General features: G+C 32.0%; 1 protein-coding gene and 3 long non-coding RNA genes across 7 annotated transcripts; 2 read left to right on the top strand and 2 right to left on the bottom strand.

Moving 5' to 3' along the window:
• Positions 1–14951: 14951 nt before the first annotated feature.
• On the bottom strand, positions 14952–15949 carry LOC132946585 (uncharacterized). The gene is made up of 3 exons (XM_061016630.1): positions 15790–15949; positions 15524–15674; positions 14952–15378 (listed from the first exon to the last, which is right to left on the bottom strand). Exons 1-3 carry the CDS (start codon positions 15947–15949, stop codon positions 14952–14954), a joined length of 738 nt encoding a protein of 245 aa, XP_060872613.1.
• An 11108-nt stretch (positions 15950–27057) lies between these two features.
• Positions 27058–27855, top strand: LOC132946170 (uncharacterized). Its single transcript, XR_009664675.1, has 3 exons — positions 27058–27272; positions 27396–27552; positions 27618–27855. It is a non-coding gene; the product is annotated as an uncharacterized LOC132946170 (long non-coding RNA).
• A 1385-nt stretch (positions 27856–29240) lies between these two features.
• LOC132946235 (uncharacterized) lies at positions 29241–29792 on the top strand. The gene is made up of 3 exons (XR_009664684.1): positions 29241–29465; positions 29525–29605; positions 29683–29792. It is a non-coding gene; the product is annotated as an uncharacterized LOC132946235 (long non-coding RNA).
• Positions 29793–34584: 4792 nt separating this feature from the next.
• On the bottom strand, positions 34585–38312 carry LOC132946893 (uncharacterized). Of its 4 annotated transcripts, XR_009664792.1 has the most exons (9): positions 38154–38312; positions 37937–38066; positions 37447–37849; positions 36106–36210; positions 35760–35955; positions 35429–35626; positions 35266–35352; positions 34969–35176; positions 34585–34885 (listed from the first exon to the last, which is right to left on the bottom strand). It is a non-coding gene; the product is annotated as an uncharacterized LOC132946893 (long non-coding RNA). The 4 variants fall into 4 exon arrangements; XR_009664790.1 differs by having other exon boundaries at positions 37937–38312; XR_009664791.1 differs by having other exon boundaries at positions 37447–37852; positions 37977–38312.
• Positions 38313–72089: the final 33777 nt, after the last annotated feature.

The following is a 72089-nucleotide window of genomic DNA, read 5'->3' as shown; positions in this document are numbered from 1 at the left end:
CAACCCAAAACTAAATTTATAGGATATAGTGTTAATACTTCATACAGTATTTCCATATAAGTTAGAGTCGAATGATTTACATTTTTAACTTTATAGAATTCATGGTAAATATTTTTTGACATGAAAACTAAATTGCCTGAAATATTGAAATATAATAAAATTAAAAACAAAACATAATTAACTTAACTTACTTCTTAAAATTAAAAATTGATTCGTTAATTTCGCGTTGATTAAAAAAAAAATTTAGTAAGTTAACAGTTAAGTTAATGAAAAGCCAAAAGTAACTAGTTAAGTTAAAAAGTTAAAATTAAATTAATTTTTTAACTTTACTTTAACTTTTTAAATCGTTAATGCCCAGCCTTGTAAATATACCATACAATTATGAAGGTAGTTTATGACAACTAGATGTAAATATTAAACTTATTAAAAAAAAAAAAATAAAATGTATCGAGCACTATTTTAATATAAATTTAATGGGTCAAGCGTTCTATTGTGATATGTCTTATATTTTTGCATAAACAGTTGTAGTCTGTCTACGCGTACCTAATGGTCGGCTCCGCCCTTATATCATTTTACATTATTATATTTATCATATTCATTATATACCGATACCGTCCATTTTACTTTTAAAATTAAATTATAGGATATGCCTAGTGTTTATACTTCATACAGAATTTCCATATAACTTAGATTCGAATGATATAATTTTTAACTTCAAACAATTTACGATACATATTTTTTGACATAAAAACGAAATCGACTGAAATAGTGAAATATTATAAAATTAAAAACAAAATAAATTAACTTAACTTACTTCTTGAAATGAAAAATTAACTCGTTAATTTCACGTTAATTAAGAAAGAAATTTAGTAAGTTAACAGTTAAGTTAATGAAAAGCCAAAAGTAACAAGTTAAGACTTCTACCTGATTTCCACCCTGGCCAGTCCACCCCTGGTTAATGGATATAATCAAACTATAAACGTGTGCGATAAATGCTGTATTCCAGTACACAAACTGAACGACCAGATTGTGAAAACATTTACACGATGTTAAATTGGAGTGACCACTTCATGAAAAAGTGACCATTTAATAAAATATTTTCGAAACCCGTTTCCATTTCATGAAAAGATCGATTTCAGCTACGACATAGGTTAGGTATATATAATATATATTATATACGTTATAATATTGTAACTTTATGTACACAACATAATATTATATTTTATTTGTGGGTTTAAAAGAAATGCAAAATTGCCCTATAATGATTTACTTAGGTACACCACTAATATACGTACTTAATCCAAATTGGTCGACATTGAGTAGAAATCTGGTGTTGAATTTACAATAAAACGTGTCATTATTGAACACATTTGAATGTAGATTTCTAGCTGGAGTAAGCTTGGTGTTGAAATACTGTTCTGATCTGTAGCCGTTATTGTTATTAACAATATTATAAAATTATAACATATTTTGTCGAAAACCGCCTTTTGCCATCGTACGACGCGCATTGAGTACCTACTAATTGTTTCGCTGTTTAAACCAATAAATTACAGTAAATAATTTACAACAATGATACAATATAATGAATAGATACATTATCGAGTATATATACTCATATGTTTTGTAAAAAAAGTATATACCTATCTAAAAGATTATAAATTATACCTAACTATGCTGCCGTAATAATGTATACGTGAATTGTATAATACGTAAATTGTAGGTTTATGTAAATTAACTTGAATAAAATTGTGTGTTATGTTATGTAATATTTGGTTTTTATGCGTTAATATTATTAATAAATATGACGTCAACAGGCTTGTGTAAAGTTAAAATGCGACTTGTGGAAATTCTATGTATTTTGTTCAGGTATACTTACGGTTTTTTTTTTAACCAGTGTAAAATCTTCCGAGGAAATTTGTATTAAATTATCAAACTTTTTACCAGAGAAAAAAATTATCATCAGGGTATCAAAATAAAAAAAAAAACACTGCGATATAATGGAAAGAATGATAATATGTGTAATATTGATCTCCGTGGATTTGCATTTCTCCAATGTAATTATTATTAAAATTATATTTTTTATATAATTAACACTGTAACACATAATATTTATATTGTTGATTGATAGGTAAGCTTAGTTTTCAAAATAATGTATCTTATATTTAGCAAATTTGATCAAGATGGTACTTTAAAGAGGTCATTTTTCAATTTTCTGGTAACTAAAAGGTTCTACATATATAATAATATACATATAATAATATATTATTACAGTTTATTTAACAGACCAAATGTTATTTTCTAAACATAATCAAATTTGTTTTTTAAAAACCTTGAATATTCTTATAAGCTATTTCGTTACAAAAATTATATTCTAATTGATGATGATAACATACAAAAATATTTAAATATTTTTCAATTTACTACAAACATAGGCTTTTACTGCTTTTAGTGATTTAAAATAATTATAAAAGTTAACTCACTAACTTACTTACAGAACGAGTTGTATATAAAAGTGGGGAGGGGGGGGATTTTCTGTGTTAGAACCCCCACAGGTTTTTTTTTTGCTATTGAAAACCGTCAAAGCCCAAAAGTAACAGTTACATTAATAAGTGTGTGGTGTGTCCCCTGAAATCAGATGTATTTTAGGCACTGTAGTTAGGTACTTACTACCTTATATTAAATGCATCATAATATGATATAAATGTATATAATATAAGAAACACGTAATAAAAAAGGTGGGTAAGTGGATGTCGCTCTGCTGTACGGTAGATTTCAAGTGGGTCACTGTATAATAGATGGTATTAAATTTGAATTCAATGATATAATTTAACCATTGTATGTGAAAAACGATTCTGATCTGTGACGGTTTGTCAGTGTGGGTATTTAATATTATATTTAAATTGTTTTTACTTATTATTAATACGGTAGCCGGTAAGTTGAATTAATATTATGAAATTACAACAAAATAACTAAAACCGTTATTCTTGGTTATTTAATATGTAATTCCCTCTGTATTATAGTATAATAATACATAGGATTTATACTATGTACGTAATCGACCACGCCAAACACCATTGACATCCTGCCGTCTGTATAAACTTTCATCTTATTTACAGTTATTACGTCTTATTCTCCATTTAAAAAAAAGTAAATTTACAGTACACCGTGCTATAGCGTCATATTTTAATATTTATTATTATATTATTATGGTATATTATTTAATTATTATTACAATATGTCATTGCTCACAAGAGTGACCGGAAAAATGACCCACGAAAATGGTGTAGCTAAATAGCCTACACAGGACGCCGTGTTATGATAATTTTATTTCTGAAATAATACCAATTTTTTCAATATTTATACAGAAACATTTTTAGAAAAGTTTAGTTGAAAATCGAAGCATTCTTACTGTTTCATCCAAAATGTGTTGACTTTTGAGAGATACTAAAAAATAAATAAATAAAAAAATTACACATAATAATATTATCATTGTAAAATTAGTATAGTCATCGCTTTGCTCAGAATCTAAAATGTCCAATATTATTTTCTAAGAAAATATATTGTCCGGTTCATAATTAAAGAATCGCCTACAAATAACGTTATACGCCTGCCGATCTATAATATAATAATGTTATACATTATAATATGATATAGATCAGAGGTCGGCAATTGCATTTTATGGCGGTCCAGATAATTTGAAGAAAAAAATGTCGAAAACCTTAAAAAACTAAAAAATTAGTTGATATTATAATGTGTTTATTTTTTGATGTTAAAAATACAGTTTAAGTTTTTTTTAAGCAAATTATTTAATTTAATATAATATTAGCCAGTTTTTCAAAATGTTGTACTTACTCTTGGAGAACAACTATAGTTGATCAGGGTGTTTTGAAGGCGGTGATCAGTTAATCTTGAACAGTATTTATTCTTTAAAAACGTCATTTCGGATAACGAAGTTTCACATATGTATGTAGAACAAAAATACATCCAAATACAACATAAAAATATATCTATTGTGTGCGGAAAACCAGCATTAAATTAATATTATTGGCGGTCCAGTTATATTTCCCCTCCGTGGGCTGGATGACTAATAACCAATGATTTGAGAATTTATTTTTATGGATTTGTGAGAAAATTCTTTACGCTGTTGGTACTTATATTATTAATTTAGAGGTGCTTAAACGGGAATTTTGAAATTTCTGATGGAAATTTTTTTTTTATAAATGGTTGCCATGGGTTTTTAAGCTATTATAAGAATAATAATAATAATAAAAAAAAAATAAATATTTGCTTTACTTTTTAAATATAACTTATAATATTAAAAATGTGAAATGAAAATCCCTGTACAGGCTAAACTTTGGAACTACTAATTAGATATTCTTGAATTTTTTTTTTAACGAAAGAGTATTTCACGGAGAAGATTTATATGAAAGAAAATTTTAGGAAAATCCACCGGTGTATAATAAAATGGTTGCTATTAGTTAATCGGGTATGTTTTTGGATTTGTATTATTATCTTTTGTCAATACTCAATATACATATAATAATATATACAAGAAGATATATAAGTAGTTCCAGAGTTTAGTCTGTATAGTTATAGTCTGTGTATTTATATAGTTAGAAATATAATTAAATTAATGTTTGTGGGTAGATTTTAAAAAGGGTTAAAATTGGTTTTTTTATTCATTTGGATTTTAGTACGGTTAGGTTAGAATAGGATTTTGCATAAATTGATTATATTAATCAAGGTGGAATTAAGTAAAAACGACAAACTTGGTATAACTTTGATAATTTAGAGTTGAATCATACACTTACGTACGTACAAACAGCATGGGGTCCGCGATCTACCGCAGGTAGATTACCTACCTGACAATATACTGCTGCGAATCAGAATTTTTATTCCGGGCAACGGAAAAGTTAAGATAAGTTTTGAACACCATACACCGAATATTATAAAACGAATTGAACAAAGTTTGAGTCATATAGAGTAAGTACATTTAAATGACAACGAAGTGCACGGGATCAGCTAGTATATATAAAAATGAATGTTTGTGTGTAGACTAGACCTTCAGGAAGAAGATAGGGCATAATTCTAGTTTAGCAACCTATCGATTTTTAAAATTCTTTTTTTCCAAAATGTGTATTTTAGGGTGTTTTATAAGAATGAAAAAAAAAGCCCGGACAAACTTCGTTTTGAAGTTTTTCGGCTTTTTTTTACATTCTTATAAAACATCCTAAAACACACATTTTGGAGAAATCAAAAATTTTAAAAATCGATAGGTTGCTAAACTAGAATCGTTCCGAAGATAGGCTAATTTAAAAAGTGTTAAATTTGGTTTTTTTCTTCATCGGATTTTATTACGGTTTGTGTTAGGATTTTGTATAAATTGATTATATTAATCCACCGTAGGTGGAATTCTGTAAAAACGAAAACCTTGGTATAACGTTGATACTTTAGAGTTAAATCATACACTTACGGGTCCGCAATCTACCTACCTGTCAATATACTGCTGCGAATCAGAATTTATATTCCGGGTAACAGAAAAATTGAGATAAATCATGGTTGAGATAGGTGTACGGGTTATTGCATATCGACCCGGATTGTTATCATCAGAAACAAGATGGCTGCGCAAAGGGATATCACAGATATGAATTTTTCTTATCATCAAAAATGCGCGGACAATAGCTAACATAATCATTATATACTTAGTATTTTATTTATTTTATTTATTTTTATTTTTCAGAAAAATCCATATGTAAAAATTGTTTTTCCCTCATGGCTTTCTGAAGAGACTCCATTAAGGGATGAGCCTTCAATTCTTCCATGGTCATACTTGGTCCAGCACGGTTTATAGGCAAATATATATACCTACTTGATTATTATTGGCTCCCTTTACGCTGTCGTTTTTATTTTTATCATCAAATATTTGACTGAGAAGGGGTATTATATATGCAATAACCTTGTATATTTCTACTATAATGAAATAAATCTAGAACATCATACACCGAATATCAAATAACGCATTGAACAAAGTTTGAGTCATATACAGTTTGTACATTTAACGGGTAACGAAGTGCACGGTATCCGCTAGTATTATATTGATTGTCTGAAAAAATTTACCATTAGAAAAATGGCAAGCGTAATAAAAACTACATTAGAATATTAAGCTTAAATAAATGTTACAATAATGTGTTTAAAAAAAAAAAAAATTTTCGCGTCTTTAAATTTGAACATAAATTTACAATAAATTTTTATAAGTGTCTGAAGTCAGAATTTTAACAAAATTCGTCAAAATCACGAAATTTTGAAAATTATTTTAAGTCTTGCAATTCATAAAAATTGTCTTTTTATATCTAAGATTTTAAAATTGAATTCAAGATTTTCAACCTTAAAGCAAAAAAAAAAAATGTTTACTGGAAGGTCCAATTACTTATTTATGAGCATTTGAAGTTCATATGTTTACGAATTGTACTATAGCTGCAGTATTCACTCCATAGTTGTTAACGGATTTTTCTTATTATTATTATTAAAAAATTCACTTCAACAACAATAATACGTTATTAGCGCACCTATAGAAATATTCTCTTTTTTTAAATTACAATTTATATTTCTTTAATAAATGTTAATTAATGTTTTGTCGTATAAATATATATAAAGTTTTAAATGTTATTTTAATATATTATCGTGTATTACAAAATACGTATTACTGTCACCATCGACACAATTGACAGTCAGACTCTTGTGAATCGATGAGCAGATAGGCGCAGTAGGTACTTACTTTTACGTAAACACAATGTGAGGTTCAGAGACCAATAGTTGTAATTTTATTATTATTTTAGATTCTTAGCCGAGCGATGAATGTATTGATTTTAGAATAATTTGTGTTTGTTTTTTAATTCCTTTTTCTGTCTGTTCTCACAATTTGGAGCAGAAAAAGTTTCACTACACCGGTAAATATTTTAATATTTCCACGTGGCTAAAACCTTTAATGTCCAATTCCAGACATAATATAATATAATATAATATAATATGTTACATATTATATTATATTATAATTTATAAGGCTTGTAAAGTAAATGGTAAAATACTAAATTATAATTATAGACATTTTTTTTTTTTTGATAAAAGTAGACAATAACTTATGAGGAATTTTTAGGGCCAAGCCGAGGGCCGGGCCGAGGGCCTGGCAAGGTGGGCGCAAAATATCGAGTAGAAATGGGGCGCAAAATTTGATATCATTAAATTTGAATTTGAAAAAGAAATATTTCAATATATTAATATTTGTTATTAGATGAAAGTTGATTAATACTGTGTTACAATTTTATTTGTTAGTTAAAAAAAGCTTGAAATTCAATACAAGGTTCCAAAAATATTGTTGGCAGTTGAAAAATATTAAAAATTAATACGCTCAATTATTTTGTGTAAGAATTTAAACTTAAAATTTTATCTTATTTAAAATTTAATAATTATTTTGTATTAAAAATGTATAAAATAATCCACTTTTATAGCTATGGTTTGAAAATTTAAAACAAGATTCCACGTAAGTAGGTATTCTGTAACCAAAACAGTTTTTTTATATACCTAGTGGTTTTGGTTCTTGGTGTAAGTGGTGTAACTTAGTGCAGTAAAATAAATTACTTATGTACCGTACTGTTTTAGGTTTTTGTTAATTTATGTTGATAAAAAATGTTTCATTCCGTCAAATAACTTAAAAATGTAAACACCTACAATACGTTTCTAACAAGTTGTTCGTGCATTACTATGAATCGTGTTTTTAATAAAATTTCTTATTAATTAAATAAATTTTTTTTTATTATTATTTCTCAATAAACATAATATTCAAAATTAAAATGCTACAACTGAAGTAATTGTGAAAAAGCAATAAAAAAATTGATTTATTTAGAATCAGAAAGACATGAAACAAATGTATGTATAAAAATTAGATTTCTTTATCTTATATAGAAAAAAAGTAGCATGTGTTATAACTTATAAGAAAACAATACATGTTCCCAAGTATGTTTATTTTGTCAGTATCAAAATAGTTATTAATTCGAAAATGTCTAAAAAGAAAAAACTTAAAACATAAGTTAAAAGGTTGAAAGCAACATATTAATCAAAAGATTTAGTTTAAAGTTCTGTTATATCCATAGACATAAAAAACAAAATGTTTGAATTGTTTTATATGCCTACAGTTATATCTTATATTATACTATAATTTGTTTCTTCTTACTTACTAAGATTGTCTTATTTAGTATGTACAAATAACTGCTGCAAGTATAACAATAAATTACAGCACATATTAGTCATATATTTCTAAATTTTACTTTACAATTAAATTATAAACACGACCAATATGAAAAGTATGATAGTATTATTTATTTAGATTTTAAATACATTACTTTATTATTATAAAAAATAAGTCCGAACACTGAATACAGGTGAGGCGTACCTACTTGCCATAACGTTCCAGGGTTTACGTATTATATTAATACTAGCTCTCCGATTGTCGCTGGGGGAGACCCCTAAACCCCCCGAGTTGGTGAAGAGTTATAACCGATGTCGGAAGCTACAGTGGTCTTTTGATCTGGTCGTCGGTCTCGAGCCGGTTGGTGTGTGATAAGGAGGTCTGGTGATAAGGAACTGTGATAAGGTTAGGACCACCGCCTTAGGTTTGACGTGGTAGTCCGGGTTATGCCGCCGGAAATTCGAAATTCCGTAAAAAAAATAATATAGCTGCCGCGATTTTTTTGGTGTCTAGCAGGTCAGTCATCTCAGTTATCCGGTTAGGCAATCTTACTTCGTCGGATAGTGGATAATGTGGGACGGCCGGGTTACGCCATCAGGTATGCAATCCCACTGCGTCGGATCGCTGGCAACGTTCTTTACTGCTGCCAAAAACGCGACATAACGTGAAAAAAAATTTAAAAAATTTCAGGCGCCCATGCAAATCATATAGCCAATGCATTTTGTTGGGTGTCTAGCAGGTCAGTCACCTCGAACGACGTTCGCCATAGTATGAACTAATAAATACATGCATATCAATATAATATTACAGTTGTCAGGTGAGTTAACTGGTTGAGGTAATCAAATAGCCACTTTCTTATTTTGGTAATTAATAATTTAATGTAATATACAAATACTGCTACAGTGTTACTATATAATATATACAGTAGAACCTCGATTATCCGTGACTCGATTATCCGTGTTTGCGATTAACCGTGCTCACTCTTCCAAAAATTTAAAAATAAGTATGGACTGTAAATATATATGTAGTTATAATCGAACATTTTATATTACATAATACACGATATCGACAATTATATTAATGACATTTTTGACGATAATAATATGAAGATAAGCAATATTGTACATCGATTTTGACTTCCATGACATTATTGGCTTAAGAAAAATTAGAAGTGAAGTAAGGAAAATTATTTCAAACCAAAAAAAACAAAGACTGATAACTTTATATTTTAAGCCCTAATAACTTGTTATATAAAATTATTGTATGTATATTATGTATGTATACATATTTCTAATTATAATTGAATCAAATTTTTAAAATTTCATTATTATAAAATTGTACCTATGTATTTCTTATTAAAATTAAATAAAAATTTCATTATTATAAAAAGTCTCGATTAACCGTGATTTTCATTTATCCGTGTGACCCCCTCCCCATCATTACCCCGGATAATCGAGGTTCCACTGTATATTAATAAATAAATAGATCCTCATTACGTCATATAGTAGACATGTAGGTTAGTTATTAATTTGATTTTATGCTCATGATTAAACATACCTAGAGTATAGTCGACACGACTCGAGCTAGGATATTTTTTTTATATAATTAATATTTATACATTTATTATTTATTATAATATATACATGTACCTACGTACAGACCGAGTAGGCAAAATGACAAAAGGCAGTCAAATATAATAATATAATAATAACGCAGCTTATTAAATCAAAAAAAAACATGTAAATATATCAATAAAAAAAATCGAACTTTTCAACGCATGTATTTATGCCTGTATATAGTAAAACTCGAGTTTTCTAAAAATTATCGATAAACACGCGCGACGGCGGCACTCGGTTTTCACGTTATCACCACCGCGGCGGGTCCACCGGGAACAAAGTACGGCCGCGCGTTGCCTGTAAATTTAGCGGGGAACGCGAATAAGGTCCGAGCGAGGACGCAGGAAGTCCTCAAAGTGTGTAAAGATGAAAAATCTGAAGAAATTGATATCTTCATACATAAACTAAATTATTTATATTAATAGATTAATAAATAAACTTATCTATATAAATATTAGGTTAATGTTTACTCTTTACTGGATGTCCTGTATATATTTTCTGCAGGTTCATCATTCAACTATTACCTATGTACACAGTTCTTTAAGTCAACGCACTATATGCACTATTGGTTAGGTCGTATAGTTTTTTAGTACCTTGTCCTGTGCTCAGTTTTTCTAGGAGTTTATGACTCTCTTTAAGAATATTCTCTAAGAATATTCTTATGTAAATATATATGTACAGAACGCCCAATAAAAAATTATCAAACGCTAAACAAATAAACAGAAATACTTATTATTTAAAAATAACTACTTTAAGTTTTTAATTTGAAATATTTGGTTAGTGTTTGCTTTTTACTGGACATATATCTTTTGTAGGTAAAATTGTGTACGTGGTTCTTTAAGTCAACGCACCACTATTTGTCAAGTCGTATAGTTTATGCAGTATCCTGCACTTGGTACCTATGTGGTCCAGAGCACGATTTAGCTAAGACTTACATTTTTAAGTGTATATAATAATATATATTTGTACAGAACGCTCAATAAAGAGATGGCCAAACTTTAAACAAATATATAACTTTCATTTAAACTTTTCTTTCAAATTGTCAATTTTCAAATATTTAGTTAAAGTTTGCTTTGCTCTTTACTGGACGCCCTGTACATATGTTTAGTAGATCTCACGTACCTATACGTGGTTCTACATGTAACCACACTACCTTAGTAAAGTCGCAAGTGGAATATAATATGAATACCTAATTGATGCGTGGAAAATAGAAGCCCGAATTACTTCCGGTACAACATTTGTAAACGACATTGTGTTGACACATTAAGCTTATATCTTGTAATTTTTTTTTTAAATTTTATTTCAATAAATTTCAGTGGAGCTCCATCTAGCCCGTCTAGCAGATCCAGTTGCCGTACGCGCAGAGTGATTGAAAGTCCTTCGGGCTTCCGGTAAATGATTTAATCACAGCTATTTGGGGCTGTGGAATCAGCGGCGACCGGAGGCGCGGCCAGGCCGGCGGAATTACCACTGGACGAAAAGGGGAGAGAATCGGCAGACCACAGCGCAATGCACCGCGGTCCTGATACCCTCCGTGATTTTCGTCCTGGCTTTCCGACTCGGCCGGCGGGACCACCACTGGACGAAAAGGGGAGAGAATCGTCGGACCACGCCACAACGCACCGTGGTTCTGATCCACTCCATAATTTTCGTCCTGGAGTCCAGAGACTCGGCCGACGGGATGACCGCAGGCCGAAAAGGGGAGGGAATCCGTGGACCGCACCGCAACGCACCGCGGTCCTGATCCTCTCCGTGATTTTCGTCCTGGGGTCCTGTCGGCACAGTGTCTGCCACGCCGATGGCCCCTCCGCCGTGGAGTCACGCACCGCCGAACCCTGAAACTTGATCAGTCTTGTATATTGTCGATACGTACTTATTATTCCTACGGGTAGGTACCTAAAATATAATATTATTTTAACGAGGATTCGTCTTTCGAATTGTATTTGTGCTCGTCTTATACTTTTAGGTGAAGTCTTTTACATTCACTGGGCGGAACGATGAATGTATCAATTGTTTTACAAGGACGTGTGTTTTTTTGAGTACGTGCGTACACGTTTTATATTAGTTCGGACTTTGCAAATTTTGCATTTGCAAATTTTGCATTTGCAAATGCAATTAAATAATTGGTACTTTTAAACGGTATCAATATATTCTTTGTTATCATTGCTGGTTTTTTCGAACCTATCGATTATATGCAGTTAGAGAACTTGGATAGTTATTAATAATTTCGTGTGGTATTTATTATTTGTCATGTTTAAATATTTTAATTTATAAATCTAAGAAATGGATCCTAGGTTTGCCGATATTATTTTTCTTCATATCATTATGTCCTTTTTTACGGCGATCAACAATGTGTATACTAATAAAACCAATACACCAATAATACCATGATAATTACGCATATAATAATAATATATTATTTATTTAGCAAACAAATAATTACATTCAACGATACAATATATTATTATAGTAAAATAAATTGTAGTGATAACAATACTCTCCTTAAAACTATAACTATAGTGTGTGTTGGTGGGTATAATATAAGTCTGAGTGATGTACCTACAACACTTTATAGTTTTATGCTAAGCGATATTTACAAAAATAAAAATGTTTATCAATCGAAAATATTGTTAAGCCTAATGTTATTATGTATAATAATTAATTTCCTTCTTTCATATTTATATTTTAACAACATTTAACATCAATAAAATATATTAGTTTTTATCTTTAAATATAAAAATACAAGGTACTTTGTAAATATACCTTTTTTTCTGATAATATTTTCTATACATCTTCAAACTTATAATATCTAAGTTCTTCGTAAAAATCCCTTTTTTTTCTGATATTTATAATATTACAAAGCAGAGACCTGGGGACCGCCCATCGAATTTTTTCATTGGTAGTCTCTTACGCTAGTTCTAAAAATCGTCAGAGGAGCGCCCTCGGATTTCTGCTTTATATAGTTAAAGAATATTATTACGGCTGAGACATGATTGAGCATAAAACACCTTTTTAAAATTCCCATCTCTAATTATTATGTTGGTGAATTTGTGCAAGTGAGTAGATAACAGGTGTTTCAATGTTTGAGCCTATACTCTTATAAATTATTATAATCCATAACAGATCATAACAACGGAATCTTTGCGTCGCTGTAGTATAAAAATATAATGCAATAAATAATATTCATAAATTAAAATAATAACAATATTAACAAGTACCTTTTAGCCCTTACAGCATACATTAATAATAAATCGGCTATTGTGGGCCCCGGCCCAAGAGTTCTTCATAATATTGTGTTATAATAATATAGATAATAAACAAATTATAAAATCGTTCATTTATGTATTTAGATTTTAGGTATTAAGTACACTACTCTCAAACAAATGCATTCAGTGCAAAGTCTTCGGGCCTGAATAAATTATTCAGAATAGGCAGTCGAGAAAAATAAATATATAGTAGAGAAAATAGATTTTCGAGACTTGTATCGAAAGATTTAATATTATTAAAAAAAATTTTCTTTTTGTAATTTTTATACAGGGTTTATAACCAACCCCGTTCTATGATTTTAAATTTTAAGTAGGTACCTCCTGTAACGAACCCAATAATAAACGTACTATATTATTGTGATCGTTTCGCCTTAAGGTACGGTTTCCCTGCAGCGTCCAGACTCGGCGTCTAGACGCTACAGAACGCCGCGTCTTGACGCGTCGTCTCGACACAGCGTTTACCCTGTTTTCTCTGCAGCGTCGGACGCCATAGATTTTATTATTTTATCCCACTCTTTTAGTTTAATTTTACAAAATTAAATCATAACCACTGCGCCGTTGTCTCTTCCGCACGTAGTTTCCACTTATAAGTTCTGATTTTTTAATTTTTCAAAATGAATCAAAATTTAATTTTGAACAGTATTATTAATAATAATAATATTATTTGTGAGTTGTTACTTCGTGATGAAGAAATGGAAAATGAGTTACTTATGAACATTACTCCAAAAAAAAGAAAACCTTTTAACAGTTTGTTTTCCACGAGGAACTCTGAAGGATTCTTTAAAAATTTGATTGGTGGACATCTTATTAACGACGATGAAAAATTTCGGAAATTTCTTCGTCTAAATCGTAAAAAGTTCAATTTTATTTTATCTTTGGTTCAAGAAGAAATAACAAAGAAACCGACATTACGTGTACCTGAGCCAATATCTCCAGAGGAAAAACTAGCACTTACTTTGAGGTAAAGTTTGATATTTATTTTTAATAGAAATATAATAATAGAAATATAAATATATTTTACAATCCTATAAGTAGTAGATGACAGTAGTACATTTAAATTCAATGATAAAAAATCATTGTATACGAAAAACGATTCTGAGCAAAGACACTCTATCAGCATACACAACCTAATAAGTATATTATATGATAGGTATTATTCCTATTAAATTTTTTCTTCTATTAGTAATAGGGTAGGTTTAATTAATTTTTTGAAAGTATCATTCTGTGTATTAAATATATCATAATACTTAAAAACTTAAGACCTATGAATAATATTATTAAGTAACAAAAAAATTACTAAAATCGTAAATTAATGCCCCATGTGGAGATGACAGATACAATACCTTATTACATTCATGCTCAGAAACTAAAATATTTAAATATTAATTATTTTTATAAAAAAATTATATTAAAAAAAAAATTTAATCAGTTTAATTAGGATTAACCTTGGTTATTTTCATAAGTTAACCAGTTATTTATTACGATTTCTTTATTTTTTTTTTAGGTTTCTAGCAACAGGAGAATCCTTCCAATCTTTGGCATTTTCTTTTCGTATTTCCCACAGTTATATTAGCATTATAGTGAGAGAAACTTTAGCAATTATGAAACAAAAATTAATGCCACTATTTTTGCCTGACCCATGTAAAGTTGACTTCAAGACTAAAGCAGATGAATTTTATCAGAAGTGGAACTTTCCTAATTGTATACTCGCTATTGACGGAAAGCACGTTAGAATCCAATGTCCAAGTAATTCAGGTTCTTTATTTTTTAATTATAAAGAATATTTTTCTGTCGTTTTGTTGGCTATGGTGGACGCAAACTATAAATTTACGGTAGTGTTTGACGAGTTGAATATTTGTCATCTATTTCAGTGATCAACGTAAGTATCTTAAGTTTAGCTTCTTTGATCGCTTGCTGTGGCATTTTTTTAACCGTCATTGCGACACTTTTGAAAAATACATCAATTTCATCCTCTTCACACAGGTTTTTCATGCTAGTAGCCAACAGTTGATTTTGTTCTTGAATGCATAGTATGGTATCCTTCGTTTCCTTTGATCGTTTGGCTAAAATAACAGAAATATTATCGTCTTTTGACCGAACACGTTTTCCTGCATATGAACTTGATGGCAAATCGGACATAATATTTTCTGTTTGTTCTTCGTCGTTTTGTATGATTTGTTGGTCTTCAGGTTCAATTTCGTCTGTAGTAGATGAATTTGACGTATCAGCATCATTTATGCCCATATTTGTTATAGTACTGAAGACAAAATAATTCAAATATAATATTAACTATAATGTTATGATAATACATTTATATTATTAATTGTTATATTTTATATAATTTTAAATATTATTATGAATCAACTTTATATCATAATATAACTTTTAAGTATGAGCATAGGCTTCTTTCGTATTCAACGGTGTCCAAAAATGATAAATTCATTGTATATCGGGTTTTTTTATGTGGAGCTGCTGATCCTGTCGGAAGCTTCTTTTTCTGCTTCAAGTACGTGTCTCGAATATTCTTCCAGCGTTTTTTACAGTCATCGACTAAACAATAGGTGGAGGGAGGACAATGAATAAATAATTAATATTAAAATAAAGTTCGTATGGTAGTTACTACTATAAGTTATAAATATTTAAGAATTATATTTTCAATACGTACTTGATCTTCCTACTTCTTCGGATATATTTTTCCAAATATTATCCTTAACATAATTGTCTTTGTGATGTTTATGGCTACTATCGTAAATACATTTATTATTTTCCACGAGTGTAATCAAAGCTTCGTCCTCTGTCGAGGAAAATGAAAATTTTTTCGACATGTTGACGCTGGGCGTCTTGACGCAACACTGGTCCGGACCGGTACTGACGCCGGACGCCGCGTCAAACGAAAAGACGCGCCGCGCCAAACGCGAGTAGCGAAACCAGTCACACACAAAATACATAATCTAGGGTCTCGGCGTCAGACGCCGCGTCCAGACGCCGCGTCTGGACGCTGCAGGGAAACCGTACCTTTAAGGTATATTAGATAACATAAAAGATTAGATAAAGAATAGTATGTAATTTAAATCAGTGTCACAAATCTTATTAAAATACGCTGTAGGTATACAACGAGAAAGCAAGGCAATCTTGAGATCGCATTCTAATGGGGATGAACAACCTCACCTAAACAGGTTAAGAAAGTAATCAAGTATTAGTCATACACGAGCAGAGTCACATACAATAAGAAAGGGGGTGATGATGTACGACAAGATGGGAGAGCACACATAATTAATATTTAGAATACATTAGTTAAACCATAGTACGCATTTCTGAACAACTATATAAAAAAGCCTACAGTAGAAATATGAACAATATCATAGTCATTGTGAATATAATACATAGTTATTATTTATAATTTATATATATACATATATAATGCATAGTATCTAAATATTAACGGAAGGCGTATACCATATATTGTGAATATGATAATGGGATACGATTATTGGAATAGACAGGCCTGGGAATGCATAGATAATAATTTGAATCACATCCTGTGAGGTCCGCGGATATAAAGATCGACCAGGAGGGAGGTAAAAGAGCACTAGGCATTATAAAACCAGACCTGAGATGGCCTGTAGATTAGACGTGATTTACCATTGTACATGCGAGCACCTTCGCGAGAGACAGTATAAAGATTTTATCAATTTGAACTAAGAGTGTTTTATGAAGAACAATTTTAAATATACAACTTAAACTTTTCAACAAAGTCTAATTATTTATCAACCTACCTAAGAATTCCTCTACCAATGGTCTTGCTACCTGCAACTTATAAGCTAAGCAATTAACCCAATTGCTAGTTTATAACACTCCCTATATTTTCAAAAGTTTGATATTTATGCGATGTTAGTCGTAAACTGTGCTGAAATAAACTCCCTTTACTTAAAGGACATGACAACACGAAAAACGAGTTTGCTTGAATGATTTATGATGGCACGTGGCTTTTAATCGATTTTCATTATCTCGTTGAATAATAATTTTTTAAACTTCGGTTTTTTAACAAACATTTTTCATTATTTGGACTTAATTCACCAATAAACTAAAATAAAAAAAAATTGTGTTGTGAGTCCTTTTAGAACCAAGAATTTGTATTTTCAAAATGTAAAATGAACAATGATTTATAAAAAAAATGAATTAATAAGATAAACATGTACTGTTCTAGCAAGGACGTCTATAAAGAAAGTTCTTTAGATAGATCTTGATCAACTGGATCTAGTAGAACCTTAAACCTTTATGGGTCTATATATGAGGCCTTTATGAGTATCTAGAACAAATATTTTGTGGAACAAAAGTCCTCAAAAGTGTGATATTAATATTGAAACAAATTATTATGGAAAAAAGGTAGTGATCCGTTTTATATAATATAATTACTGGAAACATCACAATAATAATTATTATGACTATTTCATAATATCTTGGTAATATCGTAATGGGGATTTATTCCTAGAAATCTGATTAGTTTAAATAAAGATCGTGCATGCTAGACGTGACCGAATCCGCCGTTTGTAGTAGTGGTGGGAAAAGGAACCGTAGACGTCGCCGCCGTCCTTAGGTGGCAGCACATTACGGATGAAAAATTAAATTTGACAACAAAAACATGCCTACGAAACATGACAAATACAAAGGTTTAGAGTGATTTTAGAGAAAAATATCAATTCATCGAAATTAAATAACACAACAATAATCTTAATATAAAATATAATAGGCCGACAGACCGTCTCAGCTCTTAATCGAGTCAAAACATTTAATACCTATGACCAATATTAAATGTTAAAATTAAATAATTAATAATATAATACCTATATTTACAACTTACATAATATATTGTATAATTATTAATTACTAATTATATTATACAGGAGATGTACGGTCAAAAACCTGAAAATTTAATACAAAAAAGTTAAAAATTTAGCTGGCTAGTAGGTAATACACGTCGTCTAGGAGATTTTCTCGGAGATCGGTCTCTGCGTTGAAATATTAATTGTATTTAGCTCAATACCAATTCTCAATAATCCGAACGTGCACGTACAAATTATCTTCACCCGAAAAATAAAATATGGCAACTAACTATTACAACATCGCACGCTACGCGGCAAACGTCATATTACTCGAAACCTTAGAAGACATCGCAGTAAACAAAATGGAAGCCACTTACGCTGACGAAAGCGACGAATACCTCGTGCGTCTAGTGACTTTTCTTCTGTCTGCCATTGATTCGGTCGCACTACTGCAAGAGGCGACGATCAGACCCCGGAGTCGGATGGACAAAATCCGATTCTTGGAGGCGCAGATGGGAAGGAGTGTGACGAAAACGTCGAGGTGTTTCGAAAATTTCGGAAGCAGAAGACGACCATTCCGTTTTGCAGGCGAACATTTGTGCGTCGTCGTCGTGTGGGGACGCACCGTCCTCGGAGTCGGGGCCTGTCGATCCCACTCCGACTCCCGAGGGCGGACCGCTCGACGACGTGTTGGATGATGAGAACATCGAGCCGGCCAGGGGTATAGCTGTGAGGAATAGCTTTGGTGAGTTGTACGGACGGCTGGATACCCGGCGGCAGCACACCCGGAAAATGTGATCCACTTCGTCGTACGAGGTGGAAAGGCGTCAGACGCTTTTTCCGCGGTCTGTGCTGGCGCCGATGAGAAGCCGTCCGCAGCTCGCCCCTGGGCTGAAGACGACGGACAGGATGACGGCGACGGAATGGAGGGGAGGATGCGAGAAAGAGCACGGACGGTGCGCGGCGGTAAGTCACACGCGCACGTACTCCGACCACCCGTGGCGCGACGGGTTTCGATGGCGTAGCGCACTCGGTCGTCGTTGACGCGCGAGACCCTCTGGCGGCTCGGCGAGCGCCCGGCTGCAGTTACGGTCACGCGGAGCGGCAGTGACGGAAGACGGCGACGACACGGCGGCTATATAGTAGAGGTACCGGCGCGGGCAACGATTCCGCCCGACGGTACACCGGCTCGGTACGACGGCGATGACGACTCGGTACTACGGCAGTGGCGGAGACTTCGGCACGGGGTGAGTGGTATGGAGATTTGCGTGCTAGGAACACGGGGACGTCAGCGGCGCTGGACTCGTGGAAACTTACTGTTTCACAGGGTCTGGCGGTGCGCGACTTCACCGCGGATGCGGAACGAAGACGCGGCCGAAGGGACAACGCCAGGGCGAAAATTACCGAGAGTCAAGGATCGCGCTGTGGTCCGCTGACTTTCGCATTTTCGCCCAGTGGTAATCCCACATCGGCCGTTTCGCTCGTCCCCACCGGTTCCGCAGCACAAAATCTTACTTCGCTCGTTCCGCGTCTTGGTCTTCGCCGTCCGTCGGCCGAGTCGTCACGCCGTTGACCTTCGACGCGCGCGACATCGCGCTTTAGCCGCCGTCCGTCTCCGTCAACCGTAGTCGCTCCCATGGCTGTCTCGGTCTGGCCTCTCCGGCTGGCCAAGGTCGTCAAGCGGCCGAGCAAACGCGCCAGCGAAACTCGTCAACCTGCGGGACAGGTCGGAGAACGTGCAGAGGTGACCAGTGGCCATCAACACTGCATTTCAGCACCAATCGCCATCTCGCATTCTCCCCCCCTTGTTTATTGTGTCTATCCTGTCCGTCGTATTTTTTTTTCTTTAAATTTTATTAAATTATTTTAAATTCTTAAATTGTTCAGATATTATTTTTTTTTTTATTTATTAGCATAAACGCCTAATATTGTGTCAAATATTTTTTTTTAGCCAATGTGCTATTTTTTTTTCAAAATTGTTCATACATTTTCTTACTTTTTTTTTGTGTATATGTAATAAACATATTTTGATGTGAACAAAAAAAATTTCTTTGTTTTTCGTTTTTTCGAGTGTATAATCAATTGTTACAGATTTAACGACTAAAAAAATCGTTAAAATATATATTTTAAATAAAAAAACTCGTTAGTCGATTATGCAAAGTAATGATCGTGGACCTGCAGTATAAACGCTACACTAAAGGCGACGAAAACTGCTGAATAAATCATATAATACCTAACGCATTACACCGGCGGATACGACATAAACGACCAAAACCAATACAAGAATTGTAAACAATAATAATATAATATGTATTATGTAGAACGTGCAAACGTGCAAACGTCAATATAGTTGAATAGTTAATACAAAATAATATTTAAAAAAATTAAAAATTGAATTTTACGTAGGTAAAATAATAGTATAATTTTTATATAATATAATAGAGCTGCATGTCGAAATAGTTTTGAACCATTAAACCCATAGGCGCGTGCGCACGGTGCAGCGAATACTGCTTTCGCTGCACCTGACAGTTTATTTTGGATTTAGTGGGTTGGTAGATATTTATTTGAAAGGTATACATAGAGTGAATAATTTTAAACACATTGAGTTTATAAACAAACTAACTCTCCGAGCGTCGCTGGGGGAGCCCCCCCAAACCCCCCGGTGTTGGCCCTGAGTGTTGTCAAAAAAAATCAAATAGCTATTTTTTGGTGTCTAGCAGGTCAGTCACCTCAGTTATCGGGGTAGGCAATCGTCGGATAGCGGACAATGTGGGATGGCCGGGTCACGGCAACAGGTATGCAATCCGACTGCGTCGAATCGCGGAAAGCGTTCATTACTGTCACCGAAAACGCAAATTTAAGTAATAAATTCCGTGAAAAAAAATTCAAAACATTTCGGGCGTCCATGCAAATTAACGACAATCCCGTCGGCCGGCATCGAAACCACGAGCCGCATGTCATCCGCGTTAACGCCTTACATACCTACCTACCTATACTGAGTTGATAACTGGAGTCAGATCTATGACTCTTAAACCGTTTCGCCGTCCCGGCGAATTACGAACGCGGTTTAGACGTCCGTCAAAGGGCGACACGACTGCGTCGGACAAAGGACGACCGGCTCTGCCGTCGAATACGCGAAATTCGCGAAAAAAAACGAACCCATCGACGCATGTATTTATGCCTGTATATAGTAATACCTACACGGCCGCGGTGATATTGGCCGTCTGTTTATGCCTTGTTTCTGCCTAATAATTTAGCGAGGAACGCGAATACGTCTTCGACGGGGAGGGCAGACGTATCGGAAAGGGCTGAAACTCGAATTTTCGAAAAAAACCGCGCGATGGCGGCGCTCTGTTTGCACGTAATCTCCGCCGCAGCGTGCCCGACAGGAAAAAAGTACGGCCGCGCGCGGCTTGTAAATTTAGCGCGGAACGCCAATAAGGTCGGAGCATGGACGCGGAAAGTCCTCGGACGGAGTAAAGACGAAAGATCTGTTTTCAATTTTCAGTGCTTAGCTATAAAAGTTTAAACATTTTATAAATTTTGAACTACAAAATAATTATTAAATTATAAATTTGATAAATTTTGTTAAAATTTGAACTTTAAATGCTTATAAAAAAGAATTGTGTTTAGGTATGGATTTTTCATATTTTTCATCTGATTTTTCAAATAATATACTTGGAGCCTTATATTACATTTTCACGCTTTTTTACCCAACAAATAAAATTTTATTAATATTTATAGAAAAAAAACTAAAAAAATTGAAAACTTACAATGTCCCTAAACAGCTCAAAAATAGACAAATTATTTTTAAATTTTTATCGTGTATAGAAAATGCTAATACAAACATTCAGTGAAATTTTCAAGTATCTAAAGTCATTCGTTTTTTAATTACAACAAAATAAGAAAATCGTTACACGAGAAATCGAGTGAATATCAAATGTTATAAAAATATGAATTTCAGACGCTCATAAAAATTTAATTTAAGTTTCATGTAGACATTTTTTTTTTTTTGATAAAGGTAGACAAACTTATGAGTAATCTTATATTACATTTTCAAATTTAGATTTAGTCAAATGAATTCAGTCATTGTTTGATGGGCACTTATAAGAAAGCTGTAAGTCATAAGTTTTCTGAGTCATGGATCCCTTTTTAGAATCTATATATATAAAAAGACTTGTCCTGGGTGATTCATCATCGCCTAGCCGGAACTGCTGAAGCTATGGATATGAAATTTTCAGTAAATGTATTTATTACTATGTATAGGCGCACTAAGAAAGGATTTTTCGAAATTCGCATTTTAAATAGCTGCTCAAACAGGGACATTGAGGTTCAAGATGGAAATTGGAAATTTTATTTTTATTTATTGTTGCCATTGGTTACACTCTACAGTAGAAATTAGTAATTATTTATTATTGGTTGCCATTGGTTATTCGGGCGGATCAGGTACAAGCTGGCATCAATTCGAATTATATTATAATATCAAAATTAACTTGGTATAACTTCGATAATTTAGAGTTAAATCCTACACTTACGTACAAACAGCACTGGGTCCGCGACCTACCACAGGTAAATTGCCTACCTGACAATAAACTGCTGCGAATCAGAATTTTTATTCCAGGAAACAGAAAGATAAGATACATTTCGAACACCATACACCGAATATTAAATAACGAATTGAACAAAGTTTGAGTCATATAGAGTTGGTACATTTAACGGGCAACGAAGTGCACGGGATCAGCTATATATATAGAGCAGATATATAGATATGTCTCGGATACTCAACACTTTATCGATAACACATTATATTATTAATTTCGATTTTAAAATAATACGGTGGCATGTGCCGTTAATAATTCTATTATAACGCTTGCCATAATCGACGACGCGCGAAGCACACAGGCTTTTCCAACAGGAGTAGTAGTGGGGGTAGGCATGCTGAGAGTTGTTAGTATAGATAAAAATGAATGGTCGTGTGTAGATTAGACCTCTGTAAAGAAGATAGGCTAATTTAAAAAGTGTTAAATTTGTTTTTTTTTTTTATTCATCGGATTTTAGAACGGTTGCGTTAGGCTTTTGTATTAATTGATTATATTAATCCTCCGTGGGTGGAATTAAGTAAAAATGACAAACTTGGTACAATTTTTATACTTTAGAGTTAAATCTTACACTTACGTACAAACAGCACGGGGTCCGCGATCTACCGCATGTAGATTGCCTACCTGATAAAATACAGCTGCGAATCAGAATTTTTATTCCTGGCAACAGAAAAGTTAGGATAAATCGTGAACACCATACACCATACACCGAATATTAAATAACGAATTGAACAAAGTTTGAGTCTTATACAATTGGTACATTTAACGGGCAACGAAGTGCCAGCGGGATCAGCTAGTAAAGAATAAAGTATGATCATAGACTATCCTCCCCCCCCCTTCCCCAACCAATAAAAAAAATAAATATATTTATGTATACATTTTATTTTTATTATTGGATCTTTTCCGTTAGACATATAAAATTAAGGTCGTTATTGAGAGAAGATATACGGCAATTACCCTTTGACCAACTTGAGGTAGTGTTGCATAGCAATAGTCGAGAGATATTTTCGATTTTTTTGTCCGAATGCAGCGCAGCGAGCGAGTGGCAACGTGGGCATCACTGACGTCCACCAAAACTTTACGGGGTGTCCCGTAAAGTAGAAAATGGTAAACGTATAACGAAACGATCCTAATTATTTTTTAATGATAACATTGAGAGTTAATACAATAATACATTATTAAATAACTATGAAATAGTAATAATCACCTTGTTTCATAGTTTATAATTATTTATGTATACACGTTTCAATGTGATATATTATTTTGCTGTTGTTTTGATTGCAATATTGGCTTTAAATCTGGGAAAATATTGGACAGAACAACTAGCATATCGTCCTTAACACGTTGACGGACAGTAACTAGACAACTACCATAGCAGTCATACTAATTGAAGTAGTAATATGACCATAAAAAATTTTCTTATACACAGTATAGGTATATCATCCTTTTGAAATAATTAAATTAGGTACTTCACTGAGTATACGATATGATGGTAAATCGTAATTTGCAGATGACACGTCTCAAGTATTTATCATTAGCGGATATATTTTATGTTATGACATTTAAACATTTAAACATGCTCTTCTTTTCCACTGTAAATAGCTAAATATACCTATTTTATTATAGTTCCACGCACTCATATGTTTCAATAGCGTCTCTGCCGAGCTACATATGTTCGGAAGACGGGTTTTTCGGCGGGTACATCACTCGCCGATGACGAGCTTTCATCGTCAATATCCCGGTCCTCAAACTTACTATAGTTAGAATTTTCCAACTTTTGCGGATATATTTTATGTTATGACATTTAAACAACTATTTTATCAGGTAGTTTGATTTTAAACACGAAATTCAAAATTGAATTATTATATCTATTAAACTGATCGGAAAATATTTTAAACGTGATTTAGGTACCAGTACGGAATGTCGATTATTGCGATAAAAGTATGGATAAAGTAATTTCCTGGGATTGTGATCCGGCGTCCAATGTCACTTACGATTGGAGTAAGATGGATAAATAGTTTCCAAAATCGTAATTTCCAAAATCATAATCGGCAGAACCTGATGTTTGTTATCCTTATGGACGTAATAATTCTCTTTTTTATATTGTATTGTTTATATTGTTTATATTGTTTATGTTATTGTTTATATTGCATTGTGTATATTGTATTATATTTTGTATTGTATCATATTTTGTATTGTATCGTATTTTGTATTGTATTATATTTTGTATTGTATGTAAATTTGTTTGTAATGTGGTAATATGGTAAAAATGCAATAAAAAACCATTTTGTTGTAAAATAGGTGTGGAGACGTGTAGCGAGTATGTACTTTTGTCATTAATAGTAGGTGTAGGTACCTACTTCACTGTGATACACGTGTAAAATTTTAATTCAGTGATTTATCAATCATTGCATAATGCAACGTTTCTCAAACTGTTGGCCGCGTTCCACTGGTGAGTCGTCAGTCAATTTTTGGTGGGTTGTGAAATATTTTTTGAATTATATGGATTTCAAGAAATTTATGTTAAATTAATATTAAATATACTTATTAAATATACTTATATTATTATAGTAATATAGTACCAAAAATTACGTGGGTAACAAATAATAATTCGTCGTTTATTTATTTATTACGACGGGTATTCAGACATAATTCAAAGATCGGTCGTTGTATTTTACTTACTATTATAAATGCGATGAAATCGATTTAGATAGGATTTATAAACGGATGCAATAACGATTCTGTAATTAAGATTTAACTGAATGGTAACTATTTGAATATTATATTGTACGTAGAGACAAAGTGTCACCCGAGCTATCACCCTGGCTACGAGTTTTTTTTCATTTTCAACCATCAAAAATATAAACAGTTTTGATCGTATTTTTATTATTTTATTATTATTACACAGATAATTGTTTAAAATAAGTATCGTTATATTTAAACTATACGCAAAAATATCTGGAATTTACTTATTTACCCAATTGCATTTTTATTTATTTGCATTATACGCCTACAATAAAACTTTCATTTAACTAACAATATTTTCTGTTTATCAAAATAATTTTGTGAACTATACCAAATTAGAACCACATTTATTTAATTCTATTTAACGAATTTCCATCAATAATATGATTTGTTTTTGTTTCCCATGAAGTGTTATGCTTTTTAGGCGTGTTTTCATCAAAGTTCTACCATCTTTAGAGATATCCAGACCATCATTTTTTAGTTAAGTTGATAATTAATTTAAACAATTATTATAAGATACATTAAACTCTATAAATTCCAAGTTTTTAATTTATCACATAATATACCCATTTTGTTATTTGAAATACCTAGTTGTATCAACAGTGGTGAAGTTAGAGTATTTTAGATCGAGTAGACGTTGAAAAACAATGGCGCTACGCCTCCCTCTATTTTATTAATTTATTTTATCTATACTGTCAAAAATATTATATTGTGCTTAAAAACTAGAAACAATATAAAATATATTTAAAATGTATATATAAAATATTTTTCAAACTTATAATACTAAAACTCACATGTGTAATTTATTATTCCATAATTTAAAATGTAATCGATTAAATCGTCTGACATAAAGACAAATTACGTAGTATAATAATACAACAAATATTGTAAAAAAAACCAACCAATATCCACGATAGTACGAAACCAAATTTGCGGCGGACGCATCAACGAAATTAAGTGACGGCAACGATTATGGAAAAATAAAAAATAAAACAAAAATATGAACGACAAACGCGTTGCATAGCTCAATGATAACCTGCACTCACTTTCAAATTTTCCAAGCAGCCGTGCCCAGTAGGCCGAGACTTTTCAGATTTATTTTAATAGTGTCTTAAGTATTTGGAACTAGACTATAGAAATTCAACAATACATTTTCTGAACTCGAGGATAGAAATAAGTTGAAATTATTCAATTATAGATAAACCGAGGCTCAGAAAATGTATCTACAATAGTTCTACTATGTTCTGTTCCATTGGTCTGTGATAACAGTTTGTGGATCTTCAATAAATGTTTTTTATGGTAAAATATTTATACCTATGTAGTTAAAAAATAAATAAACAAGCTGTATTTAAAAAAAAAGTAATGAATTTAAGAGATTATTTTGTAATTTTGCTTGTTTGATTTTGCAAAAATGTAAGGCCGCTGCTCTTTGTCCGGTCGGCGAGTGAGTGCGCGCGCGTGTGCGACTATTAAATTAATTTAACATATTTTAATATTTATATTATTTATTGATAATAATTAATAAATAGGTACTATAATTAATGTTATAATATATATTATAATTAATACTTTGATATTATCATGTCTATGGACTATGGTATATTGGTATACACTTCACACAATTGTAAGTGTGACACAAATACTATAGATTATTTACCTATATAATCAATATTATTTGCTTTACAGCCTGTATACAGTAATACTCACTGCAGGGGCTAAAATACTGTGCCCCCCAACACACTATTTGTGTCCCCTGAAAATTGAAGTGTGTCCCCTGAATGACAAATGTGTGTCCCAAGTTTTATAACGTTATTTTAGTTTTGTAGAAATAACAAACATTAATCATTTACTATATTCTTAACTTAATATTATATAGTTACCTATTATGTTAACTTAATTTTAGTACTTATTTTAGGTCTATACCATGGACAATAGTTTTTTATAAAAAAAAAGAAGAAAATATGATAATGGGTCAATACAAAGTAGGTATACTTACATAAAATAGTTAAATTATTCTATGCTGTCTTCCCCGTCACTTGTATCCTAAATAATTATTTATATACATACATTAATTATAATATTCAAACATTTATAACCGATTTTAGTGCATTAACATGAAGTGAAAACGTGAAGTAAATTCATCTCAAAACTACACAACTCCATATCTTCCAAGTTTTTTTCCAGAATTTTATTACAATGAAAAGTTGATGAATTTGCTTATAGAATAGAATTTAGAATCAGTATTCAGTATACACATCTTACGTAGGTAAAATTTAAAAATAAATGTAATACATGTTAATCTAAATGTTTCACTTTAATATTTTTAGGTACACAAATTGACACTAAGTATACACTGAATAAGGAACCTCTAATATTGAACAAGATACCTATTATTCAAAACATTCCTGGTCAAACGATAATATTTCAAAAAAACACTATTTCAATAATCCTAATATGAGTAATGAGATTACTTTACAAACAGTAATGTTTTAATCAAAAGTTGTAGAAATATGTTAGTAGAGATATTATTTGTGTATAATCAAAAATGGCTTTGCAATGACAGTTTTATAGTATTCTATAGCCAATGCAATTGATAGAACATTTCTTCCTGAAATCAAGGTGATATAAGTCTTTAAAGTTCTTTATTAGTTCCCTAATAATATATCTATTAAATAAATAAATTTATATTGTGATTTATTATAGGATATACATTTTGTTAAGAGGATGTCAGCGCACTATTTGTTTTCTCTCTCTGGTCCACGCGCAACATGTACAAATCGCATTAACGCAGAATCATTTTTCTATGTTTTTAAGTAATCTTAGAGTAAAATCATCTATTATAAAAAAGATAGAGAATAATATTTTCGAGGGAATGACTTATCGATTTTATATTTTATTGTTATTTGACTTTGTATTTGACTTTCAAAATAAACAAAAAATGTTGTAAATTTAAATTATGTTTAAATTGTTTTGGTACAATATTTCGACAAATCGATATGTTATTCTCTTAAAAATATTATTCTCTATCTTTTTTGTTATAGGTAATTTTACTCTAAGATTATCTAAAAACATAGAAAAAATGATTTTTCGTAAATGCGTTTTGTCTATGTTGCGCGTGGGCCAAAGAGAGAAAACAAATACTGCGCTGACATCCCCTCAAAGATATCACGAATTCCCCAAAAGGTAAATTGCATTCAAAGTATTTTATCACCATTTGAACGATGAAACAAAGTGGATTATTATCAAAAATTCTCAAAGAAATATCTTCAAAACTTACATGTCACAATATGGATAAAAACTAGATTTACTTGGTAATATATAATTTTAACCCCAACTCCCTCGATCATCCCCGGTTTTAGACACATATTTGGTGTTCAGACCAGGGTTTTTATGTTTAAAACATAAACATCTACAAAAAAACATATTGATCATAATATCATTTTTCTTTTTTTAACAGACCACAGGTATTGAAATTATATCAGAAGGCATAAGGATATTAGCAGATAAAGGTTATTCATACATTCATATTTCGCTGTTAGACACGTTGCTCCAGAGTTATGGGCATAATTTCCAACACCTGGAGGATTTGTTGTCCAACAACTACAATTGTATTGAGTGGCATGTGGATGGCTTTTATGAAACTTCCTCAACAGCTCTACGGAGAACAAACACATTATGAATGAAACACTGAATGATCTATTTTTAAATTAAATGACACTACAAAATGTAATGAATGATTTTTACAAACTTAAGTTCAGTAAAAGGAATATATCGAAAATACAAACAAAAAAATATGTTATTAATTTACTTAATGGCAGAAAATTAAACTGTTTGAGCTGAAACTACCAATGCAAGTTGTCAATCTTATATTATAACATTAAGAGTCCTCTTAACTACTAAACTATTATTTACATTATCTTAACTAATTAATTACATTTCTTTAGGTGCCAGAAACTACAACGAAAAAAGTTTATGTCAAAAGGTCAAAATTAATTTTACAACAAATGGCTGTTATGCAATTTTACCTATTGAGGAAACTATAGAACAAAATTGATTACGGATAAATTATTATTATATTTAGCCCTTGACTTAAAAAATAATATTGATGTTGTAATTAACCATCAAATATTTTATGAGGCAATTAAACTCAAACCACAAGATTATGTAGATCCAAAGTAAACAGTTATAATATAAAAAAAAAAAAAATAATAATATAAAATATGTTTTTTTTCAGATTACAAGATAATAGGGTAGGAAATTTAGTCCGGGGTTCAGTGCGTTAGTACATAAAAATTATTAAATTATTCCTGATAGTGTAAGTATAAAATAGTAATACAAAATAATTACATACAAGACACAGTAGTTAACTATTTACAAATGTTCTGATTACAGGTATACAAACAACATTATCAGACATACAAAAAGTATAATATTGGAAAAAAAATTAATTGGCAATTCAAGTAGACTTGATGTCAAACATTAATAAAGAAAATGTGGTATATACATGGCATAAAGTGTACACTCAAACCAACAATTTAACTAACCACAACATTTACAGAACAGAAAAAATTATATCAACAACAGAAATTAAAATAGATGAAACAGTGTGCTAACTAAAAAAATATTTACGATGGATGAGGCGATAAAACTATATTAGGCATTCAATTTCAAACAAATACTCCATACCTCCAGGACAAAATTTTAGACACACTACAAAATTACAAAATTTTCCTGGATAATTTAAAAAATCTTTTTGACAACAATACACTCGAAGCTTTGGCAAATATTAGAACAAACTCCCAGCCAACCTCAAAGACTGAAGTTAAAAGTTTTTACAGCAGATAACATTATATTTACAAACCTATTTTATGCATATTACTTACACCTATTTAACTTTTAATTTAATGCAGTGCAGAAACTCAGTTACTCCTTACAAAAGTGATGTACAGACATGGAATAGTCTTGTGATGAAGTTTTCTTGTCAAGAAGCATGCAGTTTGCATCTGAATGTGGCAACAGAAAATGTCAATATATGAAAATTAATTAAAATTTATAAAATTCAATATTTAATAACTGTCAATTTTTTTATTATTATAATAAATATATAACAAAATATTATATAATATAATAATATATAATATGGCAATATATGAATCAATTAATTAATAACATATTATATTAACTGTAAAAAAAAAATTCTTCAGAAACTTTTAAAAGCCATATTGGACGTTATTACGGGGCAGTAGTACATGGCAGTATAGTTCAAACTAAATAATCAATAGCATAAAATAATGACCACCTACAGCCCTATGGTTTTGGGTGATCCTGAAAAAAAACACGTATGTCTAGTTAAGAATTGAGAATCTAACGCAAATAATTTTAAAATGGTCTTAATATCTTAAGTCAAGTTTAGTAATAATTTTAAATGCATGCCCTTGAAGCGTAAGTCATATTATAAAATAAAAATCCAACTATCTAACTATAAGTCACTTAAAAACCAAGAAGAATTGATTTTAAATTTCTATATACAATTTAACATATAGGTAAGTAGGTACATAAATAATGATACCTATACCTACTTGGTTATTTTTTTATTAGTGGATTGCGGACTACATGTGTGTGTATATATATATATAATTTGTACTTGCGAGTAAATATAATATCTGCATACAAATTATATTTTTAGATTCTTAGCAGAGCGAGGATGCTATAGAGGTTTTTCAATTGTGTTTGAATATTTATTTATTTTTTTTTTATCCTGTACAAACATTTTTACCAGAAAGAGAGTGCTTCAATTCAAAATATTATAGGATCCTATCTTTTAGAAAATTGGATAAAGATGGTACTTTAGAAATGCCATTTTCTAGATAATTTAATTTAATGCCACGGGAAACACCACCAACAAATTTCGAAAAACCACTAAAAACTGGATTTTAATTTCTAACGCTTTGTTTATCAATGATCACCATTAAAACGAATAAAAATTGTGATGAATTAATGTTTTTTACAATATAAAATGTTCAGACTGACAAACCGTCTCCACTCAGAATCGTTTTTCGTATACAATGATATTATAATATCATTGAATTCAAATTTAATATAATCTATTATAACGCCACTTACTTGTAACCTTCTGTACAGCAGAGCGACATCCACTTACCCGCTTTTTATTTTAATAAGGTATAACTACTTTTTTGTGGCATAAATAGAGTTTAGCTGCCAAGCGATTTTTCAACATTTTTTTGACAAATCTTCCTATGTATTTTAATGAGTTAAGAACAATGGTGCAATCGAAATTTTCGGTCAGATTTAGTTTAAAATGTATAGTTTCCGTATTCCCATTGGCTGTTTTCAAATTAAATCACTTTATTACCCAACAATTAAATAAAAAGTACCTACCTACCTAAGCATATGATATTATGTAATTTCCGATTCGACCAATATGTTAAGAATGTAGCTACTTAAAAACTCAAATTTTGAAAAAAGTCGTTTAGAAACTAAACTGCATTTGTTCCAATATTTCATATTTTTATCCATTACCTAGTTAACTCTTAAATTGTTAGGAAAGCCAGTGTTAAATAAACAAATTATAGTTTAAAAAAAAAAGTAGATATAGGTAAGCAAAATTAAAATTAACTCTATATTCCTTATTTACTGGAACGATTACATTTTCGAATTAATACCAAATCCACCAGAAATCAAAAAATTTTTTTAGTCAATAATGTTTCTAAAACATACTTAAAATCATCACCTACGAATATACCGATGTCTATAGAAAACACTATGGATATTGATTTTAGTTAATAATTAATTATTATGGCTGTAAAATTATGTACTTCATAATATTTTTTTTGTTACCTATACAATTGAATGTGAGTTTTATATTATTCGTACTGAATTCTATTGTATCCGAGTCATTACACAATTTTGTATACCAATATTGTGTTTTGTAAATGGAGTTTTTTCCGTCAAGAAACATAATAATAATAATAAAAACACCTTTCTATTGATTCATAGTTGAAGATGTTGAACTTAAATATTTTTTGTAATTATTAATATAATTTTCCGACTAAGAGAATAACTACTCTGCAAGTCGACCAGAGAATCAACCGCTATATAATACCGAAATATACCAATTTTATACCTCCCTACCTATAATACTAGACCTATTACTCGATATTAGTGATAAACTTATAATTTTTTAAATACAACTCAACCAGTGGCGCATCGAGGATTTGTTTTCGAGGGGTTGTGTTACTTATATACACCATAATGAATTTGGGGTGTATATGGTGTCTCAATCGTAATTCGTAGGTAATCATTAGATTATAGAAATCGGATGAGCTAAAATCGATGGATATTGCAACTGGTGCATGTAAACTCCGCCACTTTTTTCAGTGTTAACTCCACCAAGAAAATAAAACAGATAAAATTGAATTCATTACACTTCATGTAAACAGCGAAAAAAAATCAAGTAACAGAATACACAGTATACAATTAATATAATATACAGATTATTATTAAACAAAAAACCATAGTTTTGTAATAATAATTGTCCTTATAAGTATATGCCAAAAAATATATAAAATATAAAAATAATGATAGACAATAAATTATTGTAATAAGTAATAACTAGGGCTATATTTGATTTTACATATTTTTACATATTTTGTCATAAATACATGTTTTTACATATTTCACAAATATTACATTTTTTTCTCACATATTTAGACAATTACACTGTTTTAATGTCTTTTCGTCAGAGTTCAGAATGATTGAAAGGTTATCACGGCTATATATTATATTATTATATCGACGATCTTTTGAATTCGAAAAATTTAAAGTGCATGTTATTATTATAACTGTAATCAGGTTAACTAGATAACTAAATAAATAAACATTTTTTATTACATTTTATTTTATTACCTATTTATATTATTATAAACATTTTATGACAATATCGGCGATCTTTTGGATTCGAAAATTTAAAAATAAATGCGTTATTAATTGTAACCAATATAATTAGATAAATATAAATTTTTTATTACAATTTATTATATTATTGATTATTATTATTATTTACCTTCAGATCGTCCATTTTTGCGACTTGTGTGCTGACGACTCGTCGTCGCGTGTCTGGATAGTTGGTGGTGCGTGACAAATACCTATAAACGGCAGAAGCGGTGTCGGTGTCGGAATGGGGAATGGCGAAGAGGCGTCGTTCTCCGCGGCACAGACAATAGTATAATATTATACTTGGTGGTGCGCATAAAAAATGGTGTAAATGGTGCGAATGGTGTAAATGACACAGCGATTATACTATATAAGATAATATTATATACTGCGAGCGAGTGACCGCGGGAGACGTCGACGCGGGTTGTACCGTAGACAAAGAAAATACGCGTGCGAGTGCTTCGACGGCATCGCGGTGTACAATTATTATTATTGTAATAAACAATTTAAAATAATATATTATAATTTTATTATCTCGATTATTATCTATTATAGGCGCTGCTCTTTGTCCGGTCGGCGAGTGAGTGAGAGCGCGCACATGTGCGAGTATTAAATTAATTTAACAAATTTTAATATTTATCAGAATCTTTTTTCGTATGCATTATGCCAGTGGTTCTCAATCTTTTTTGTACCGCGACCCAAATTTCCCCCGAAAAATCATTCACGACCCTCGTGGTTCAACTTTTCAAAAAGTATTTATTGTTTATTACTTTTATTGGGTATTTATTATTTCATAGGTTTATAAATTATAATCAATATATTTTTACAAAATAATGTACTTTTAATAATGAGGCGTAATATACCCGTCGTAATAAATAAATAAACGACGAATTATTATTTGTTACCCACGTAATTTTTGGTACTATATTACTATAATAATATAAGTATATTTAATAAGTATACTTAATATTAATTTAACATAAATTTCTTGAAATCCATATAATTCAAAAAATATTTCACAACCCACCAAAAATTGACTGACGACCCACCAGTGGGACGCGACCAACAGTTTGAGAAACGTTGCATTATGCAATGATTGATAAATCACTGAATTCAAATTTTACACGTGTATCACAGTGAAGTAGGTACCTACACCTACTATTAATGACAAAAGTACGTACACGTTACACGTCTCCACACCTATTTTACAACAGAATGGGTTTTTATTGCATTTTTACCATATTGCCACATTAGAAAAAAATGTACATGTTTTTTTTTTTTAACAAATTCAATATATTTTTATACAATTAATGTAACAATATAATACAAATTTTAATACGATACAAAATATAATACAATACAAAATACGATACAATACAAAATATGATACAATACAAAATATAATACAATATACAAAATGCAATATAAACAATATAAATAAAACAATATAAAAAAGAGAATTATTACGTCCATAAGGATAACAAACATCAGGTTCTGCCGATTACGATTTTGGAAATTACGATTTTGGAAATTATTTATCCATCTTACTCCAATCGTAAGAGACATTGGACGCCGGATCACAATCCCAGGAAATTACTTTATCCATACTTTTATCGCAATAATCGACATTCCGTACTGGTACCTAAATCACGTTTAAAATATTTTCCGATCAGTTTAATAGATATAATAATTCAATTTTGAATTTCGTGTTTAAAATCAAACTACCTGATAAAATAGGTATATTATGTTTAAGTTGTTTAAATGTCATAACATAAAATATATCCGCAAAAAGTTGGAAAATCTATAGTAAGTTTGAGGACCGGGATATTGATGATGAAAGCTCGTCATCGGCGAGTGATGTACCCGCCGAAAAACCCGTCTTCCGAACATGTAGCTCGGCAGAGACGCTATTGAAACATATGAGTGCGTGGAACTATAATAAAATAGGTATATTTAGCAATTTACAGTGGAAAAGAAGAGCTAATAATTCAATTTTGAATTTCGTGTTTAAAATCAAACTACCTGATAAAATAGGTATATTATGTTTAAATGTTTAAATGTCATAACATAAAATATATCCGCTAATGATAAATACTTGAGACGTGTCATCTGCAAATTACGATTTACCATCATATCGTATGCTCAGTGAAGTACCTAATTTAATTATTTCAAAAGGATGATATACCTATACTGTGTATAAGAAAATTTTTTATGGTCATATTACTACTTCAATTAGTATGACTGCTATGGTAGTTGTCTAGTTACTGTCCGTCCACGTGTTAAGGACGATATGCTAGTTATTCTGTCCAATATTTTCCCAGATTTAAAGGCAATATTGCAATCAAAACAACAGCAAAATAATATGTCACATTGAAACGTGTACCTATACATAAATAATTATAAACTATGAAACAAGGTGATTATTACTATTTCATAATTATTTAATAATGTATTATTGTATTAACTCTCAATGTTATCATTAAAAAATAATTAGGATCGTTTCGTTATACGTTTACCATTTTCTACTTTACGGGACACCCCGTAAAGTTTTGGTGGACGTCAGTGATGCCCACGTTGCCACTCGCTCGCTGCGCTGCATTCGGACAAAAAAAATCGAAAATATCCCTCGACTTGCTATGCAACACCACCTCAAGTTGGTCAAAGGGTAACTGCCGTATATCTTCTCTCAATAACGACCTTGATTTTATATGTCTAACGGAAAAGATCCAATAATAAAAATAAAATGTATACATAAATATATTTATTTTTTTTTATTGGTTGGGAAAGGGGGGGGGAGGATGGTCTCTAGTATGAAGGTTTATTCTACAAAGGGGTCCATGACTCAGAAAACTTATGACTTACAGCTTTCTTATAAGTGCCCATCAAACAATGACTGAATTCATTTGACTTTGCATCCGGTGTAGGGGAACGTGAGGATGTTGAAACTCATTAACAGTTTTAAAATACCTGCAGAATTAAGCAATATTAGATTCTGAGCGAAGTGATGAATGTATTGATTTTACAATGATGTGTGTATTTTTATTTTTTTTTTGTACATTAAATTTTGACTGAATGTTTATATTAGCATTTTCTATACACCATTACATTTTCCAAATATTTTGACTTATTTTGAGCTGTTTACGGACATTTTCAGTTTCCATATTTTTAAGTTTTTTTTTCTATAAATTATTTCTATAAAATAATTAAAAATCCTTTGTCACAGTTTTTATTTATAAGCATTTAAAGTTCAAATTTTGACAAAATACGGTAAAATCACAAAAATTAGCAAATTAATTTGAGTTGAGAATTCATAAAAATTTTTCTTTTTAAATCTAAGATTTGAAAATGTAATATAAGTTTACTCATAAGTTTGTCTACCTTCATCAAAAAAAAAGAATGTTTGTATTATCATTTTCTATACACGATAAAAATTTAAAAATAATTTGTCTCTTTTTGAGCTGTTCACGGACATTGTTAGTTTTCAATTTTTTTAGTTTTTTTTTCTATAAATATTAATAAAATTTTATTTGTTGGGTAAAAAAGCGTGAAAATGTAATATAAGGCTCAAAGTATATTATTTGAAAAATCAGATGAAAAATATGAAAAATCCATACCTAAACACAATTTTTTTTATAAGCATTTAAAGTTCAAATGTTGACAAAATTTATCAAATTTATAATTTAATAATTATTTTGTAGTTCAAAATTTATGAAATGTTCAACTTTTATAGCTAAGCATTGAAAATTGAAAACAGATCTTTCGTCTTTATTCCGTCCGAGGACTTTCCGCGTCCATGCTCGGACCTTATTGGCGTTCCGCGCTAAATTTACAAGCCGCGCGCGGCCGTACTTTTTTCCTGTCGGGCACGCTGCGGCGGAGATTACGTGCGAACCGAGCGCTGCCATCGCGCGGTTTTTTTTCGAAAATTCGAGCCCTTTTCAATACGTCTGCCCTCCCCGTTAGGTTAGGTTAGGTTAGGTTTTTACGAACCACGTTCGTAATTCGCCGGGACGGCGAAACGATTTAAGAGTCATAGATCTGACTCTAGTTATCAACTCAGTATAGGTAGGTAGGTAGGTAAGGCGTTGACGCGGATGACATGCGGCTCGTGGTTTCGATGCCGGCCGACGGGATTGTCGTTAATTTGCGGCGGTCGTGTAAAACCGAATTTTTTTTTCGTGTTTTAGTATTTTCATTATTTACCTTTTGCTATCACTTCTGCCGTCTATTTAACGAAAATTTGAGTTTCACCACCATTACGGATTTCGTACGACCCCGTTCGGATTGTATTCGCGTTCCCTGCCAAATTTATAGGCTGCGCGCGGCCGTACATTGACATCGACGAGTCTCAGGCCGATTGACATCGAGGAGATTGCCTTTGTAGTGTCACTATTACTATATACAGGCTTGAGTATATGCGCTCGAAATTTTATGAATTTTTTTCACGTAATTTATTACTTAATTTTGGGTTTTCAGTGACAGTAATGAACGCTGTCCGCGATTCGACGCAGTCAGATTGCATACCTGACAACGTGGCCTGGCCGTCGCACATTGTTCGCTATCTGACGAAGTCGGATTGCCTATCCGAATAACTGAGGTGACTGACCTGCTGGACACCCAAAAAATACGGTGGCTATATGATTTGCATGGACGCCCGAAATGTTTTACATTTTTTTTTCACGTAATTTATTACTTAATATGCGTTTTCTGCAGCAGTAATGACCATTGTATACCTGTTGCCGTGTCATAGAAGTCAGACGTTGTCCTCTATCCGACGAAGTAGGCCCTTATTACTTCGGCAAACTTCATTCGAGGTGACTGACCTGCTAGGCAACCAAAAATATATTGCGGCTGTATAATTTGCATGGACGCCCGAAATGTTTTGAATTTTTTTTCACGGAATTTATTACTTAAATTTGCGTTTTCGGTGACAGTAATGAACGCTTTCCGCTATTCGACGCAGTCGGATTGCATACCTGTTGCCGTGACCCGGCCATCCCACATTGTCCGCTATCCGACGATTGCCTACCCCGATAACTGAGGTGACTGACCTGCTAGACACGAAAAAATAGCTATTTGATTTTTTTCGACAACACTCAGGGCCAACACCGGGGGGTTGGGGGGGGTCTCCCCCAGCGACGCTCGGAGAGTTAGTTTGTTTATAAACTCAATGTGTTTAAAATTATTCACTCTTTGTATACCTTTCAAATAAATATCTACCAGCCCACTAAATCCAAAATAAATTGTCAGGTGCAGCGAAAGCAGTATTCGCTGCACCGTGCGCACGCGCCTATGGGTTTAATGGTTCAAAACTATTTCGACATGCAGCTCTATTATATTATATAAAAATTATACTATTATTTTACCTACGTAAAATTCAATTTTAAATTTTTTTAAATATTATTTTGTATTAACTATTCGACTATATTGACGTTTGCACGTTCTACATAATACATATTATATTATTATTATTTACAATTCTTGTATTGGTTTTGGTCGTTTATGTCGTATCCGCCGGTGTAATGCGTTAGGTATTATATGATTTATTCAGCAGTTTTCGTCGCCTTTAGTGTAGCGTTTATACTGCATGTCCACGATCATTACTTTGCATAATCGACTAACGAGTTTTTTTATTTAAAATATATATTTTAACGATTTTTTTAGTCGTTAAATCTGTAACAATTGATTATACACTCAAAAAAACGAAAAACAAAGAAATTTTTTTTGTTCACATCAAAATATGTTTATTACATATACACAAAAAAAAAGTAAGAAAATGTATGAACAATTTTGAAAAAAAAATAGCACATTGGCTAAAAAAAAATATTTGACACAATATTATGCGTTTATGCTAATAAATAAAAAAAAAAATAATATCTGAACAATTTAAGAATTTAAAATAATTTAATAAAATTTAATGAAAAAAAAATACGACGGACAGGATAGACACAATAAACAAGGGGGGGAGAATGCGAGATGGCGATTGGTGCTGAAATGCAGTGTTGATGGCCACTGGTCACCTCTGCACGTTCTCCGACCTGTCCCGCGGGTTGACGAGTTTCGCTGGCGCGTTTGCTCGGCCGCTTGACGACCTTGCCCAGCCGGCGAGGCCAGACCGAGACAGCCATGGGAGCGACTACGGTTGACGGAGACGGACGGCGGCTAAAGCGCGATGTCGCGCGCGTCGACGGTCAACGGCGTGACGACTCGGCCGACGGACGGCGAAGACCAAGACGCGGAACGAGCGAAGTAAGATTTTGTGCTGCGGAACCGGCGGGGACGAGCGAAAATGCCGATGTGGGATTACCACTGGGCGAAAATGCGAAAGTCAGCGGACCACAGCGTGATCCTTGACTCTCGGTAATTTTCGCCCTGGCGTTGTCCCTTCGGCCGCGTCTTCGTTCCGCATCCGCGGTGAAGTCGCGCATCGCCAGACCCTGTGAAACAGTAAGTTTCCGCGAGTCCAGCTACGCTGACGTCCCCGTGTTCCTAGCACGCAAATCTCCATACCACTCACCCCGTGCCGAAGTCTCCGCCACTGCCGTAGTACCGAGTCGTCATCGCCGTCGTACCGAGCCGGTGTACCGTCGGGCGGAATCGTTGCCCGCGCCGGTACCTCTACTATATAGCCGCCGTGTCGTCGCCGTCTTCCGTCACTGCCGCTCCGCGTGACCGTAACTGCAGCCGGGCGCTCGCCGAGCCGCCAGAGGGTCCCGCGCGTCAACGACGACCGAGTGCGCTACGCCATCGAAACCCGTCGCGCCGCGGGTGGTCGAAGTACGTGCGCGGGTGACTTACCGCCGCGCACCGTCCCGCGTCCGTGCTCTTTCTCGCATCCTCCCCTCCATTCCGTCGCCGTCATCCTGTCCGTCGTCTTCAGCCCAGGGGCGAGCTGCGGACGGCTTCTCATCGGCGCCAGCACAGACCGCGGAAAAAGCGTCTGACGCCTTTCCACCTCGTACGACGAAGTGGATCACATTTTCCGGGTGTGCTGCCGCCGGGTATCCAGCCGTCCGTACAACTCACCAAAGCTATTCCTCACAGCTATACCCCTGGCCGGCTCGATGTTCTCATCATCCAACACGTCGTCGAGCGGTCCGCCCTCGGGAGTCGGAGTGGGATCGACAGGCCCCGACTCCGAGGACGGTGCGTCCCCACACGACGACGACGCACAAATGTTCGCCTGCAAAACGGAATGGTCGTCTTCTGCTTCCGAAATTTTCGAAACACCTCGACGTTTTCGTCACACTCCTTCCCATCTGCGCCTCCAAGAATCGGATTTTGTCCATCCGACTCCGGGGTCTGATCGTCGCCTCTTGCAGTAGTGCGACCGAATCAATGGCAGACAGAAGAAAAGTCACTAGACGCACGAGGTATTCGTCGCTTTCGTCAGCGTAAGTGGCTTCCATTTTGTTTACTGCGATGTCTTCTAAGGTTTCGAGTAATATGACGTTTGCCGCGTAGCGTGCGATGTTGTAATAGTTGCCATATTTTATTTTTCGGGTGAAGATAATTTCTACGTGCACGTTCGGATTATTGAGAATTGGTATTGAGCTAAATACAATTAATATTTTAACGCAGAGACCGATCTCCGAGAAAATCTCCTAGACGACGTGTATTACCTACTAGCCAGCTAAATTTTTAACTTTTTTGTATTAAATTTTCAGGTTTTTGACCGTACATCTCCTGTATAATATAATTAGTAATTAATAATTATACAATATATTATGTAAGTTGTAAATATAGGTATTATATTATTAATTATTTAATTTTAACATTTAATATTGGTCATAGGTATTAAATGTTTTGACTCGATTAAGAGCTGAGACGGTCTGTCGGCCTATTATATTTTATATTAAGAGAATGTCAGCACAGCTATATTTCGGTATAAAAATATGTTTTCGAAAAAAAAATTTTATGCCGAAAGTAATATACTTAGCGTAGTACAATCTATTATCAAAATTTAAGTACACAACATTATCTAGCGAATGACATATCCATTTGGCTTTTTATAAGTTTTTAACAAAAATACGATATTTTTATGTTGTCAAAAATTTTAATTTTTTAGTCTTAAATACCTATCGTTTCAGTTGTTTAATCTACAAACGGATATGTCATGCCCTAGATAATGTTGTGTTCTTCAATTTCGATGATTTGATATTTTTCTCTAAAATCACTCTAAACCTTTGTATTTGTCATGTTTCGTAGGCATGTTTTTTGTTGTCAAATTTAATTTTTCATCCGTAATGTGCTGCCACCTAAGGACGGCGACGACGTCTACGGTTCCTTCTCCCACCACTACTACAAACGGCGTATTATTTAAACTAATCAGATTTCTAGGAATAAATCTCCATTACGATATTACCTCGTTATTATGAAATAGTCATAATAATTATTATTGTGATGTTTCCAGTAATTATATTATATAAAACGGATCACTACCTTTTTTTCCATAATAATTTGTTCCAATATTAATATCACACTTTTGAGGACTTTTGTTCCACAAAATATTTGTTCTAGGTACTCATAAAGGCCTCATATATAGACCCATAAAGGTTTAAGGTTCTACTAGATCCAGTTGATCAAGATCTATCTAAAGAACTTTCTTTATAGACGTCCTTGCTAGAACAGTACATGTTTATCTTATTAATTCATTTTTTTTATAAACCATTGTTCATTTTACATTTTGAAAATACAAATTATTGGTTCTTAAAGGACTCGCAACACAATTTTTTTTTATTTTAGTTTATTGGTGAATTAAGTCCAAATAATGAAAAAATGTTTGGTAAAAAACCGAAGTTTAAAAAATTATTATTCAACGAGATAATGAAAGTCGATTAAAAGCCACGTGCCATCATAAATCATTCAAGCAAACTCGTTTTTCGTGTTGTGATGTCCTTTAAGTAAAGGGAGTTTATTTCAGCACAGTTTACGACTAACATCGCATAAATATCAAACTTTTGAAAATATAGGGAGTGTTATAAACTAGCAATTGGGTTAATTGCTTAGCTTATAAGTTGCAGGTAGCAAGACCATTGGTAGAGGATTTCTTAACCTTAACCTAACCTAACCAAAACATAGGTATGTCCACGATGTAGAGAAGAGATGGTGATAAACTGATAACACTCGGCTTGGCCAGGAGAAAAAAAGTGGCTTAGTTTTCGACGGCAAATTTGTAGTTTAAATAATATCTACTGGGAGCACCACAAGCTTCAAAGGCCGGGTGTTTGAATAATTGCATTAGACGCTATATATTTTAGACACATGAGTATTGTGTTTTATTGCATTGAATCAAAAATATTAAATATTATAAATATTGTATTTATGATGGAAAATACCTTTGTGTACCTACGTTTATTTATTGGTATTTCAATAAGATAATTTTAACGTATGGTATGCATATTGCAAATCATTTATTGCCTTATGATGTACTTTATTAAACTGCCTAGAAGTTTACAATTAAAAATTATATCAAAATTGCAGATAACAGAATACAGGCCATTACAAATTTAATAATTTCTATATATTATAAGTAACTCAAATCTATTTATATATACCTACTTCATTATATTTACTTTTGATTCAATATTTACCTAATATTGGTATTTGGTACCTTCTGTTAAAAATATTTAAATATATCTAAAACACTATTACATTCATAGTAATAGGTAATGTGCCTAAGTATAATACATAAAATAGTATACATATACGTAAGTAGTTATCACATAATATTAAAGAAGTAGTTACAATTTGGACTGTTTTGACAAATTTTTTTGTTTTCTCAGGGTTTAAAGTGGGAAAAAATTCCAGAGGGGACTAATGTCTCCATATAGTATTAACTTTTAAGCGTTCAATTTATAATTTTATGTATGATGCCTAATAAATAAAATCCTAATTTGTTAAACGCATTTTAACCGTCATCAGAGGTAGGGTTTACTGAGTCCTCCTGCACCCCCCCCCCCCCCCCACTTTAACCCCTAAGTGTTCTATGTTGTGACTTATAGATAATATCCTGATTTGGGTAGTATTTTTTACAAATTAAGTTAATTTAAATAGTAATCTAGATTTACTAAAATGAACAAATGTGTTATTTAAATAAAATTATAATTATATCCCAATCAGATTATAAAAACATAAAACTTAAAATTAAATATGTTATAGCCTATAGGAATATTGTAATAAAGATAAATTAATATATAATACATTTTTACAAAAGGTTAAAATTCGATTTACTTAATATGTACCTAATAGTTATTTATTAATTATAGTTTATCTTACATCAAGATAAAAGTTATAAAAATATTGTTTATTACCTAATAATTATCATATTAAATTATAATATTTAAGTTTAAAGTATGAGTATCCGTATCTTGAAAATTACTTAAAATGATTTTATGTACAAATAATAATAATAGGTACTCTATATAATTATTATATTATTATGGAGTAATGCTATTTAGTAATTACCTACTTAAAATTTATAAAAAATCATGTAAATATTTTTTTTGTCTTTAATATAGTCACAGTATCTTTGGAGCTCTAAACAATGAAATATTTTTTCCTTCACTTACGCTAGCGTATCTTGTCTTACAGCCTGGTACATAGCATTTATTTAGCATTTTTAATTATTTAATTTACCTATTAAACTTTTAAAATAATATTTTAAAACTTAATATAATATTTATTGTTCGGTAACTAAACATTCAATAGTAGACATTTAAATGGACAGTCATAGTTCATACAATAATTCTAATACATTTTGAACAATATTGGGAAGGGATTTATATTTTAAATACTATTTGTTATGACTGAAGTCTACCTCTATATGTTTATTTTATTGAATTCGTGAATATATTTATACAATACATTAGTTTGGTCTATATTTAATGCACCATAATAGCAAATTATTAATATAACCGGCCTTTGAGTAATGTGGCGGTGCCTAGCGGTATTCATGTTAATTTTTGCCGTTAAAAATTGTGCCACTTTTTCGCGGAGTATTATAACCTTCTCTTCTCTACATCGTGGGTATGTCTATTTCAAGTAGCTATTAATTATAATTATTCTACAACCGGGGACTGGAAAAACGACGACGACGTTTGTATTATTCGATCTCGCGTATTTTATAAAATTCGAGCTAGTAATTAAAATATGCGTCTATGTGTGGATAGCACATTTTTCGTGAAATCAAATATTTATTTTAAGTCTAAAAATTAAAATTAATCGCCAAAATAAAATAAAACAAACTTACTTAAATATCGACTCTTTCGGTGGAATCCATGACGTGTGCTCTTAGAAAACTATGTGGAAACGCTCCAGATACAGAACTGGAAATATTGTGATTTAAGAATAATAAAACCATACGGAACGCAGTATGTATTTGTTCATGTCTGCTTTGCTTATTGACATTTTAGAATTTTTAATCTACTGTGTTCTTCTTCAACGATTTTAGAAAATGCCATAGAATATAAACGATGGATATTATATTACGCCAATATGATGAGTCCACAGATATAATATAATACAACTTTTTATATCAGAGAGTTCCGTGTTTAGGAACCATTTGTTCATTAAAATGTTATATACCACTATAACCAAAATAGTTAATAATTTTAAATTTAAATTATAATTGTATAAGAAAAACGATTATGAGCGAAAACGATCAGTCAGCCTATGATATAACAAAGTATATTTGACGATATTATTGTGAACAAAGTAATTTATATATAAATTGAACATTTTATAAATTTTTAACTAAAAAATAATTATTAAATTTTAAATTTGATAAATTAAGTTGAAAATTAAACTTTAAATGATAATAAAAAAATTGTGCCTATGTATTTTTTAACTGCTATTGTAACAATATATCAGGAGCCTTGCATTAAATTTTCACGTTTTTTTACCAAACAAATAAAATTTTATTGATATTTATAGAAAAAAAATCTAAAAAAATTAAAATTTACAATGGTCTGTAAAAAGCTCAAAAAGAGTCAAATTATTTTCAAAATTGTATGATGTATAGAAAATTCTAATATAAACATTAAGAGAAATTTTCAAGTATCTACAGTCATTCGTTTTTTAATTACAACAAAATAAGAAAATCGTTACATGAGAATCGAGTGAATATCAAATGTTGTAAAAATATAAATTTCAAACGCTCATAAAAGTTTAATTTGACTTTCTTCTAGACATTTTTTTTTTTTATAAAGGTAGACAAACTTATAAGAAATCTTGTATTATATTTTCAAATCTTAGATTTAAAAAGATAAAATTTTTATGAATTTCTAACTCAAATTAATTTGCAAATTTTCGTAATTTTTACGTATTTTGTCAATATTTGAACTTTAAATGCTTATAAAAAAAAATTGTGACTATGGATTTTTAATTTTATCCGTTTTTGAAACAATATACTAGGAGTCTCCTATTAAATTTTCAAGCTTTTTAACCAACAAATAAAATTTTATTGATATTTATATAAGAAAAACTAAAAAAAATGGACACTGAAAATAACCGCAAAATGTTCAAAATAAGTCAAAATATTTGGATAATTTTATGGTGTATAGAAAATGTTAATATAAACATTCAGTCAAACTTTCATATACCTACGGTCATTTGTTTTAGAGTTGCATCAAAAACCAAAATCGATTTTCTCGAAAACAGATTTTGCATAAAAATTCCAGTTTTTCCTTAATTTTTCTTTTTGTTTTTCACGGCGCTCTTGATAATTACTGGGATATTTTTGCTTTCAACCCCCCAAAGTACCAACTAGATTCACTTTACTATCAGAAAAAATACTGTTGAAGAAAATCCAAGGACTTTACTGTCCTAAAAGGTGATGATAGACACAAAAAAAATAAAAAAACACACATTATTGTGATTACTAGTTTTTAGATAAAGGTATTCAGTAAATACATCAAAATATCAAATTTACAGTACAGACTATAAATTGTTATGGGTACAAACTAGATTTGTAAAATTCCTAGTCTAACATTTTCCCCGAGCACGAAATTAATAATTATTATTTAATAAATCAATTTTAATTGTATCGGGTAGGTATATTTTATATTTTAGACTAGTACTCTATGTCTCGATCTAGTTTCGATAAATTAATTATAAGTTTGAATTCCATATTAGAGTAAACTAATGACATTATTTTAAATCCTCAAATATTTCAAATATTTGGATGAAAATTATTTTTTGTGATTAGAAACAAATTATTGTGACATGCAATAAAGGTTTTTTTTATCAACGTATACATAAAGCTATAATATAAACGTATTCCAATTATTACATTACCTTTACAATAGAAGTATTCATGTTAACATAAATAATGTTTAAATGTACATATTATTATGTAATATCTCTGGCCATATAATATATTTTCAATTTTGAACAATATTATATTATTTTGTTGTCATGGAGATATTCGTTTGGATGTTTATTCATACGTCCGATTACACATTTTTAATCAGTTTATATTTCGCCACGAACCATTGACTGTCGAACTATAGTAATTTCCTTTACATAATTATATTTAATAATCAATTTATGATATCATTAATATATCTTATAGTAAAATATTTTTTTTGTCACGCCTCCGAAAGTTTGGTTTTCGACCACAGTTGAAGCGTTCGAAAGCGTCCTTTTTCCATCCAGCAGGCGGTAAAGTGGAAATCCCCAAAGTGCCAGGCGGAAAAGAGGAAATCCCCAAAAGTGCCGGTCGGAAAAGAAGAAATCCCCAAAGGTGCAGGCCGCCGGGCGCGTATCCCCTGCACAACCAGAAACTAAAATGTATACCTACCACGGTTCTTACAAAACATAAACTTTTGGTTACATCTCATATGTATAGTATAACCTCCTTGCATGACGCATTAACATTTAAACATATTTAATTTGCACTGTTCCTAGATAAGTGCGTCGAACGATGCGTTAGTAAGTTTATTTCACGCAATTTGTATAATAATCTTATCATTTACAATAATAAAATATACAAAGTGAAAATTGTAATTTTGAAATAAAATAAAATGTCTTCCATGAAATTGTTTTTGTAGAATAGTCTATAATTGTTGCATAGATCCCTGCATAACCTTTTTCATAAACGCAGGGGCGTGACAAGAAATAGTATGTGTGGCTCTCGCGGGAAGGCCATTTCAGTCTTGGACGAAACACGACGCCCGCGACTGAAATGGCTCACTTCCCGCCCTTGCCACACAATATACTATTCTAACTTTGCATAAAGTATAATAACGTTGAGGAAGAAAAATCAAAAAAACAATTAATACGTTCCACAGAATATCAAAAAAAAATGGCTCTCATCAGTATTGTAAATACTGATGAATTGAATGCCACACGGATGGATAATCTAGAAGCAATATTGGAGAGCGTAATTAACGGCAATTATTTATATTACGAGGACACGATCGAGGATTACGATAGTTTAATTATAATATTCGTGGAGCCTATGATATTCGTCTTGGCCAGGAATTCATCTTGCGGCGAAGCGGTGTCCGTCACAGAACTATCGGATCCATGAAGATAATTGTGCGACGGTCACCAAGGACACAACGCTAGAAGATGCAATTCAAAAATACGACGACAACTTCGCAGAGCCTTGTTGGTTGGTCGACGCAATTGAGCCGGCGAAGGACACGGCAGTGCACCAGCATAGCGGTGAGGCAGCAGCAACCGGGAAACGAGTTCCACAACGTCGAAACAAGTTTTTGACGGGATGGAAGCGCGTTTTCTGCGCGCTGTGCTGTTGCGGGCGACAAAACCGTCAGTAGCTCACGCTTGGGCCGAAGACGACGGACAGGATGACGGCTATGCAAAGGAGGTGAGGGGATACGAGAAAGAGCACGGACGGTGCCCGGCGGTATGTCACCCGCGCACGTTCTCCGGCCACCCATGGCGCGACGGGTTCGCGGGCGTAGTGCGCTCGGTCGTCGTTGACGCGCGAGACCTTCTGGTGCCTCGACGAGCGCCCGGCTGCAGTTACGGTCGCATGAAGCGATGGACGACGATGACACGGTGGCTAGTAGAGGCAACGATCGTTGCCCGCGCCGGTACCGACGATGACGACGCCGACGGCGACTCGTTACGGCGGCAGTGGTGCTGGACCCGCGGAAACCCGTCCGTCACCAATGAGTCGTCGTCACCGTCAACCGTCAACGCGCACGACATCGCGCGATAGCCGCCGCTCGTCTCCGCGTCGTCCATCGCTCCCGCGGCCGACTTGGTCTGGCCTCGCCGGCTGGGCAAGGTCGTCACGCGCCCGCGATACCCGTCAACCCGCGGGACCGGTCGCGAGAACGTTGCAGAGGTGACCAGTAGTCTAAAACTTTGCAAATCAGCACCGATTAGCCATCTCGTATACCTCCTCCTCGTTTATTGTGTCTCCTGTCCGTCGTATTTTTTTTCTTTACTTTATATTTTTAATTGTTACATTTTTCAATTGTTACTTCGTTATTTTGTATACTTAATTTTTTGCCCCCCCCCCTTTTTTTCGTGTAAATATAAATATTACTTTTTTTTAATTTTTCCCCTTTTTATAATATTTTTTTCGTTCAATAATACCATGTGAACACAAAAAAAATATTGTTTCTTATTATTTTTTTATTGTTCAGTGTATAAATCAATTGGTACAACTTACAGATTTAACGACTAACTTTCGTTAAAACATATACTAAATACTAATAACAAAAGACTCGTGGGTCGTTTATATAGAGTATAATGATAATGAACATTGACTACAGACATGCAGTATAAACGTTACACGACTATTATAGGTACATTTATATTATGTTCCAAGAAATATTTAAACCACATATAGTCTGTGTTTAAACCTTCAAACACTAAACGTGACGGAAACTGCTGCATAATTAATAAATCATAAAATAACACCGGCCGATACAGCAAGGATAGGTATAATAATATTAACTGTACATTGTGCAAGGATGGTAGATAGTAATATGAATATTGTGTAAAACGTACGAACGTCAATATACCTAATCGAATATATTGTCGAATAGTTTATACAAAATAATATTTAATACAAATCCAAAGTTATATTTTAGTATTTCTCATACCTATTATAGCTGCAGCCTGTCAAAAAATATAATCAAATACTATATATATCATAATACTATACTATCAATACGGGACAGTTAACGTTAAAATGCTTGCAACATAATATTCCCCAAAATCGTAGTGGTTGCCCATATTATGGGAAATCCTTCGGAGTTGTAAAACCTATGATAAGGACCTATGATATGTTTGAAGGTAGGCAACCATATACTTTTTCGGGGGGACAATAATATGTGCCGTGGTTTTTAATCGAACTGTCTCGTATTCAGGCCTTTACAGTTTACGCCTTTACAAGTACGGTTGTCGCGACCATCGTAATAACGACGAGGAATATCAAAACATCAACGTATTAAGTTCGGTGCTAATTTACGTGTTCTATTTGCATTTTTTATACAGTTATAATATATTATTATCGAAATGGCGTAATAATTTGCTGTCGTATTTTGTGCGTATTGGTATTTTTGTTTTTATGTTTAAAAGAGTATTTCATTTTTTTTTTTCAAATGAAATATAGGTGACCGGTAAAATATTGTTCAAAAATGATTTATACGACTCAAATAATTTCCAGAAGTTAGGCAGTGATATTGGAGGGCTGAATTTGTCCAATCTGGCAAATAATATTATTATACCACAATATTATAACTGTAATAGGTACCTATAGTCAGTGGCGTCGTTGATGGGAGGGAGGGCAGAGGGGGCAATTGACCCCTCAGATATACTACATTAAAATTGAAGGGTATACAATCGTAAATTACGTTTAATTTATACATTATTCAAAATTGGTCTCATTTTATATGTAACTGACATGCATAATATAGAAGCAATACACCCCTGGGAGGTGCTCAAAAAGGAATATTGAGATTTACGATATAAATGTTTGTTTATTAATGGTTGTTATGGAGTATGAACACAAACATATAGAAAATATTCAAATTAAAAAATAATAATTATAAATCTTAATCTTAATCTTAACAAAGTCCCGCCGTCTGTCTGTATGCTTAGATCATTAAAACTACGCAACGGATTTTGATGTGTTTTTTTTAATTGATAGAGTGATTCAATAGGAAGGTTTATAATATGTATATAACATGCATAATATAGTAGAGAAACACTGCCGCTTTTTTGTATGTACGAGTATATCTCGAAAAGAACTCTACTTATTTTAATACGGTTTTCAGTAATAAATCGGTCGAGTACGGGAAAGGTTTTAAAAAAGTCAATAAAAGTTACTACAATAGATTATTATTTGAAAAATGGAAGATGTATACAGCTTGATTTTTCAACTCATATAGGCTGTAGATAGGTAAAGGGTAGCTTACACATAATTTTTTTTAGCACACGAAAAAATAAATTTTTTTGTCAATCTAAATGGTTGAAATTTGTTACATGTTATATAAACATTATTATTAGAAAAATGAATATGGTATATACATTAAATGTATTAAGGGTATTAAGGGTGTAATACTGTACCCTTAATATAAATTTTTATAAAAATATATTTATTAAAAATACAAATCTTTGGCCTGGACAACGTCGCGCTAGTACATATACTATAATAAACATATTGAGTCATTTTCATTAATAAATTGTTACTTTAAAATATAATTTAAAATATAAAGTAGATACATTTTTTTATATTTAATTAATTTATATATTGTTACTTTTGAATATAACTTTAGGTATAAAGTAAATATGTTTTATGTTTTGTTTCAATATAAAATGTATAAATATAATGTATTCATATTCATAAGCGTGCGTAGAATTTCTGGAAGGGTAGTCATATATACATATAACATTACGTATATTATATAATATTCATAATCACACCTAAGTTATAAAAATTAATTTGGATAGGGTAACCTCATTCAACTAAATTAACCATAGTAAAAAGGTATTTTATGATTGACAATCAATTATCATAATAATAATATTGAATACTGAGGGGGCTGGAGGAAGTTCGCAGAGTAGTCAGTGCCTACCATGACTACCCCGTGCGCACGCTTAATATGTTTATATATTATTTTATACTATACTATAATTATATGAATACATTTATATAATTCTTATATTATAATATACTAGGTACTCATATCAATATCAACATTAAAAGAATAAAATATTATAAGAAAGGTTTTCTGTTATAAATCACAAATAAATATATAATAATTGTTAGGTGTTTAATGTTTTGCGCCCCCCCCCCCCCCCCCCTCACGAAGGTTAGGTTTTGTAATCGTTTATAAATATAAAGCAAGAGCCTAATACGAACTATAATATGATGTGAGTACCTATATACAATACATAATAGTATACGTTAAAATGTTTAACTAACCAAGAATAAAATATTAAATTTCAACAAAATAATTAAAATCTGCCCATTATAATAGGTTCTATTACAGTTAAAATTTTGACGAATTTAGTTTTTAAAAGTTAAAACAACCATATCCCATATAGATAATTATATCTATACTCTATTGCGATCATAGTGTACATACATAACCATTATTTAACACGATAATAGTTACATTATTTGCAATTGAACAATCAGCACGCATAATATTATAATACGTGTCACATAAATGGTGTGCTATTACTAATAAGTAATAAGTAATAGCATACGGCGTAACTCTATATCTACAATCTAAAAAATTTCTTAATAAATCATAATAAAATTAAATTTGGTTTTATTATTATTTTAATTATTTTATCAAATAAAAAATATTTTTAACAATATCTTATTATATATAAAATCCATTAACGTATTAAATTACACAGATGACCTACCTACATTGTAAAATTATAATATTATATCGCTTTATTTTTTTAATGGGAAAATGTATATATTTGAGTTGCGTATTTCATTAAATTTCTTAGAAGCAAGTACATTTTTCAATGATAATGTTATTTATTTTAGTATTTTTGTTGCAAATTGATTGCAGTTATCTGTGATAACTGACAAATTGTAAACTGTATATAAATGCTTTGTACGGTCAATCGTTCGAAATGTAAAACGCAGACATTTTGTATTATTTTATATACATGTAACTTTAACATTAAATATACATATTATACTAAATAGTAGGTATAATGTATACCTACCTATTAAGTATTTTTTTAAACATGTCGTGACAAATACTATTTAACATATATAATTAAAATTGAAATCTATTTGGACCGATTTACCGTGCCTGGTGCTAATATAATTGTGTTCACAAAAGTACGCTCTACGGGAATAATGATCCTGTTCTATAAAATCCACCAAATTTGATTTTTTTTTTTTTAAGCAAGCAATTAGAGTATAATATTCTCAGGCCGCATTGAAATCCGTTTTTCAAAGTAACTTTCATTTGATCTCCATCTACTTGATTTACTCGTTCTCAGTGTATTAAGAATAATGATTGTCTTTTACAATTGTGGACCTTAATCGTGTTTTTAACAATTTTAGTTTCGAAAATGACCTTTCACGCGTCGCTTGTGTCAGAGGCAGAGTCAGTAAATATTATAAATTATAATGATATAAGAAAAGGGGAGAGGGGCGCTTATTTATCAATTGATCATGGGGCGCACCGGGAAAATTAGTGCCAGTACGGCTAAACTAGTATAATTAATACAAGCACAAACATAGATTCAAACACGAATGTGTAATATTATTATAGTTATAGGTGTCAAGATATTTACACGCTTATTATAATATAACATAATATTATAAATTATTCATTTAATTAATAGTATTACGGAAGCCGAAGATTTTTCGACAGTATCATAATATTATGTGACCGGCAGCTACAATACATCTGACTATAATATTATAGTTGTTGACTGGATCTGGCTCGATCGATCGTGATACGTCCCGACCCTTAGCCGGAACCGAATCTTCTTTTACGTTTACACGCATATAGTGACGCATGGCATCGCTGTCCTCGATGATCTGTGCGTCGAATACGTAGTTCTCAGTTCGTCTTGTTCTCTGCGTGCAGTATGCACCGTTCTCAACAATGACAGAGCGTCGCCACCGGACAGAGGCTTCAACAGTACATCCGACTAGCCACTAGCGTATACGGTAAATCGTGCATTATTTCTTCGGATGGATTGACAGTGTTCGAATGCGGTCGATGTTCAACACATTTACAATACGTCATCATATTAATATTTTGCTCTGCCCCCCACACCACCCTAATACTATACTAAACTGCATTGCAATAATTTTACATTTTTATACATGTAAATAGCAATGAATCAAATCTCTGTATGATTATTGACTGTGGTTACTACCTAAAATAGTACAAATTGTCCGTGGTTTTAATTTTTTCTAGGTGACCATATAAAGTGTCCTACAACCCTTGTTAACGCATAACATGGCACATTATTGTACGTAAATAAGACGTTACACCCGCATTATGCGTTGTCTCCGCGGTCTTATAAATGCACAAAATAGCAAAAACTGGTTTGCACGGGTCAACTATGCTCCCTCTGTATTTTTTAATAGAATTACCAAAATTCCACAACGCATACGGAAGCACTTTATCTGTTTCGTATAGAGTTTTATTATTTGGATGATAACATAAATACAATTAAAGTTATTAGTTTGAGAACATTATGTTTTATTTCGTTTAATTATTAAAAACTATTGGTAAGTGCTATCAAAAAAAACAAAAACGCTACATAATTTTTTTATAAGTGGCTAAAGTTAAAAAAGGCGTCAAAATCGATAAAATTTAAAATTATTGTTATGACGTTGGTCGTTGGATATTCATAAAATTTTTCATTATAAATAATAATATAATTGTGTTGGCTGTATATTATTATATTCCGTTGCCATAAAACTCGATCGCCTGTTAAATTTGTTATTACAGGTTTGGTTACATTCAAATATATTTGTCATAATTCGATAATATTACGATTTTCGATTTTTCGTGATATATTATTTCATGTATATATTTTATCTTGCGGTTAAATCCAGATCAGCTAGAATTTTTGGAAATCGTGAGGGACTCAGCGGTAATGCGAAGCAACGAGTACTTTGTGCTAAGAAAACCTGAAGATATAGTAACTAGAGAAAAATTAACGGCCTCTAATGAACAAGTGCCAATAGCTTCGCAGGTGCAAACGCTGAACTCTGTCCTGCAGCCAGTCACTTACAGACAACGCAAGAAGAACACTTTCAAGCAGGGCTTGCATTTGAAAAAAAAATATTGTTTTACGTTATTTACAATCAAAACGTTATACAAATTTTGAGTTTATCGTTATTCAAAATTTAAACGTTATTCAACTTTTGTGTTTATCGTTATTCAGAATTAAAACGTTATACAATTTTTGCGTTTAACGTTATTCATAATTAAAACGTTATACAATTTTTGCGTTTATCGTTATTTAATATTTAAAAGTATTTAGATACCTGTTTTAAAAGTACACAGGCTGCAATTTAAAAGTATATGACTATGACCTTTTTTGGGGACATAATTTCCCTATTCTGAGTTTTAAGTAGGTATTGTGTAATTTTATTTATTTAATTAAATGGGTTAGATAACCCAATTACATATTATTTACAAAATATAGAGTACAGTGATACAGATTAAATTACAATATACATAGTTCGTAAAGAAATGGAAACAAAATAAATAATAAAACAGTATGATGATAATTAATCTTAAGTTATAAGTGATAATGTATTATTGAATTTAATAAATTGCCTAGGCTCTAAGGACTTTATTATAAAATAATAAATATAAAAAAAAAAAAATCATGATCATTATTTTGAAATTTTGAACGTATTATTAGGTTTTTAAATGTTAAAATTATTTAGTAAGTTTTACAATATTGTGCTTGAGAATATCATTTAAGCAGGAATCTATGTTTCAAACATATTTTACTCTGATTGTTTTGACATACTTTGTCAACATTTATTTTATACCTTCCTACAATTGACAAAATAATCAGAATCTATAATTTATGTTGTTAAAAGTTAAATAATATGTATTGGCAATATAAAAGTGTGTACATAGCTAATATACTATAGAGTGTAGACAACATAGTATAATTTATATTATCTAAATTATACTTATTACCATATTACCATTATTAAATAGAACATTCACAAACAACAAAATAAATACCAATGATCACCGAACACAATAGTTGAATAACTTGAATGGTATAAATTCCGACCGTAGTACAGATAGTACAGTACAATATTATCAGAGTATCACTATTATTAGCTATTGGTAATTAAATTATTCTATTAATACCTTCTTATTAAATTTTAAAATAAATCTAATACGGGATCTCCCGGATAGGCCGGATACGGGATAAAATTAATTCTTGGCTCGAATAAATAATTGAATAATACTAAGTATTATTAAATAATTGGAAATTAATTATTTTGTTTAATGGAATACAATATATACCGTTTTGCGTTATGTTTTGTTTAATGATATATCATATATTTTGTTAAACGTTACGTTTTGTTTTGTGTTATTTATTTATTTATGTTTATCGTATTTCGTTATAATTACGTTTACAAATTTCAATCGTTTTTTATCAAACATAACGTTATAATCATAACGTTATTATAACGTTTGCAAGCCCTGCTTTCAAGTCGTTGGGTAACATCGGCCTATTGGAAGAAATAGCGAAATCATTAAGATCAGCTATTCGACATTCCCTAACTTCCCTGTCTGTTCCGACTTTTACTCGGGCCACGAGGTTCGTCGTAACGGCCAAGCAGACAAGGATCATTGCTGCGACAATTCCGAGTCCCGTCTCCGGTGTCATCGGCTAAAACCTCGTGACCAACCGACAACGGACATCATCGTTTTCCACACAGTTCCTGTACATTCAAACACAGCCATGATGGGCTAAGCCACAACGACGGGCCCACGGTGGGTGAATCCAAAAAGCCAGCAGTCACGCCGTTCAACTCTACACCGTCATGCGTCAAGTCGTAATATGAATTTCCCTCTCCCCTTTAATGCACGGTTCTAAGCGTCGCAAGACGCGGGTCCTGCTTTTTTTCCTTTACTCCTTATTTATTAACTTGTCGCAAGCTTCCCGTTTGGGCGTGGTACTTTAAATAAAAATAATTAAACATATTCATAAAGATAACATGAGGTACGCCCCGGTAACCCAGCGAGAACACACCCCGAATAATGTGGTGCGTAGTCTCCCGTGGGCCAGGAAGGTTCAGAATACTGTCATATATTATTCCAATTAATTATTATACTTTAAAGCTTAATAGCTTATAATCTTTCCGTTATTTATTATTTATGTTCCCTTCACTCTATACAACTGCTATCTAAATCTTCAGCATTAATTTGCTGATGCATGTTTAAAACCTACGAGTTCCACTGACTTGCCCTAAGACCAACACGCGGTGCTGCTCGTAGGTCACGTGTCGAGTGTTCCCCTCGACACGTGGGTAGTTTTTTGGCGGTAAAAGGCCAGAATTCTTACAAGGTATAAACATAATATAAAATATCCACACTGCCAAACCGTTTCCGTTCTAGCGTCTGTATGTAGAATTTGTACATGGTTAACATAAAATATATTATGTACTTTGAACGTCATAATATTACGTAATAATGCGTTCAAACAATATAATATATATGAATAAATTTAATACTATGAACATATTATAATACAAAAAATGTGTTGCAACAATAAATACAGGTACCTATTCACATAATAAAAGTAAAAACCAGTAGGTAGGTATACTATAATATAGTAATACACACATTATAAATAAGCAAAATACGTTTACGTTATTTTAAAAAGACAAAATAGTTTATTGATTATTTGTTATTAATTATTGGTTATATGCATGAAATATGCGAAAAGAATGATATGACTTGAAAAATGATAAGAAGTACAAAATAGATAAAAGAATAATTTCAAAAACAAAACAATTTATAAGTTTTTGAACGAAAAAAGCAAAAAAAAATGAAATATATTAATAATTATGTCCTATGGACTAATTATTTGAAACAAGTTTAAAATATAAAAACTAAGATAATAATTATAGGTACTAAGAAGATAAAAAATATACAGTTAATAGTTGTCATAAGTTATAACTTTTATAGTCCTAAGCACACAATAAAAAACCGAAATATAGATTCACTTTTTAATTTTTTTTTTTATTAAAGTCGCAACAACAATGATTAATTACACTCATGACAATATACAGTAATATTGTAATAATAGTTACAATGATTTATGATACATTCAATATATTGTGTTGATTATGATGTATATTTAAACTTTTTTTGTGTGTAACCTGGATCTGGACTCATTGCTTCATCAAGATTTTCTGCGATGTCAAGCAGTATTACTATAGTTTTGACAGTTTGACTGTTGGAATTTATTACCATGTTTTGTATAAGCCTGTTCAGTCTTTGTCATAAGGTGTCCGTAAGTCAACCATAATGTGTGGCCGATTCGTGATCTATTTAGGATTACTTCCTGTCTTCTGTATAATGGTATATGGTTAGCCATGGAAGGACTGTATTTATTTCTTCATTAAGTTTGGTGTGTAGGGTTGACCATGGATGCGTTGCTATTGGTTTATGATGTGATTTTCCATAAGTCCTGGGCTGTATGGATGTGGATTTGAAGTGAGTCAGGAGAGGTGATAGTTTCATTTTAAGGGATGATGAGCTTTTTCCCGCGGCACCATATGTTTAAATCATCGGAACATAGGGAGGACTTTACGGGGAATTTAATTAATTTACATAGGTCGTTGATGGCGATGAGACAAAGTGTTACTTAGATGTTGGAGCCTTGAGTTACACCATTTTCTTGTTTGAATACTCAGGAAAGGAAGCCGTTGATTTTTACTTGTAATGTTCTGTCCGATAGAAATTTTTTATTTTGCCATTATTAAAAAGTATTTTGAGTAATTTTTCTATTATTCAAAGTTGCCAGGTAGTGTTATATAATTTTGTTATATCGAAGGATAGTGCGTTATATTGTATTTTTTTCTTAATTGAGATTGGTGTGGAGGGTTGACATGCGTTGCTATTGGTCTATGATGTGATTTTCTATAAGAAGTTTAAAGTCCTAGGTTGTATGGATACGGATTTGGTGTGAGTCAACAGAGGTGATAGATTCATTTTTAGGGATGACGAGTTTGCGTATTTTGTGTAATTTTTCTATTTGCGAGTACTTCTTGGCAATATTATATAAGTTTGCTATATCGAGGGAAACTTGCCCTAGAATTTGTTTGGTTTTGAAGGTTTTTAATAGGTCGTTTTGAATGTCTTGTAGATGGTTCTATTTGGTTCGATGATTGCGAAAACCATTTTGTCGAGGAGGAATATAATTTATTCTTTCGAGAAACCATCTCAACCGAGTATCGATTATTTTTTTGAATATTTCACACATTGTATTTAGTAAAGATACGGGTCTATGATTATTTTGTTTTTCCAGGTTTTTGGATAGGTATGACAATGGCGTGTTTCCATAAGTTTTTGGAATTTTTTCAAAAATGAGATTAATACTTAGGTTAATTATTTCAATAAGTTGAAAATATAAAAAACTAAGATAATATTATAAGTAGGTACGAAAAAGATAAAAAAATATATAGTTATAAGCATACAAAACAGATTAACATTAAGATTATAAAATAGAATATAATAGTAGGTAGAAAAATAATTACTTACTAATACTGCTGATCATTGTACTAGTTATTACTTATTTCCAAAAATTTCTTAACTAACTGTTTTAAAATCAAGTATTAGGAACAACTATATACACTAATTATTGAATTATTAAAGTGACATGAAAATAAATACAATTTTGTACGAAAAAATGATTGCTTAGAAATCAAAACTATACTGACGAAAATGTTCACAATCAATGAATATAATATTACAAAAAAAGTATACACATTACAGTAAGTATTTCCTAGACAACGAAGAGAACATATTGTATGAGTGTTGTAGCCGGTCCATTTAATTTCAAAATATACCTACATAATACCTACCAACAAAATTAACCACTCAATATTTTTTTCGAATATTAATTTTAAAGGTATTTTAGTAGAAAGGTATAATATTCAATTGCCATTTGCACTAACTTCTGATCCGTATACATTATAATTAGGGCCCGGACTTAAATGCCCTAAATAATATATAAAAAATGCCCAAAAACATACATTTTTACCGCAATAATGTCCTTACAAATGACTTAACAATTGTTGTAGCATTTACATAAGATAACATGAATAATATTACAATTTTAAACTAAAATATATAGGTATTAATATCAGTTATTTATTCGGTGCATAATTTTTCAGATTGATGTTTTCTTTACAAAAATTTTATCTGAGATAATTTTTCCGCCCCCAAAATGTGCCACCGAGGTAAATTTCCTATTGCCCCCCCCCCCCCCACAACTTGCCTAAACTAACCGGCCCTGTATGCATATAATATTATTATAATCTGTATATAATAGCTAATCAGCAATAAGCTGCTTTATTTTTTGTGCAGTGGTTTTCAATATAATTTCATTTGGGATATTTTTCATTATCTGCCATTGAATAACTCCCCCAACAGCATAGCTATTATCTGTTACTTAGATTAAAAGTGAAATAAGTTCACCATATTTTATATATAAATGTGGTTACAATGACATAACATATTCCGATGATTTTTACTTATATATTTCGCTTGCATATATACCCAACTATTATTATATTATCATTATCAGGGCTAGGATTTATATACAACAGCATGTTTTTTTTGTGACTTCTGATTATTGATTTTGTCAGTTATGTCCAAGAATCACCTCATGATGAGATAAATGGTGGTATTTTTATTTTGCATATTTTGGATTAAATGTAAATATATTGTTGCATATATTGAATAAAATGAATGTTATTGCATATTTCGATTATAAGAATGCAAAAAATGCATGTTTTATAGAATATTTCATAAAACTTGGTTTTTTTGTCAAACATAAATTTTATTTTTATGAATACAATCCTATGGTACAATATGTATGCGATAAAAGATTGAATAGTTTGACATTCATTTTCGAAAATTTGAAAAAATATGTGGTCGTAGCATGTTAACTATATTTTCGTGTTTATCTTATAAAAATTTAAATGCATATTTTTGTAAATAAAATGCATATTTTACCATTTTTTATTGCATAGAAATACTAGCCCTGATCATTATTATATATGCGTTGTTTACAAAAAATAATATACATTGATGTTATTTAAATGATTATATTATGTTTGTAAAGTACGTATGCCTACAGCTTACTGATACATACGACTTGAGACTTTTCGCAAATATTTACAAGACATAATATTAAATAAGATATTAAGGTATAGGTACTCACAAATTTGTACAAAATTCTGGTTTCGTTTGTTACTTCGCCAGATATGTTGTTGAGTCGTTGGTTTGAAATGAGAATTTTAATATCTTTTCGGCGGACCTAAGACGAAGCACACTAGCCAAATAACAGCCAAAGGCCGGCGACTATGACCACCGCGGCGGAAACTGTTACTCTTGACATACAAGCGCATCAACGCGTGTCAGTAGTCTATTGGCTCGCATAATATGACGACGTTTCAGACGGACTATACACACCGAATTATCACCAGACGGTGACGGTACCAAGCGACTCGCACTAGGGCGGTATAATCGTGCTACCAAGGTATATACGTACCACAATGGTGCACCGTATAGCGTAGTATTACCCTGGTGAACCTCTGTTTAATGCGGTGTACCTATTGGGGCGTTCACAATGTCGACGTGGTAGTGCTCCACGCAACGCATAACCTGGTTCGCCATAGTCATGTACCCCGGTATATACAAATAGTGTACACGGTTGCCTCGCACGTATAGTTGATAGCGATCAGATACCGGTCGGTAACCGAATTATCACCTAGCGGTGGCGGTACTGATCGACTCACACGTTGTGCTGGCAAAACCGTACTACCGAGGTATACACCAAGCCTGCAGCAGTGCACCGCGAAGTGGATCCCGGTTACCTCTGTTTAACACGGTGTACCTATTGGCGCCCGCATGGTTAACCTGGTGGTGCACCACGTAACGTATGACCTGGTTCGCTATATAGTCTTGTACCCGGCTTACAATGGTGTACACGATTGCCTCGCACCCAGTGGACAGCGATCGGATGCCGCTCGGCGGAAAGCCTGTCAGATCCTTTGTCGGATGGTTCATAGACTCTGAACTACGGAGGTTGATGGTCGGAGCGGTCAGAATCACAGTTTCCGTTTGGCCCGCGATGGTGGGCAAAGTGACCAAACTGATGTCTGGTTGTAATGATATTCAGAAGAAGACGACATAGCTTAGGACTTCCTCTGAAATTCGATATCTTTAAATATTTATTTTACAGTAGAAATTACCTAATATACTGTACAATTTAAAAAAAAAATACAAGAAAAATGTTTTCGAATTTACATTAGTGGTGGTGATGAGGCTATCGAAATATACGTAAGAATGTATGTTATGTTTATTATGTTATATTTAGTGTTTATTTTGTTAGAAATAAACATCTATTATTTTAAACACGAAAAAATGAAAAGTAGATAGTAGGTACCTACTATTTTGGATCTATATTGGACGGCACTGTGCTAGTTTGAGTATTTTCTATTTTATCATATATTATTCATACACAATTTTTCTGAATATTTAGTTGTTTATTACCATTATGATAATCGACAATGGAGCCAACGTATTATTTGAACACACGTACTGACATGCAAGACAAAAGTTAAAAGATTAAGCAGAACTAATTTTTTTTTGTTGTACCTAATTAATAAAAAAATTTAACCTTAATACGAGTTAAAATCTTAATCAAATACTTAATGTACCTAACATTGTATAGACCTGATATAATGTTTAAAATATTTAAAACCTTTTAGAATCTGTCCATGTACATAATAACTAAAGACCAGATTTTTATATTTTACATATTATCTTTACTTATAGTATGCAGCTCCAATTGGATAAGCTTTCTCAACGATTCATTTACCTATGAACTGATATATAAAGTTTTTTAGAGCATAAAATAGAATATATTTAGGTTAAAGAATATTTTGAGTAAAAAACATGTTTTAGGAATATATTACCATGTTGGGTTAAAATTTAAACTTTTATAAAAATCTAATAGATAATAAAAAATTTTTTAATTTATTATTTAAAACTTGTTATAATTATTATTTTTTGAGTTCATAAGGCTGAATTATTTAAGTTATTTTTTCGAGTTATTTGTTGAACTGTATGCGCAATCTTTTTTATTTTTAATATTATTATTTTTTTGAATTCATAAGTTTGTGTTACAACAGTTAAATATAGGTACACCAGTATGGCAGTATATCACCATATTATAGATTAAATATAACTGTTCATTTTTATAAACTGTTACTTTTATCTGTTTTTCAGTGTTTAATACATTTTTATGAAAAAGAATATTTTTACGTATAAAAGATTATTTGAGGAAATTATAGAGCATAGAACCATATTATTTTCAAGATTTTAAGCGCTTATAAATTCGGTCTCTGATAATAACTATATAGGTACCGGTACTTACTTGAAGATACTGTGATTATAGCAAAAATACAACATAATATACCTAGGAATTTACCATAAACAGGTATGTAATTTTTCTTTATTGGATTTACCGAATTCGTTACCTATTTTTTCATATATTTGTTTACGTTAGTATGTTGTGTTTATTATGTAATATGATTTTTTTCCTTTTTTTTTAAAATATATTTGTGGTTTTGTAGGTAAATTATATTAGTACTTTTATTATTGAAATTTTAAGACCAGATTCGACAAGAAGTAGAATATCAAAATTCACTGTTTCTCAAATATAAGTAACGCCTAAGTATAGGTCTTTGAATTTTTAGAGACATTTTTAATTTCGTATAAATTGTAAACATAATAAACGAGCCCGTGTGGCTTCGGCTGGTAAATTATTTAATCAATAGCCAGATTTTAATAATTCTGGCTTATCGAATCTATCTAATTTTAAGTACGTTGAGTAATATTAATGCATGTAAAACAGAATAAATTTAACTACAAACATACCTTTAGCATAGCTTCGACCTGCAAGCCACATCTTAATATCGGTGTTGACAGAATATCACTTCACGCGTGAAAATTGGTGTACTAAGTACTGTTTCCGGCATCGATTTTAAGTCTAGAAAAAAAATTTAACTAAATGAAAACATTACTTTACTTTAAACACTATTATAATATAAAAACTTATTGGATACAATTTTTAAAAGAATTCACTGTCGAAATATTACAATATAAATCAACAAATTATATTCGATTAAACATTTACATGTGTATTGTCGACAAAAATAAACAATATATTCACCGGTTTCCTATTATAATAATAATAATTTTTATAGCCAGCATATTATATAATTTGTTTATTTAGGTACTAGCCAACAAAGTATAATAGCAATTGTATATACGACATATATAGGTAGAGTTTATACACAATAATATGATAATAATAATAGTAACCAGTAACCACGGTTATCTCAGATAACTTTGATATTAACTGGGAAGTATAAAATTATTTAAGAAGGCTATTATAGACTATAGTATTGAGATAAAAATGCAATTGTAATGTAATTGTTTTTTTTTCGTTTTATTATAGGCCGGTCAACATTTTTGACCACCCTCTCAAAAACTGAAATGACGTTACTGATTTTGTGTAGATTCCTATGCCCTATAATATAACGAGTAGATAAAATACGATAACAATGTTCAATTAACAAGGTACGTGTGATCATATTATTAATCGTATTAAAATCGTACGATAAACGTCAGACTCATTTTCAGCTGTTTACGGACAATTTTAAAATTAATAAATGTTATTTGTTTGATCAAAATGCGTGAAAATTTAATACAAAGCTCTTGGTATACTGTTACAATAGTAGTTGAAAAATATTAAAAATACAAAGTTTTTTTTTATAAGCTTTTAAAGTTCGAATTTTGACAAACTTCATAAATTTAAAATTTAATAATTATTTTGTAGTTAAAAATGTACAAATTATTCAACTTTTATAGCTTAAGATTTAAAATGTAAAACAAGATTAGTAGATAGTTAATAACGTAGATAGTTTATAATATTATATAAATTACTTTATTTACAATAATATCAAAAAATATACTTTGTAATATCATAGGCTGACTGACCGTCTTCGCTCAGAATCGTTTTTCTTATAAAATTATATTATATCATTTAATTCAAATACAACAAAAATACACAATCCATTACTTGTAACCTACTGTAAAGCAGAGCAATACCCACTTACCCACCCTTTTTAATTTTTTATGTGCTTAATCATTACATTTCGATAGTTCGATAGAAAAGAGTTATATTTAACACCTAATTCAAATTGTAAATGATACAATCATAAGAATAAAAACGTTTTACAATAATTTGTCATCAAATGTATTGAGATTGATGAATTTGTATGACATCAATTTTTACTGTTCCTAAATATACTATTTTGAGTAGAAGATAATGTGATGCAATATTTTATAAATATTGAGGATGATTTTTTGTAAAATGTTTGGTTTATATACTAGTTTATACTTTTATTAAATAGGTAATAACTAAAGCGGTACTTACTTAAAGATAAAGTGGTTATAGCAAAATTACAACAAATCCCTTATCCCTAGGACGTAACCATAATATATGTATGTAATTTGTATTTATTAGATTTACCTGATTTGTTACCTAATTTGTATTTACTTCTTTACGTTATCATGTTGTGTTAATTATGTAACATGCATTTTTTTTTGTTTTTTTTTTTCATTATATTTGTGGTTTTGTTTAGTACTTTTATTATTGGCATTTTAAAAACCGGACTCGACAAGAAGAAGAATAGTAAAATGCACTGTTTCTCAGGTATAAGTAACTCCTATGAGCTGTAGTATTTACTACGGTAACCATAGGTGGTCTTTGGATTTTGATTTTGACAGGAATTTTTAACCTCGTACACATTTTAAACATAATAAATGAGCCTATGTGCCTCCCTCAGGTAAATTATTGAACTAAAAGCCGGTTTTTAATAAATTTGGCCTATCGAATGTATCCTAAGTGAACCTATCGTTCTATATCTAATTTCAACTAGGTTAAGTAATATTAACGCAAGTAAACAGAATCTAACTACAACTGTACCTATTTAGTATAACTTTGACCTGCAGCCACATCTTAATGTTGGTTGACAGCGCGTTAAACTTAGCACGCTAAGTACTACCTAGTCAGTAGTCGGCAGCTATTCGAGGAAAAAAAAATTAAATTAATTGATTTTACATCATTTTACTTTAAACACTATAATATAAAAACCAAAGTTAAGCAATTTCAAACTTATTCAATTAAATATAAATAAAGTAATTTTATTCGATTAAACATTTACAAAGTGTATATTGTCATCAAAAATGGACAAGCTTCCTATAATAATAATATTTATAGCCATGCAGCCAGCACAGTATTACATAATACATATAATATATATACTGTTACTTTTATTTGTTTTTCAGTGCTTAATACATTTTTATGTAAAAGAATATTTTTATGTATAAAAGATTATTTTGAGGAAATTATAGAGCATAGAAGCATATTATTTTCATGATTTTAAGCGCTTATAAATTCGGTCTCTAATAATAACTATATGCCGGTACTTACTTGAAGATACTGTGATTATAGCAAAAATACAACATAATATACCTAGGAGGATAATAATTATTTATTGTTAAATAGGTATGTAATTTTCTTTATGGATTTACCGAATTCGTTACCTATTTTTTCATATATTTGTTTACGTTATTATGTTGTGTTTATAATGTAATATGAATTTTTTTTCCTTTTTTTTTTAATATATTTGTGGTTTTGTAGGTATGTATATTATATTAGTACTTTTATTGTTGACATTTTAAAACCGGATTCGACAAGAAGAAGAATATTAAAATGCACCGTTTCTCAAGTATAAGTAACGCCTAAGTATAGGTCTTAGGATTTGAATTTTTAAAGGAATTTTTAATTTTGTATAAATTGTAAACATAAAAAATTAGCCCGTGTGCCTTCGGCCGGTAAATTATTTAACCAATAGTCAGATTTTATTAATTCTGGCTTATCGAATCCATCTAATTTTAAGTACGTTGAGTAATATTAACTCATGTAAAACAGAATTTAACTACAACCATACCTTTAGCATCATAGCTTCGACCTGCAAGCCACATCTTAATATCGGTGTTGACAGAATATCACTTCACGCGTGAAACTTGGCGCACTAAGTACTGTTTCCAGCATCTATTTTAAGTCTAGGAAAAAAATTAAACTAATTGAAAACATTACTTTACTTTAAACACGATAATATAAAAAACAAAGTTAAAAACTTATTGGATACAATTTTTAAAACAATTCACTGTCAAAATATTACAATATAAATCAACAAGTTGTATTCGATTAAACATTTACAAAGTGTGTATCGTCGATTAAAATAAACAATATATTCATTGGTTTCCTATAATAATAATAATAATAATAATAATATTTATAGCCAGCATACTATATAATTTGTTTATTTAGGTACTAGCCAACACAGTATAATAGCAATTGTACATACGACATAGGTAGAGTTTATACACAATAATATGATAATAATAATAGTAATCAGTAACCACGGTTATCTCAGATAACTTTGATAGTAACTGGTAGGTATAAAATTATGTAAGAAGACTATTTGTATTGAGATAAAAATGCAATTGTAATATAATTGTTAGCACGTGGGTTTTTTTCAGTTTTATTATGGGCCGGTTAAACATTGTTCGTAATATAGTATATTTATTATACAAAATAGGTGTAGCGAAGTTCACGAGTGCGACGGCCGGCCTGAATAGATGGACCGTCGCCGCGAGAGCTCGGCGCGACCGGCGAAAGCCGGGTCCTATATACAGTGATAGGGAATATGTTGGGGATATCGGCGTGTTACAGTCGCCGTATTGACGGGGTCAATATATCGTTGCGCCTGACTCGCAGGAAGCGGCTACAACGGTATATCGTACCCGTGGTCTGACACAACTCAATCAAGTTAGCGGAGGGGGGACGGAGAGGTCCGTTGACTCTTGATCGTTGGAGTCGGTGTTGGCGGATGATATTGATGATATTGATCGATGTCTTATGTGTCGGCGATTAGTCGGGCACAGCGGCGGCAACTACTGGCTGCGTGCCTGGTACTTCAGACGTGCCGGTGGATCGTCGGTCACGCTCTGGACGCGTCCCCGGGCTTGGAGTGACTCGCGATTGGTGGCAGCGGACTCGTGGTCGTCGTCGGCGGGTATCGGTCGGTCACTGGGTGCCGGGCCGCGTGTATTGGTGATCAGCGGCGTGCGGCAATGTCGTTTGAAGGCGGGCTTAATTAATTCGATCCGTCTCGAATTACGGCCGGTCCTCGTCGATCAGCTCTGCACGTCGTCGATCGATGACGGTTTAGATTGTCGGCGTTTGAATCGCTTATCGGGCTGGTCAGTGGCGAGTGGCAATGCGGCGGTGACGGCGGGCTTAGATAATTCGATCTGGAAGCGAATTACGGCCGGCTCACGTCTGGCTGCTGGACTGCACGTCGTCGACTGGTGGCGGGTTTCATCGGATGGTCAGGTCTTCGTTCCTTCTAAGTGTTGTAGTGTTACTGGGTAGAAGGTTGAATGAAGACTGATGGTGTGTGCCGGAAATCGTCCGGTATATATTAAACTGTACCGAATTGTTAACTGTGCGCAACCACCGTGTGCGGTTGTGTTTATGTTAGATATGGAAAGTGATCTTGTTCACCTCGCTTTGGGGCTGTGTGTACGGGGTTGGGGTCGTTGGCTTTGGGGCAGCTTCCCCTACGTTTATATTTTGGGTTTATGTGTCTGGGACAACTTGAGACCCTGTAATGTGGGTTCCACAGCGTGCAGACCGATGCAAATAGGTTAGGCTACATCAGAGACGGCAGTGACAGTAGTAATAACGTAAGAATAGATCTTCTTAGTTCATGGTGAGAACCTAACTCGAATGACGGGGCCACGATCGTGTGGACAAGCAACGGACATAGTCACTTCACACAAATACCCAAGCGGTGCGTAAACCGTGAGATAAAACGTAAACCAACCTAACGAGACGTTGACGGTGGCATGGCAGGCAACGCGCGTACAATTCATGCGACACAGTGATTAGGACGGCAAACGGCGACATAAGTCGAAAACACGTACTATATGGCGTTGCCGCAGTGGCGTAGCCAGGATTATGAAATGGGGGGAGGGGGGGGGGGTGTTTAAGTATAGATTAAAAACAAGTTTTTACAGTTTTCGTATATAAATAGATTTAGGGTTCGGGACTTTTTGCACTAAAAATTATCGAAATATCCAGTCAAAATTGTCAAAATATGCTTAAATATATGCTGCTACATTTTTATATTATTTTTGAAAAATGCATAAGACATATTACGATTTTGGTGATAATAAACCAAAAAACAAGTAGGTATAAACATGATAAAAGTAATTAATACACGGGTTTACTAATTTGAATATAGGTTAGGTACCCATATTGATTATTATGATGGACAGAGGACACTTTGCATGTTTTGGACATTTTTAAACTATTGTGAAATAGAACAACTTAATTTCTAAAAATAAATCGCATAAATACTAGTTTAATAAATTAGTAATAACGAATAACGTGATATACGAATACCATAATAAACGAACACGTATCTACTGATTTTCATTTCTTCGTACGATCTAAACGTAAACACCCAAAACCACCCCTGTCTACGCCACTGGGCGTAGATAGGCATATCGACAGATCGTCCGTCGAAAATACAGGCGACAAAAGATTTCTTCTCTACATCGTGGTTTAAACATTATACGAGCCGTGGATGATGGATGCGTGTACAACTGGTCTTCATCGTGAGGTGTGCACAGTGCGAGTAGTAGAAGTCGTAATACCCGTGAGTAAGGCGCAGAAGTGAGGAATGCGATCGAGAATCTGATCGAACTGTTGATCCGGGAGCAACACTCGAACTGCGCAGAACGCCACGCGGTCGGACAAGAGGGCAGTCCTGTTAAGAATACTTTTCAAATGTATTCAGAATACGTATTTAATACTTGGTGAAATTTGTATTAAAAATACGTATTCAAATACTTTCTTTCAAAAGTATTCAAAATACTTACAAAAATACTTTATTTTAAAATCAATAAATGAATAATTAATAATCAATTCAATGACTAGTCGACTATAACCACTACTACCCACGTCATGAAGTACTATTATTGAATAGTTTCTTTAATCAAGCAAACCAAACCCTCCTATGTATCCCTCCATCTATTATTGTTCTTATTGTAAATAAGATTGTAATACAGATTGTAGGTACAAATTAAAATAAATATGAAAAAAAAGTTCAATAACATTAATACTAATATCTTATATTCAAATTATAAATTACTACCACAGTACCACTCATTAAATAAGAAGAAAGACTAGGTATTTAAAGATTCAAGATAAATGCCAACCCAACCAGTGGTGGTCATTGTCTTGTATGCCATGGTATAATACGCGACTATGGGAGTGAGGAGCCCACAGGGGTTTTAGTGTTCAGTCATTCTGTTATCTGCTTGTATTTTGGCGAAACCTTATTTATAAATAATCAGAGGTTAGAACAATTTTAAAATAATATTTTAGAAATAACATTTAGAATAGTACATTCCGAATTATTAGTAATTGGAGTTTGGACTTTGGAGTAAACCACGATAATGAAAAAAAGTATTTAGTATTCTAGAATAAAAATACAAATATAAAGTATTTTTTGAGTATTTAAAATACATTGGTCAACAAGTATTTGATAAGTATTTGAAATACAAAAAAAGTATTTAAATAAAAAAAAAAAATACTGAAAAGAATACTGACAAGACTGCAAGAGGGACGTGCGGCTCGTCGTTGTCGTTAATGGTACATGCTTTGGAACAGCATTATACCTTTACTCCCGTGGTGGCGAATAACAGCTGCAGCCCGACGCCATCTGCCGCCCTTATAGTCAAAGGCATCGTTGAGACATAATAACGCGACGTATAAAACAGATAATCGATAGATTACGTACGGTGTTGGGTGGTAACTGCAGGTAAGCGGTTATTCAACCACTCGCTTCGTCCACGGCCCACCGACGGCATGCAGGAGCGATACCTATACTAGAGAGAGTATCTGTATTTGCGTGGTAACTATTCCGTTTTTTTCTTTTTTTGGTCACCATCGATTTCACAGCATTTCACTTCTTCGATCCCGTGTTGTTATTTTTTTTGTCGTCATCATCGTCGTCATCTTCACGGCTACACTGCTGTCGTTATACATTAAACTTGCACTAGCCGCTCGCCGAATATCGCGCGTCATTATCCTGTAGCCGCGTCGTCACTGCAACAGCTCTTTATTGCTACATTTGTTTGTGTGAAACGGTCAGTGATAATATTTTGTAGTGGTGAGATATGACCAGTGGACCACAACTGCAGACCATAATATTAATAAATCTGCACCAACTATGCCGTTACGTAACCACCGTTGTATATTATTGACACGTGTCTTACTGTCTTGTAGTCCTATGTTTATTTTTTTTTTGTTTGTATATTAGTTATATTAGTTAGTTATTACAATTAATATACACATTTACCGACTCCGCCACTTTCAACCAAGTTAAAATTGATAAAAATGTTTTCGATTCGCTTCTTTGAGCCACGCGTTTGTTACAATAATAAAATTACTGTTTGAGTAACTATATTGGCTGCACACGTCGTATTCTTTTTATAATAAATTAATAACAATATGCTCGCGTTTTATACTGCTTAGTACTAGGTAATGAATGGGTGGCACTAAATAATTTAGCTAGGAAATTCCTGGTGTGTAGGTAATATCGATGATAAAAAAAGGTAAAATATTGTATAACAACAATTAATACAATAATATAATATATATCAGAGGCTAAATTGCCGGCCAGTAGATAATAATAATAACAATAATGAAATAAACAGATATACGAACACCAAATATGTGATAGCATTGCAATAATATGAAAATAAATAATAACAGAAACAAAATACTATTGCAGTAACAATTTTATTTCAGACATTGTTTAAGTACTTACATAATTCGTTTCATGTAACGATTGCGAGTGCTTCAAAGCTAAACATTTTATTTTGCATTTTTTTGCATATTTAGACGTTTTTTTTATTTTTAGAGTATTTTAGCATTATTGGGTTTTAACTTTTTAACTCTGATAAATAACAAATAACTAGTGAGTTCGTGTTACATCACGGTCGTATTTCGTATGTTTTTATTTCATGTTCGTAATTTTAATAGGGATAAATATTGTGTTAAGTAAAAGTAATGCCCTCCAAAAAAATCATAAAAAAATGAATATGGTATTTTTAAGGTCATTTCTAAGGTAACTTTTGCAGTAAAATGCATTTTTTTAGAGCATTAATTAAATTTTTCACATTTTTAAAACATTTTTTTACTTCATTAATTACAGTTTTTAGGTCATATTTGCATTTTTGTACCAGTATTGGTAATACATATTACTAATAATTATTATGCTTATTATGCATAGTCAACAGTCACCAAAATCGCTTAACAGAAGCTCAAAGAGGGGGGGGGGGGCACGGATAGCACGTCAGAGTACATATATGGCGTAACAAAAATGTCGGCGGCGCACTCGCAATTAGCGCCAACTTGCACAACGGTAG

This window comes from Metopolophium dirhodum, chromosome 6, assembly GCF_019925205.1.
Source record: "Metopolophium dirhodum isolate CAU chromosome 6, ASM1992520v1, whole genome shotgun sequence".
Classification (NCBI taxonomy): domain Eukaryota; kingdom Metazoa; phylum Arthropoda; class Insecta; order Hemiptera; family Aphididae; genus Metopolophium; species Metopolophium dirhodum.
The sequence above is the reverse complement of the archived record's forward strand: the minus strand, read 5'-3'. Positions and strand labels throughout refer to the sequence as shown.

Excerpts from the sequence above, each read along its gene's own strand:
- LOC132946585 (XM_061016630.1), bottom strand. The coding sequence starts at position 15,949 with ATGTCGAAAAAATTTTCATTTTCCTCGACAGAGGACGAAGCTTTGATT. Across the intron at positions 15,675-15,789 it reads CGAAGAAGTAGGAAGATCAA|TCGATGACTGTAAAAAACGC; the intron begins GTACGTATTGAA and ends CCTATTGTTTAG. Across the intron at positions 15,379-15,523 it reads GTTGAATACGAAAGAAGCCT|TATAACAAATATGGGCATAA; the intron begins ATGCTCATACTT and ends TGTCTTCAGTAC.